This window comes from Juglans regia, chromosome 7, assembly GCF_001411555.2.
Source record: "Juglans regia cultivar Chandler chromosome 7, Walnut 2.0, whole genome shotgun sequence".
Taxonomy (NCBI): Eukaryota; Viridiplantae; Streptophyta; class Magnoliopsida; order Fagales; family Juglandaceae; genus Juglans; species Juglans regia.
This window is the reverse complement of record NC_049907.1, coordinates 21791885-21863973: the sequence shown is the minus strand read 5'-3', so window position 1 is coordinate 21863973 and position 72089 is coordinate 21791885. Positions and strand designations below refer to the sequence as shown.

General features: G+C 34.7%; 3 protein-coding genes across 4 annotated transcripts; 2 read left to right on the top strand and 1 right to left on the bottom strand.

Annotated features, from left to right (window-relative positions):
* Positions 1-7662: 7662 nt before the first annotated feature.
* On the top strand, positions 7663-10950 carry LOC109008438 (serine hydroxymethyltransferase 4). Its single transcript, XM_018988520.2, has 4 exons — positions 7663-8412; positions 9437-9827; positions 9918-10019; positions 10415-10950. The coding sequence occupies exons 1-4, from the start codon at positions 7735-7737 to the stop codon at positions 10657-10659; spliced, it is 1416 nt and encodes a 471-aa protein (XP_018844065.1). The 5' UTR covers positions 7663-7734; the 3' UTR covers positions 10660-10950.
* A 1529-nt stretch (positions 10951-12479) lies between these two features.
* Positions 12480-41154, bottom strand: LOC109008437 (DNA repair protein RAD50). Its single transcript, XM_018988519.2, has 27 exons — positions 40886-41154; positions 40717-40803; positions 40241-40408; positions 39736-39911; positions 35426-35540; positions 34707-34935; positions 34345-34523; positions 34088-34258; positions 33621-33725; positions 33431-33538; positions 33124-33335; positions 32912-33004; positions 27143-27270; positions 26428-26542; positions 26188-26317; positions 25844-26053; positions 23631-23839; positions 23343-23544; positions 22993-23162; positions 22598-22922; positions 19614-19739; positions 19472-19524; positions 13516-13666; positions 13337-13399; positions 13126-13259; positions 12912-13040; positions 12480-12768 (listed from the first exon to the last, which is right to left on the bottom strand). Exons 1-27 carry the CDS (start codon positions 41006-41008, stop codon positions 12729-12731), a joined length of 3951 nt encoding a protein of 1316 aa, XP_018844064.1. The 5' UTR covers positions 41009-41154; the 3' UTR covers positions 12480-12728.
* A 22684-nt stretch (positions 41155-63838) lies between these two features.
* LOC109008439 (Werner Syndrome-like exonuclease) lies at positions 63839-69048 on the top strand. 2 transcript variants are annotated; one of them, XM_018988521.2, is made up of 6 exons: positions 63839-64153; positions 64304-64483; positions 67048-67178; positions 67326-67487; positions 68591-68698; positions 68780-69048. In XM_018988521.2, exons 1-6 carry the CDS (start codon positions 63940-63942, stop codon positions 68858-68860), a joined length of 876 nt encoding a protein of 291 aa, XP_018844066.1. In that variant the 5' UTR covers positions 63839-63939; the 3' UTR covers positions 68861-69048. The 2 variants fall into 2 exon arrangements, with proteins under 2 accessions (XP_018844066.1, XP_035547336.1); XM_035691443.1 differs by lacking the exon at positions 68780-69048 and adding an exon at positions 68339-68416 and having other exon boundaries at positions 68591-68661.
* Positions 69049-72089: the final 3041 nt, after the last annotated feature.

Here is a 72089-nt window from a genome sequence, read left to right as displayed (position 1 = left end):
AATATTACCACGTGACTCTGTCTGGGTCCAAGGGTGTGCACGTAGCTTTTTACGGCGACTTTTCTCTCATACGGAAAAACTAACATGAGAACGCGACTGTGATATGGTTCATGAGCTCATGCACTCCCACTTATTAGGAGGATCCAAACTAACAAGTTCAGACAGCATAACCCAACCTCTATGTTTTTTAACACTTTTAGCATTTCTTGCTAGAGAAAACATCCAAGAAAATAAATAAATAAATAAAATAAAGATGAATAATATAAAATATTTATTATGTTTAACATATATATATATATATATATATATTATGTTAATAGGTAGGTGAATAAAATAAGAGTAGAAATGAGATCCAGATCACATTTTGACCAAAGAAAAAATGTCAACATTAATGTCACCTTCTTCATAAATGTTGAACCTATATTTGTTAAAAAATAAAAAAAGGAAGAAGTCATAAATAACTATCATCCCACAGTTTCCACAAACCCATTCCCTAAAGATCAGCATCTACAAAAAGGTCTTTGCTTACCAAAAGAATATAAGAGTTTGTTATCTTAAATTATTTAACCAACTGTTTGATCTCTTTTTTTGGATATTAAATATCAATCACAAGTTAAAGCAAATTGTTTTTCTTTTTTTTTTCCTAAGCCAACATGAAATCAAGAAGAGCTTGACCTGCATAGTTTTAATTTTTAGGGTTGATTATACAAAATCAAACTATCTCAACTCATCTCATCTTATATAATTATTAAAAAAATTTCAAACTCTCATACAAAATATAATAAATAATTTAAAATCTTTAAATCTCAAAATAATAATAATATTAAAAAAATTATATTATAATAATATTTTATTCAATTTTCAACAAAACATCTCATCTGAACTGCATAACCAAACGATGCAGTCTTTAGTGAATAAAATTAAACATTCTTTAAGAACTCAGTTAAAATTAGGATTGGAGAGTACAACACTTCATTGGGAATCTATTATACTCAGTCACACCAAGTCACTAGAATACCCCACACCAGTTATGTGACTATAAATGAAAGTGCTAAGTCTACAAACACTTTATTATTGGATATAAGACGTTGGACATACTTTACAATAAAAAGACTTTACAACTACTTTATGTACCATATAAATATATATTAATTTGTAATTTTATTTTTATAAGATCTCTTTATAAACTAAACATTTCTCGATTATAAGTGACAAAATTATGAATGAAAAAACATCCCCCAATAGGATATTTAACTCATAGTTAACTTAAAATCCGAAAAATACTATTCTCGAAGTTGTCTCATTAAAATCAATAATTAAAACTTATTACATGGACCACGGATTTCTAGAAGAGAAACCATTGAAGATGGTAAAGCCAACGATGAGGATTATATCTTGTTTTTGGGACTTCAAAATAATGTACTTCTTACGTACATCATAGGCTATGTAGTTAGGCATTGTCACCTACTTTGTACCTACTTATATTTATTTGAAGCCAAGTTGAACCAAATTAAGTACCTACTTAGTAGTTCATGTCGTAGTTCTTGATGAAGTTGTGGGCAGGCTAAATACCAATGGTTAAGTACCCACCATTGAACCTAACCAACCCTTGGGGCAAATTTACCAACCCATTTTTAATGTGAGCTTTTCTTGGTCATTTTTTACCCTTTTTTTTATATTTATATATCAAATATCATTATAAAAAAAAATGAGTATTTATAACTATTTTTTTTGTTACGATGAAAATAGATTTATTTTAATTAAAAATAATTATTTCGTTAAAAATAATTGATCGTAAATAAACAATTCTCTGTATCCGATGTCATAGACATATTGATGCCTACCGTGTCATTTTATACGATGTTAGTCATTGTCACCTGAACGATGGTATGGTCAAAATGGTATGAATACATGTTTTTCTATCAATATAAGTACGTGGAGAAATTATATTCACAGGCGGACAAGGAGGAAACAATCTTCACATCTTCGACATGGCATAATTCTATTTGTTAGAGAACTTATTTTTAAAATATATTATGTAAATATAATCTTATCGTGTCAATAACGTGAATAGTATGTTTTTTACGCCGGCTTACAAATAAAATGACTTAATTGCGTATAGAGGCCGAGAGTATAGATATGATTAAACATATATGTTAATACTAGCGGTTGGGCAATGTGCCACATTTGCCCGGTTGAAAAATAATTTATTTTGTAAAATATAAATATGTTTTAGGTTAAAAAAAAAAAGTAATCATAAATAAAATAAGTAGTATATAGAAAATTTTTTATGAACTCAATTTCTGCACCTAACAAGTGAAAAGAGATGTGGAGAATTTTTGTAATAGTGATAGTACTTCACTGCATAAATCGAAGCAATCCAACCGAAGAAAAAAAAATGAGAATTGGTAAAATAAAGGGTTGGATTTAAATCTTAAAAATTTTAATGTACCAGCAGCAGCCTTGTCCTTCACAAAACAACACACGTAGATATCATATCCTTAGATATGATTTGAATCGATGTATTAATAGTAGTGACATGGTTTGTGAATAGTAATATATAAAATTATTTGAATTAAGATGTTTTATTTGATTTCAGAAAATGAGAGAAAAAAAATTAAAATAAAAATATTATAAAAGTTAAAATATTATTGGAATATAATTTTTTAATGTAGTTTTTGCTTTAAAATTTAAAAAATTTATATTTAAGAAAATTGTAATGATTAGATTAACAAATTAAAAAATATTTTATATTTAAATAATATTTTAAAAATATATATATAAATTTTTGAAAATTTAAGAATCTATTAATTTCTTCCTCGAACTCAATAATTTTACTTGAAAAAAAGATAGATTATCAATTCCCTCCTAACCCACGTTTATAGTTACCCCAGTAAATCAACTTTTTCATTCATTTTTGAACAGAAAATTACGTGGGTATATCCGTATATGTCCACTGGTCAACAAAATATAGAAAATGACATATATACATTAATAAATAAGTTAAAAATACTTATATTTTCCTTTTGCTTTCCGGTACTTCACATCACAATTAATTAAATAATAATAGAGTAAATAAATATGATTTTTTGGGATATAAATAATTTTTCTAGCTGCTGATAATTTGTTTATGATTTTTTGTATATATTATTTTTTTGTAATGAATTTATAATGATTTTATTAAATTTTTTTTTTCTTCACGTTGTCTTTCTCTCTGGCCTGATTCATCCGCACGGCCCCTTCTTCTTCAGCCCAGCCCAGCCCAGCGCCGCCGTGCGCCGGCCAGCCTCACCCCCACCACCAGGGAGTCCCTCTCACACCGACGATCGACCGAGGCACCATCGATGTCCACCACGCGCAGCCCTATCTCTCTTCTGCGGAAACCCATCCGAAATGGGTTTCTCCCATTTCTTTCAACCAGCGTCGCCGTATGCGGCCACCTACCGTCACGACCACCACAGGCGACTCCTCCTCACGCCGGCGACCAACCCAGCCGCCACCGATGTCCCCCACGCGCAGCCATATCTGTTCCCCGCGAAAACCCATCCGAAATGGGTTTCTCTCATTTTTCTCAACCAGCGCAGCCGTACGCGGCCACCCAGGCCACCACACCTCCACCACTTCACACCGGCGACAATCTCTATCAGACCCAGCCACCACGATCCTCCCTTTCCCTCTCTGTCGCACATTGCGATTCATGCGATTGAGCCGTGAAGAAGAAGAAGAAGAAGAAGAAGACACTGCTGGGTGGGTTAGATGTTTAACATTCAACTAAGAACGACGCCGGATTGAGTTAAACTGTTCATTACTGTTGATGTTATAGACACTTTTAAGATATAGGCAGATATACCGACCCCTTGAGCGGCTGAGCCCAATGCCCATCCTTCTTTCATAGCTACAACCAATTGTTTAGATTTAGAGATGAGTTGAGATGAATTAAGATAATTTTAGATAAATTGAATAAAATATTATTAGAATATTATTTTTAATATTATTATTATTTTGAGATTTGAAAAAATTGAATTCACTACAAGGAAAATCATCTTTCGTGACGATTAATTTTAAAACGTAAGGCGAGTTGAAAATCACTGCAAATAATATCCATTTGCAGCGATTTATAAATCGTCGGTAAATAACATTTTTCTTGTATTGATTGCTTATTATATTTTATATGAAAATTTTAAAAATTTATAATAATGAGATGGGTTGAGATGAGTCTCGAATCCAAACTAGGTACCTTGGACTCCATCTACCTGATAGTTCTTCTTATTTTTTCTTTCTTATTTCTTTTATATCTTAAATTACAATATTTTTCCAATTTGTATCCTAAACTACAAAGTTATAAATTCCAACAATAAGTTATTATTGTTTTTTTTTTTTTATAATGTATATTCTTGAATTAGATTTAACTATTAAGACCGATAGAAAATCAGATTGTGATCTAAGAAGCTAAGTATTAAAGAAATATGATGTGCAAATTAAGGTTATGGTATTTTGAACACAAAATGGAAAAGTGTGATAGTTTAAAATCCACTACACTTTCTCTATATATTTATTTATTTATACATAGACGTGATTTAATATGTTACATCAGATTATAAAATTATTTTTATTATAAAATATATTTAATAAAACACATAAAATTATATCAAATTGTAAATTTATATTTATATAATATTTTTATATCTATAATAATTCTCTTATGTAAATGATGCATAAAGAAGTATGCATCTCTCCCGGGCAAGAAAGAGACAGCTTTAGATCCTACGCTTCTCTTTGAACAGAATCGAGTTGAAACAGGACAAAACAAGTGTGCTCAAGCTAATTGTTTCTCCATTTACGCTCCTCAATAAAAGGTGTTTGAGCATACAGTACTGTATGAAGCAGGTGCTCTTTTCTTTCCAAATAATGTAATATATAGTCATATAATGTGTGAACGTCATGTAATCGTTTTAAAAAAAAATTACTATTAAAAAATTAATTTTTTTCATGTCAATTTCATATTTATTTATTTTATTTAAAATAATTATATAATATTTATTTATTCACGATTACAACAATCATTTCTATTTTCTTTTCCTATTACAGTAGAAAATTTATAACTGCAGGATGTGATTACTTGTCCAAAACTCCAAGCTAGCTACTTGGGGTTGGTGTGGGGTTGGTGAAGTCCAGACTCTTATTTACTTTCATATTGATCTTACATTAAAAGCATGCATGAAATGATTAACATCGTCAACATGGCTTTCCAGTACTCTTTCTAGTTGAAATTACTTGAAAGCGCACTGCCAACAACCGCATAGACTGCAAAAAATAAAAAGAGAGGTCAGTATCAAGGGGGGTTGGTGCCTTGCAAATTACCAAATTCCCTGATCTCAACAACCCCCACAAACTTCCGAGTTTTATTTTCCAAACCAGAATCTCCTACCATTTTACCAACTCTTACAAAGACATGCATAGGCGTGAACACATTATCATTAGTTAATGAGTAATATTAGAGAAAAATCATTATAATAATGCATAGTTTGCACTCACTACATAACTACTTCTAGTTAATTGGTCTCAACACTCACGTAAAGAGATGTGTAGTCTAGATGATACCACATCATGTTAACAAAATGGATACTCCCAATAGTAGTTTCTATCTATATTTATTCTTAATTAATAATGTTCTATTTCTTCCCATAAAACCTAGGGAACCTTGTTTAAAGCATTGTTATTAGCTTAGTTAAATGTTTTTTCATCTTTAAATTTAACTAATATCATCCACATTTGACCCGTACATTGAATTACTCAAATTGATTTCATCTCAAATATAAGCTACAATAATTCTATCATTCTTTTTATATTTGAAAGGTATTGTAACAAGTCTAAAATGAATATATGGGATTATTATATATTTATAGATATGAGATTTTAATTAATTGTATATATGAGATTTTTATTTATATATGAAATAATGCACAAACATGTACATATGAGATTATTATATTATAAATTATTGAATTGTGAAAATGAAAATAAATATGATTGTTTGAGGTTATTAAAGATTATGAAAATAAAATAAAAAATTAATTAAAAAAATATAAATAATAAAAAATTATAATATTTTATTATTATAGAGAATGTGATGACTAATCTAATGTAGATTTTCAATATTAAGTAATTGGCTAAAAGTTAAAAAGTTACATATTCTTTAAATTTTGAAAATTAAAATGACCAATCCAATACGAATACTCGTTTACATGTTTGTGATGACATCATTTTGTTCCTACGGTAGATGACATGCATCCTTTATTACTAAAGTAGTCTAATGTGGTTTTTGAAATAGATATATAGGTTTTTCTAATATGAATAATTGCTTTAGTCTTTTACATATTTTATTGGATTACCCCAAATAGATGAACAATGACTAGTAGTTCCGGCAACTTATTGATAATTAGAAAATGTTTGGCTGTTAAGACGTAAGTGATATCACATGTATATATTAATCAATCCTTAATTATTAATCAATCCAAATTCTTAAGGATTGAATACTTGTTTTGCCTGTCTGTTGTGGTACTGAGCTACCATAACAAAAAGAAGTGTGCTTCCTTAGATTGTTGTTGAAAATTCGTCGAAGAACTTCACTTTCTACGTTAAATGAGTACATGGAGAAGTTTGTCAACCTGTCTTTAGTGAAAGCATAGCATGCATAGAGATAAACACGGTCAGATTTTGAAAACCAACGTTTAGAGAATCTAATAGTATGATGGACATGCGTAAGAGCGACTGCGTATAAGAATCACTCCACTTATATCGTGAAATTGACAATTTTGAATAATTATAAACTCAACAAGTGACGCGGAGTGGCACTTGTTAAGTAGTGATGTGGAACCGTGGTGGTCGACACCGCCAAAGTTGGCCAGCCATGCACCCATGCTGTGGCCATACTTTGGCCACTGCGAGGTGGCTGAAAGCAACCACCCAACAGTGGCTTGAGCTCGGTTGCCACATGGTGTTCGTCAATGGCGAGAGGAGTTGAAGTAAATCATGTCGTGTTGATTAATTTTTAATTAATTATTAAACGAGTCAAAATTAATGACATGACACTACTCGTTATTTAAATGAGTCGTGTTAAGATTTGAAAATATGATAAATTTAAATTAATAGGTTGGGTTCAAATTGAATCATATTATCGAATAGAGTAATTCTACATACAACCGTGAAGTGCGTAACCGCTGCGTAATCGCTTTGAAAAAGAGTGGGGTCCACTATTAAAAAATTAATTTTTTTCATGTGGGTCCCATGTTTTATTCATTTTTTTCAAAGCGATTACGCGGCGGTTACGCAATTCACGATTGTAAGTATATTTTCTCTATCGAATATTCATAACTTCATACAACAAGACGACCGTGTCCACAAATTTCCATACCTAATCCTTAATTTGCATATAGAAATACCTATTTATTTATTTTTTTTTATTTTATGTGAGAATAAAAAATTGACTCTGGATATTAAATATAAAGATTTAAAAAAGGGATAAAATTAAAATCTCCAACTTGTGTGGTCTAGCCACCTCCGCACACCTAAATTACCGAAGACTCCAACTCCCACCAAGAAAAGGGCTAAATTGGTACTTTCACCAGCCGAAGCAGCTCCTATAACTATAACCCAGATTTCACAGCATTTCCTTGTCCTCATCTCTCCTCTCCTCTCCTCTCCTTCTGTACCCCTCTCTCTCTCTCTCTCGAAATGGATCCCGTAAACGATTGGGGAAACACACCTCTCCAAACCGTCGACCCAGAAATCCACGACCTCATCGAGAAGGAGAAGCGCCGCCAATGCCGCGGCATTGAGCTTATCGCCTCGGAGAACTTCACCTCCTTCGCTGTCATCGAGGCCCTCGGCAGCGCCTTAACCAACAAGTACTCTGAGGGCATGCCCGGTAACCGTTACTATGGAGGTAACGAGTTCATCGACGAGATCGAGAACCTTTGCAGGTCTCGTGCCCTCCAGGCCTTCCACCTCGATCCCACCAAGTGGGGCGTCAATGTCCAGCCCTACTCCGGCTCACCTGCTAACTTTGCTGCCTACACGGCCGTGCTCCAACCCCACGACCGCATCATGGGTTTGGATCTTCCTTCCGGTGGTCACCTCACCCATGGCTACTACACCTCCGGAGGGAAGAAGATCTCCGCTACCTCGATTTACTTCGAGAGTCTACCCTACAAGGTGAATTCCACCACTGGGTATATCGATTACGATAAGCTGGAGGAGAAAGCCTTGGATTTCAGGCCCAAGTTGATCATTTGCGGTGGGAGTGCTTATCCCAGGGACTGGGATTACGCCAAGTTCCGCTCTGTCGCCGACAAGTGCGGCGCGCTGTTGCTTTGTGACATGGCTCATATTAGTGGTCTTGTTGCTGCTCAGGTATATGATCTTTTATTTTTTATTGCTGATTTCTTTTGATCTCTTTGTGATTTGATTGGTTATTGCTATATTCGCTGGGATTAGATCTGCATGTCACGGTTAGGTTGTTTTAAGAAGGAAGAATTTATCAAATTCTTGATCTGTGAATTTTCTAATCCAAGCATATTTGTTAGTTTGCGAACCTGACCTTTTAGCGATTGGTTGTGTAGATCTGCATTTGCACGGTTCGTACGCATTTAACAATCATTTGCAATGATGTAATTCGAATTCGTTCCTCAGCTTTTGGATGCATTGTATTATAGATTTAGTAGATCGTAAAAGTGTGTTGTGGGAAGGAAATGGGTGAGTGTCTGGTTTCATGACGGTATTGTAGTGCCGGATCTGGAATAATTGTACCGGGAGATTGTAGCTATCTATTGAAATGCCGTGCTTTCTATTACACTGCCTCATGCAGTGGACATGCAAGTTCGGACCTGCCATAGTAACATCCCCTCTAGAAAAAAGTAAAAGATAAGATGGGTATGAATGTGGAAATATATTGTTGTTAGTGCTTTATCCTGTGTAATTTGGTTAGATGTCAATTTGATCCTTGGAAATTTGTTTATAAGTGAATGACTTATCAATCTTATTTTGTTATGAGTGAATGGATTGATTCTGGTTGCTTGCAAATTATGCTGAGCTCGGAGGTATTATGAATCTGTCTTTTTACTAGGCTTCCTTTTTTCTCTTAATTGATCTCTTTGTCCTGTACAGACAGTCAAGTTGTAAGTTAAACTAAATTCAGTCTCAGAATTTTTTGTCAGAAATATGTTCAGAGCTTGGCACGAAGTCTTGATTTCAAATCCTACAAATAAATAATGAATTCAATTATTGGATCCCTTCTACACAGCATCTTTGGATTGCAAATCTATTAGAGCTTTGAAACATTTGCATTGTCGATTATATATGGATTTTACGATCCTACTTAACTTTTCAAGACCTAGGTGTTTCTTGTCTAAGTATATGCTTTTCTTTTTGAGTGTAGGAAGCTGCAAATCCCTTTGAATTCTGCGATATAGTTACCACCACAACCCACAAGAGCTTGAGGGGTCCTAGGGCTGGTATGATTTTCTACAGGAAGGGGCCTAAACCAGCCAAGAAGGGCCAGCCAGAGGATGCAGTTTACGACTTTGAAGACAAGATCAACTTTTCTGTTTTCCCCTCTCTGCAGGGTGGTCCCCACAATCACCAGATTGGTGCCTTGGCTGTTGCTCTGAAACAGGCCACGTCACCTGGGTTCAAGGTCTATGCCAAACAGGTCAAGGCCAATGCAGTTGCCCTTGGAAACTACCTGATGAGCAAGGGATACAAGCTTGTCACCGGAGGAACTGAGAACCACCTTGTCCTGTGGGATCTTCGGCCTCTTGGGTTGACTGGTAAAAGAAACGATATTTTAGTCTAGTAAATGTGACTTTTGTGAGCATTGGTTCCACTACAATTCTAATATGTTAATGGTGTTCTTGCAGGCAATAAGGTCGAGAAGCTTTGTGACTTGTGCAATATCACCGTGAACAAGAATGCTGTGTTTGGTGATAGCAGTGCTTTGGCTCCTGGAGGAGTACGAATTGGTGAGAACTACCAGATAAAACTAGTTTTATTTTAACGGTTTTCTTGTGATTAACTTGGAGAGGAAATGAAAGTATTCATGAAAAATGTGATGTTACTCCGAGGTTAAGCTGGCTTTAAATACTCCTCTTTTAGCGGTTGTATGCATACACCTTGGTAGTATGACTTTTAAAGAGAACTTGACTTGTATGAAAGTTTGATAACTGAAATTACCATTGATATAAAACGACGTTCTTGGGACAGTTTGTTCATGCAATCAGGCTTCTTTGGTTACGGTTTTCGTTTTTTTTTTTTTTTCCTTTCACGTGATAATACGAATTGCAGTTGTTGTTCGTATTTTAATTGTTGGGCATCCTTTGTCTGTCATGGATAAGTAACAGTGAGTGTTTTCTGGCAGGTACCCCGGCCATGACTTCAAGAGGGTTGGTGGAGAAGGACTTCGAACAGATAGGAGAGTTCCTTCACCGGTCGGTGACTATCACCTTGAGCATCCAAAAGCAGTATGGAAAGCTATTGAAGGACTTCAACAAGGGCCTGGTTAACAACAAGGACATTGAGGGTCTCAAGGCTGATGTTGAGAAGTTCTCAGCCTTGTTTGACATGCCCGGCTTCCTGATGTCCGAGATGAAGTACAAGGATTAGGTTTAGAGCTTGTTCATTGCTATTATATTTGTTTACTAAATTGTCCACGCAAGGGAAAAAAGAGAAGGCTTTCGTTTGGCTTTTGTCCTCTGTTTTTTTGATGGTTTTGTTGATCGGTGTTATATGGGAGTTTGATATCATATCCTCTCTCTCAGTTGCATCTCGTCTTACCTTGTTTTCTAATCATTTTTTTTTTTTTTTTGTGACGTGGGGAAATTATTAAAAAAAATAAAAAAATCATGTGCTTTTCCCCCCTACTAATGAACAATAAATTCCAATTTCTTTAGTTTTTCTTCTTTTTTTCTTTCCTTCAGTTTTTTCGTCTTTTGTTTTTGAAGTTCCCTTTTACCTTAATATTATATGTCCATACAGGTTTCCACAACTTCCCAAAGAATAATCTTTAAAGGATATGAACGTCCAAGCCAGGCATAAAAAAAAAAAAAAAAGAAGCTCCAAGGTTCTGTTCTGGTTTTTTTTTTTTTTTTACAGCATTGTTTGGGTCGTTACTCTTGATTTGTTTTTCTTTTAAGACCCGTTTGGATAGTGAAGTGAAGTGAGATGAAATGATTTTAAATAAAAGTTGAATAAAATATTATTAAAATATTATTATTATTTTGTAATTTGAAAAAGTTGAATTGTTTATTATATTTTGTATAAAAATTTAAAAAATTTATAATGGTGAAATGAGATAAAATGAGATGAAATTATTTATGTATCCAAACGGGATCTTAATCCTGTCTAATTGGTTATACATAAAAGTAATTATTTCTTTTCCGTCAAAAGTTGAACCTGAAACTTTTCCTTAAAGAGAGATTATAAAGAGTCATTCTACTCATCATTCATATAACCTACGTCATATTTGATTTTTTATTTGATTTATTTATTTTTAATTTATTCTTCTACTTATCATTTATACATCACACATATTGTAAAAGAAAAAAATAAAAATAAAATAAAATAATCATGTGGTACCGGGACGATGTGTAGAATTTTTCAAATATAAATGAGACTACAAGTGGGGTGCCACAGGCGGGTAGCACCGTAACGTTCTATCCCGGCCAGGAAAAATATAATGCACGGCTCACTCATTTCAGTGTGATAATGCAATATTTTTTAAGAAAATAATTTATACACAATATTTTCTATATTAAATGAAGAGTAATTTTGTATCAACCATTAAATTTATTTAATTTTCTTTTAAAAAGAGCTACTCCAACTCCAAGTGTCAATAGACCGTAGTACCATGTTAACACAGTTAGGTCAAAGTGAGATGTGACTGTAATATAGGCGTAATTCATAATCTGGTGTTAATTAAGTAGGATGAGAATTATCATCATCATTTAGATTCGAAGATGACTTGAGATGACTTGAGATGAGCTGAAATGGATTGTGAATAGTAATGAGATGAGTTGTGAATAATAGTGAGATTTATGAGTTAAAGTTGCTGAATAGTAATGAATAGTAGTGAGATGAGTTGAGATGAGCTGAGATGACTTGCGAATCCAAACAAACCTATTTCCGAGTTGAAATGAATTTTCACCTAAATTTTATTTATCTTTATTTGCACCTCTTGGGGTTTTTAATGTCAATAACTGATTTGCTTTGAAAGAGCGAACAGTGTTCTTAAGCCGTTCGCAGGCACTTGAGGACATAACTACCATCGGCCTAATTTCAGTGTCTTCCACGCAAAATGATAACAGTAAAGGTCAGATGTATACCATTTTGCATTCTTTATAAAGCTACCTTGCTTATTTTTACCCTTATTTAGCTTTATTCCTAAAACACATGGAACTAGAGATTTTGAAAATAAACCTTCAAAATCATGATAACACAGCCAAACCTTCTCCTTCCATGCTTTGCCTTCTGTAAAGCTCATTGGTTAATGATGAGGTACACTTTAGATGGAGCAAAAAATATGCTCTATCATAACTTCAGCGAATGCCAATTAACTGTTCTATACAAAGCTTATATACAATAGAGAACTCTAGCATTCTGCAATGCACAGAACCTTCAGTATGCTTTTACATCACAACAAATGACACTCCGCACAAAACCCTTTTGGAGAAACCTCAGTCAAATATCTCCTGTGCTTCAATTATACTGTGCTGACTGAAAAAGAAAACGGCACGTTAGGGTGATTGAAGCAGCGCATGAAATGAAACCATGTGGAGCAGAGAAATCTAATATAGGAAAAAAAAAACACAGAGCAGAAGTAAAATCAGTTTGAGCACGATAAGATTATGGTCTCTTACTGATCATCCTTTGCGACCCGATAATATTTTTCTGCATGCTGCCGTTGACCAATTAGTTGGGCAAAACGCTCATCATGAGTAATCACTATCAGCTGAAAATTTTCCTGGCCCTTTCTGTCCTCCATAATTCTGCAGAAAAAGCACAGAACATGGGGTAATAAGCAGGCCTTCATTATGTAATGGAGTCTCCAGGGACGATATAGTATGTTCCTACCTCAGAAGGGCAGCAGCAAGACTCTCTGCATTTGGGCCATCCAAGTTTGTGGTGGGTTCATCTAGTGCTAGTATACCACAGTTGAGGCAGAAAGTCTCAGCTAAAGCCAATCGTATTATCAAGGAAGCAAGGACCTGAACTAAACAATTAGTTTTCAATTCCTTGTAAAGGAAAGGGGTAGAAGATAACATTAGTCTTCAGTCATACCCACCTTCTGTCCAGCACTACACCTACCCCTCATTTCTAACTCTGCATCACCAGTCTGCATGAGAACCTATATAAAAAATGCAATGGATAAATAGAAATAATTGACAAAATAAAGGAGTTATATGCATATACACGCACACACACACACACAAGACAGGAACACCTCAAAAAGAATTTCCATACCCTGTAGCTGTAGGACCGAGTCCCAGCACCTTCAGAATCTGAACGGATACTAATGTAATCTATATCTTGTCCTCTGTATGTTTGCTGCCACAACTCTCTAATAATTTTATTTATTTCCTCCATTTTCATTGTGTGGAAGCGCATAAGAGCTCTGAAAGGAATGGATGAAAGAAAAATAAGAAATGTATCTATTAAAAACATTGACATTGTGATAGAAAATAAAATATAATAGAAAAGAAGATGGAGGAGAAGAGAGAAGGAGAGAGAGAAACTTTGAGGGCTACATCTTTGTTATTCTCAATTGTGATTGAATACAAATCATTGATCCCTAATTGTTATTCTCAATTACATTTTTTTGATGAATAATAAGAAAATTACATGGAGATGAGATAAGATAAATATCTTTGAAAAGCAAATCTCTTGATTTGATAATTACAAAAATCAAATCGGTTGATTTGATAATTATGAAACCAAATCAAAATAATTATTGATTTGATATTATATTCAATATCCCCCCTCGAACTCAAGGTCTAGAACTTTGAAACATTGAGTTTGAAATTGAATGTAGTCTTCATATCTAGGGGTGAAAGTTGGTTGGTCCAGACCGGAGAAACTGACCAGACCGACCCGGGACCGGTCCCTGAATTAAAATATATATATTATTTATATAATAATTGTATAATTAATTATGTAATTTTCATCTAACCTATCACCATTAAAAATATAAAATTTTAAATATGTTATTAATAAATTAATATTCTATCAATTAACTAATATATAATATCAATTAACTAATTATATAGTAATTATACTAGATAAGAATGTAATTTTTATCTAATTTATTATCATTGCATAATTTTTTATTGAGTTAGTCACATAATCCACATTAATAATTCACTTAATTTTAATTTAGTATTTTTAATAATTTATATTTTTTTTTTTAAAAAAAAGAAAAATATAATAATAATTGGGCCAGACTGATAGTTACCGATTCACTCCGGTCCCTAGGGATGTTCAGTCCAGGAAAAATGATGGACCGAAAATTTCGGTCCATCACCCCCCAAACCGGAACCGACCGATTTACACTCCTATTCATATCTATTGATTGATCACTGATTAGATGATGAGAATGACATTGGTGATAAAGTGACTGGCAGTTGGAATATCAAATCTGGAGTTGTGGCCAAAAATGGGTTGATAATAGGCCAACAAAGGGCTAACAATAGGCCGCCAACCCTTTCCACAAAGCCATCACTTGTCATCGTATCAATTTGAAGGTAACTCCTTCATTCTAGCCGGTAAATTGAAAGCTTTGAAGAATGACCTTAAGCTTTGGAATTCTCTATCCTTTGGAGACATAAGGGAGCAAAAGAAAACCTTGGTGGAAGGGCTTCAACAGTTTGATAGAGTACTTGAGGATAGAGCCCTCTCTCCTGAAGAAGTAGTGCGGAAGATAGAGTTGGCCTCAGAGTTGGAGAGAGTATTATCTCTTGAGGAGATTTCATGTCGTCAAAAGTCAAGAGCATGGTGGTTGAAAGAGGGGGACCGAAGCACAAAGTTTTTCCATAAAGTGGCTAACTTTCATAGAATAAATAATATTATTGAGATGCTGAACATCAATTGTATTGAGTGCAGGGAGGCCCTAGTGATCCGGGATCATGTGGTGGATTTCTTTAACTAACTGCTAACAGAACGAGAGGGGTGGAGGCCAAAGCTTGATGGTCTTGGTTTTGACTCTATTGAGTCACATACTGCGTCATGGTTGGAGCGCCCATTTGAGGAAGCAGAGGTATACAATGTAGTAAGACGAATGGCTAAAGACAAAGCACTAGGTCCAGATGGCTTCACCTTAGGGTTTTTTTCCAGATATGCTGGGAAGTAGTAAAAGTGGACATCATGAATGCGTTTTAGGAATTATTCTTCGTTGGGAAGCTTGAGAAAAGCTTAAATGCTACCTTTATTGCGCTAATTCCAAAGAAGATTGGAGCATCAGAGATTAAGGATTTTAGGCCCATTAGTCTCGTTACTGAGGTATACAAAATTATCTCCAAAATGCTCGCGAATAGGTTAGGGGAGATGTTGGGGAAGATAATAACGAAGCCGCAAAATGCGTTTGTTCGAGGTTGCCAAATCCTTGATTCAGTCCTTATAGCGAATGAAGGCTTGGATAGCAGATTAAAGTCTAGCTCACCATGGATTATTTGCAAATTAGACATGGATAAGGCATACGATCATGTAAATTGGAATTTCCTTCTTTATTTGCTTGAGAGATGTGGTTTCGGGAAGAGATGGCGAACGTGGATAAATTGGTGCATCGCAACGGCAAAGTTCTTTGTCTTGATTAATGGCAGTCCCTTTGGTTTTTTCAGTAGTTCTCGTGGCTTAAGGCAAGGAGACCTTCTCTCCCCACTTTTATTCGTGATTATCATGGAGGCCCTCAGTAGAATGATTTCGGCGATGGTTACAAATGGGTTTGTGGCTGGTTTCTCAGTTGGTGACCCCAATTGGGGCATTATTACTTTGTCTCATTTACTTTTTGCTGATGATATGCTATTATTTTGTGAGGTAGATCAAAACCAGTTGAAGGCAGCGAATGCTCTTTTACTATGCTTCGAAGAAGCATCAGGCCTGAAAGTGAACTTTGATAAGTCAGAGTTAGTGCCAATGGGGAGCATTAGCAATTCTCTGCAGCTAGCTAGCATACTTGGGTGTAAGGTAGCCTCTCTTCCTATGACTTATCTGGGATTGCCTTTGGGAGCCGCTTCAAAAGGTGATCGATTAACTCTCATTAAGAATACCCTTTCTAACTTACCTACGTATTTCTTGTCTTTGTCCCTATTCCAGCTAGTGTGGTGGCTCGGATTGAAACACCATACCGTGATTTCTTATGGAGCAGGTTGGGGGATGAATTCAAATTCTACCTAGTCAGTTGGGACAAGGTGTGTGATCTCGTCAGGTGGGTTGGGTATAAAAAAATTTGAGAACATTCAATCGAGCCATACTTGAGAAGTGGCTTTGGAGGTATAACATGGAACTAGAAGCCCAATGGAAATTGGTGGTTGATTGTAAATATGAAAGCTTGTGGGGTGGTTGGTGTACCGAAGAGGTAGGTGGAGCTAACGTAGTGGGGGTTTGGAAGCTCATCAGACATGGGTGGGAGGTGTTCTATCGCCATTCTCAATTAGTATTGGGCGAAGATTCCCGGATAAATTTTTGGAGGGACAAATGGTGCGGGGATGAGGCCTTAAAGGGGATGAGGCCTTAAAGGACTCCTTTCCAACTATATTCTGAGTGGCACGTGATCAAGAAGCCTCAGTAATGGACCTCATGCTTCGATCAGGGGACCAAATTCAGTGGATGTCATGTTTAGTGGAGCGGCGTAAGATTGGAAAGTAGACAGCTTTGAGGCTTTCTTCAGCCTATTATATTCTGTGGTGCCGAATGGACAAGAAGCTAATAGTCTATGGTGGAAATTGGCGGGTAAGGGTGCCTTCTCGATTCGATCCTTCTACAAGTCCCTTACACCTATACCAAATAACCAGTTCCCATGGAGAAAAATTTGGAGGAATAAGGCGCCTCCTAAAGCGATCTTCTTTACATGGACAACAACCCTGGGGAAGATTTTGACAACCGATAACTTGAGGAAGCGCAAGGTCGTCATCCTAGACTGGTGTTGTCTGCGTAAGCAATCTGGCGAGACAGTAGAACATCTCCTGTTACATTGTGAGACAGCTAGAGCCTTGTGGACTGAAGTGTTTAGCCAGGTGGAGTTATCGTATGTAGTGCCCGCAATAGTGGTTGAGCTACTGGCTAGCTTGACTCTCCCATGAGGAGTCCCACAAATTAAGGTGTGAAAGATGATCCCGACCTGCATCATGTGGTGCATTTGGCAAGAACGTAATGATCGGACTTTCGATAACAAGGAGCGTTCACCTGAGGAACTTCGAGCGTTATTTTTCCGTACTTTATTTCTATGGGCCATAGCTTTAGATTTATTGGCCTGAATTTTCATGATTTTCTTGTTTCCTCTACTTCGTTCTAGAAAGGCTTTATCTCTTGTATTCATCTTGTATACTTGGGCTATGCCTATCTTTATTAATATATCATTTACTTATAAAAAAAAAAACAATAGATTGCCGACAATGGGCTACATATAGCCTTTGTCAACTATAGGACCAAAATCAAAAGGCCAAAAATGGGTCTAGGGCTTCAAACAAAGTCACAACATACTAAAACCCAATAAAAATGGCTCACATCAAATAAAGATATCCTAAATGCATGGATTTGAGACGAAACATGGTTGAATGGCGATGAGAATTTTGTAAGGGGTAAAAGTAGTAGAAGAACTTTAAAAGAAATAGTCCACAGGATCGAGCCTGGAGTTAGCAAAGGGCTCTAATATCATGAGAAATCACCACTTATTCCAAAAGCTTGAACTTAAGCAGAAGTGTGGTGGGCCCATAGCCCACAAGTCCCACAATTGTAATCTGTCTCTGATATCATGATAGAAAATAAAATATAATAGAAAAGATGGAGAAGAGAGAAGGAGAGAGAAAAACTTTGAGAGCTACATCTTTGTTATTCTCAATTGTAATTGAATACAAAGCATTGACCCCCCATTTAAAGGAAAATTACATGGTGATGAGATAAGGTAAATATCTTTTTTGATAAGTAAGATAAGGTAAAAATCTTTGAAAATCAAATCTCTTGATTTGATAATTATGAAAATCAAATCAATTGATAGTTCTTGATATGATATTATATCTCCAACACACTTTCCATAACAGAACTTTGACAAGTTAGCATCAGTCATTAGAACTGTAAAACAATGCCTTCTCTAATTTTCAACATCAGATAAGAGCTTATACATAAATATAGCAGCTGAACATTGCCAAAAGGAGATCCATATCAGAAATATGGCAATCAAGAAGCACATTCTAAAGGTCAGCGTGGCTGCAATAGGATGCTGGGCACTAGATAAGCAGACAACTAGAAGTAACTGGGTCATCCCATTGGACCCACCATTAATGGTTCATTTACAAGGACAATGAATGGTTATCATATATAGCTATTGGGATAGTGTACTTTTGAAGCATCAGAAATTGATGACCAATCTATGCTAGACAATTAAGACATAACTACTCATCAACTGGATTGGGTGATGTCCAATGAAAAAAATAGAGGAAAAGAAGAGCTTCACTGCAGTAATGAAGTTGAGATGTATGACCCAAAATTTAAGATAGAAAAAACAGGCATATGTTTGTAAGAAAATCTAGAGTAGCATCAATAGTGGACAAGATTAGTGAGAAACAAAAACCAAAACTAGTGACTGATCTTTTCCTTTTCAATTCAGTGGGCCTTGAACACAATTTCAACCTAAGAAAACTGGTCATGACAAAGTGACACAGGATGTCCTATGATTCTGTTGGATTACAAGTTGTCTGGAAGCATTTTTTTTTTCCTCAGTAAAAACTCGTGTGAACTAAGACTTGTCCGAAAGAATGAGAATCTAACACCTTAAACTAATGGATTACAAATTCTTGTCTGTCACACAAACAACGAGAATCTAACACCATGGTGGTGAACCATCAGAACAATTTTAAACAATTAGAAAGTGAGCCAAAAATGTATATATCACACACTGCTAGATTCGAAGGATGATACACCTTGGATGGTGCAGATAAGTAAAAACAATATGTGCAATCAATTCAAAATAGGCAGAATTTTCTAGGGTAAAGTCTTGAACCCATGACCCCACCCTGCATCCTCTAGTCACAGGAGATCCCATTTAAGTTAGAGCTCATTGGATAAAATTAGAAGTGAAATGATGTTAAAAAACAACATAATAAATTGGTTTGAGTTTTGCCATCACCTACCTTAACCCAAAAAATTGAGGAAGAATTAAAACTTCAACTAAATATAACTGGTGATGTAAAAACATGAATACTATGCTTACTTGTCAAGGGCATTGTAGTATCTGTCCAAGTCCTTGTTTGCCATCTCAGTTGTCTGTCACAAAAAATTCTCCAGATATTAATATACAGGTCTTATTAACAAAGAAGGAAAACACTTCAGCAATTAGAACAAAAATATCAAACCTTAAGCTGGATTAGCTGATCAAAGTACCGTTTGTCAATGTCCTTGTACTGTGCCTGTTTAAGATCAATTTTGTTTTTCGAAATATTGCTTTGGTAAACAGACATTGTTCCATGACACCTGTTCAACTGTTAGGAAAATTACCAAGGTCTTAATTCTTTTCATGTAAGTAAAGGTTGTTGATTCAAGATAAAAATTTTATAATAGAGAGAAGCAATCTTAAAAGCATAAACAAATTGTACAAGATGGGAATTTTATATACACATATGCACTGCCTCTACCAAGAAATCCAACACCAACCACATTCAAGTCACTTTTCAACTATTAAGATTCATTGCATTCTAGAATGTGTGCACTTTGCAACCATAACAATAAAGTTACCTTCTACTTTTTCTCCTTTGTCCGCTCCTCTCTCCCTTTGTCTGTGCAATACCCCAGATAATGTGATTATGTATATGAAGGCGGTGAATGAAGATCCCACATTACTTGAGAGGGAGAAATTTGAAAGTGCACATTGAAATCTATTAGTAGTTTAGAATACCCATTGCAAAAAGGGGTGGTAGTTCAAGGATGCAAAATGTTATTTCTCTTTATTCTCACATGCCAAAGCCCATTGCTAATAACTAATTCATTAAGTAAAATATTGGGCAGAACCCTAGTGCATGCAAAGTTCACAAGAGAAGCTCAGGAAAAAAAGTATACAAGAGAAACATCCAATAATAGATCTCACATGTAATATTCAAAAGGTCCAAAAACTCCCACAAGAACATAAACTCCATTTCAGCGCTGGTAACTTACAGCCCTCAAAATTTGCCACGTTTTTCCTCTCAAAATACACCGCATGATACTGTGAGAACACCAACTAGCAAACTACCCATTACTAAACTAAACTCATCTAATACTAAAAGAGTACCACGGTCAACGACTGTGGCTTAAGTATAGTAATTACAGAATTAACAAATACACTCGATTCAATAAAGGCCCATTAACTTAAAAAGGCCTTTTAACTTGTAACAAAATAAAATTAACCTTGCCTTGGCGGAAAAAAGCTGAATCTAAAGTAAATTAAGATACTAATGACTTAACAAAATACCATAAGCCCTTGTTCCTAGGCCAAAATCTTATATGTTATAGGGCGCATGCCTTATGCTTTTTTTTTTGTTTGGGGGGGGGTGGTAACACTGCTTAGCCTTAGGCCTCCAAAGAGGGTATTTCTTTTCTATCCACTTATAACCATACAGCATCAGTGATTCTCAGCCGAAGGACACTTCTGGAAGTAGCAGCCCCAGCAGTGAAAGCTATCCCCAAAGGAGGAAGGACATGGACCTCCCCTAACTACTACCAGTCGCACTTCCTCCTCCTGGCCCTCCCTTCTTACTGCCCAAAAAAATGCATATGAAAAAGAAATCTTTGAAAACTCTGTGTATACTCAGTCTCCAGCACAACTAATTGTCCCCAGCACCTTGCAGCTTAGCTCATTATTTATTCCATTCCAAACTTTTTTTTTATAAGTAAAAATTTATTAATATTAATAGGCGTAACCAAGTACATTGGGTGTATACAAGAGAGAACACCTAGCCCATAATAGAGTACCCCTAATGACCAGTAAGTCCATCCCCACAGCAAAGCAAATCATTGTAACTACCCAAACCCCTTGTTTCCACAAAACTAAGTCACCACCTGAAATTCCCTTAGAAGCTACATTCTACATACTACACCCGAAACTAATACTACACCCCTTCCTACAAGGACGGATGAAGGTTTCATAACCCTGCCCTCCCTCTAGTCCTTCCTCGACTTGAACTACCTCCCTTAGTGTGGTAGTTGATTGCCAAAGTAAGACGCTTTAACACCCTGCTCTTCTTAAATCTTGATTTCGTTTCAAGTAAGTGACCCGCCTCAACAGCAGTGAGTAGTGCTGTGAATTGGCCGTCAAATCCTCCACATGTAATCCCCACACACTGTTGTATTTCATTAACCTTTTGCAAAACTCAATCCAATGATGAACTAGCTAACGGAGGAAGAGATATCAAGAAGATAACATCTTCCCCAAACTCAGCTCCCAACTGTACACCAGGCTCTAAACATTCCTCATCACAAGGCACCAACAACAAGTCCAAAATTTCCTCCACACCATCCCCTGCATTCAAATGCCACACCTCCTCAATAGCACCCTTGTTACTGTCACAAGATGCCTGAAGAGATACCGACAAATTGGTTCTCTCTGTCATGAGTGGTGAGGCCATGGTCACCATTGGAGGTTCTGGGTTGGCGGCAAACCCACAAATCCTTCTCCGACGAGGGTGTCGTCATTTTGTCGGTGAGAACTGGAGATGCTTTACCCCCCCTACGATCCAATATGTGCCACTTTGGTAGACCCTACATCTCCCTCAAGCCTCAGCATTACACTCAAGCTCCGGTGAGGGTACCATCGTCTCTTCGGGGAGAACACTGACCCATGGTGGAGGGCATTCCATTTTGGTTGTCGCTACACCGATACCCAACGTAGAACCCACTTCGAATGACCCTATTTTCCTTTTGACCCTCTACACTCTCCTGGATCTGGTTATAGAGACTAGGCCGAACCCGACTTTTTGTTTTCCTTTATCTGAATTTAACGGATTTTTGGACTCCCTCTTATTGGGCCTTACAGCCCTGTTACCTCTAGCTGAAAGCAAGTCTATTTTCACAGATAAAAAAAAGCAACTGCTGCCTCCAAATCAACAAGTTGGATTTTCATCTCCGTTTCAAACTTTTATTGAATTTGATTGGTATAAAGAGGCATTTCTAGTATTAACGGGAATAAAGAAAAAGCAACACATATAAGGATAAAAGACGATGGCAAAGCGTAGCCATACAAATAAGTCTTTTACTGCTTTCCAAAAAGGGAAAAAAATATAGCATGTCTCCATGTTTGAAATGGGCATCAACTATTTAAATGGGAAGGTAAACATAGAACAATGGAATCTGTAGGATTTATAAATACCTCTGAAAGAAGTCTTTCTCTTTCCTGAGAGAGCTTTCTAAGCTCAGCTTCAATGGTTGAAACTCCACCAATTTTTAGTATTCTTTCTTCCAGTGATTCAATTTCACGAGTAAGCTCATCTACCTCAGCCTTTGTTTTCCTGTAATTCAAGTTGTCCTCAATATTTCGTCTTAGTTGATCCTGATTCCTCATCAAGTCTTTACTTTTGTTTAGTTCAGCTAAAATTTCCTGCTTCCTAACGTCACAACTTTGAAGCTGAGATTCTGATAGAGACTGCTTTTCTTGCACCTCTGTCAATCTATCATCTTTCTTTAGATCATAATACCTGGTAGAACAATATGGTCAAGATCAATGGTATTAGAAACCTTACAAATCAAATCTCAGGCTCAACTTACTCTTTAATTCTTGAAGTAATTTTAAGTAAACTCTCCACTTCCTGCTGGTAATTTCTTTTTTGTTCTGCCTGCTCCTCGTATTCACGATTAAGCTTAGCTTTCAATTCATTGTGGTCACTCAGTAATTTATCTTTCTCCTTTGATAGAGGGCCAAGGGCTTCCACCAAATGCTGAAATTAAGAAGAACATTGCATTATGCACATCAACACCATAATAATAAGACTTTCTTTTCATGAAAACTCCACAAAGTCAACCAAATGTTAAAAACAAGGAGAGGAAATAAGCCTAGGTTAAAGAACTTGACATATGAGATAGGTAATGCCAACACAGAAGTTAGATGGACAAACAACCTTATCATCGAGATCAACTTGACTTTTTTCCTCAGTTAAACGTTCTAACTCTTCCTCTGCCTTTTTAACATCACGCAATGTATTAGCTGCGTTGACCTTCTCCTCCCTTACAGTGTGCCACCGTATTTGGATGTTGGATAAATCATTTTCCATGTACCTCTGCTCATCCCTTAACTTCTCCAGCTCATTGTGCAAACCATCCCTGAATAAACGATGTAAAAAGCTCAAGTCCACGCCACATAATTGGCTGAAAACAAAACAAAATGTGGATAAGTTGAAGTGATGTACTTTGTGCTTTGCAACGTATTCAGCTCTGACTGAATTTCTTCCATGGTTCTCACACCTTGTCCTCGAAAATCAAGCTTATACTCCAAATCATCAACTTGCTTTAGCCAAGTTTGAATTTCTTGGAAGAGCCTGTCAGCAGTGTCAATGGGTTGCACCAAGACCTCAATTGAGTCCTTATCAGCCTTTACTTGAGCCAAAACACCTAACACCTACACCACATGAACAGACCTTGTTATAGCCGATACACATAGCAGTTTCAAGAGTGTTTTTTAAGATATAGCAAGTTAAACAATCTTCATACACAATTTAAAAAGAATAAATAAGACTCTCTTACTAGGCACTACTCAGACCCTCTTTGGCAAAGTGACAGATGTGTGTGTGTGAGAGGGGGAGACACAGAGATTTTTGTTTTGTTTTAGTTCTCAGATAGCGTGTGAAAGAGTCTATTCCATCAGTTCCTGTTATGGTTGTACTCGCTGTATCTTTTTTGGTGAAATTGACTTGAGTTCTAGAAAAATGAACATTACCTACTTAATGCTACAACACTGTCATTTTTTTTTATCAGCAAACACTGTCAATTTAACAGAGCCACATCACTATTACTCTTGCGCTGGTGGCAGAAATATTTTCACACCATTCTGCTCCATCAAGGGGTGTATCCTCTGTTTGATCACGGAAAAACACATCATTTTTCACTGCTTCGACCAACTTCCTTTAGTCTTTGTAGTGCCTCTAACTCAAATAAAGTCAATCCTAAATGTTTAGAATGAAAATGACATGATCATCATGGTCATCTTCATAACCTGAAGCAAAACGGATAGTATAGCTTAAAAAAATAATAAGCAAACATCTGCTCTTAAGTGAAAGTACTATTGGTTGAGCTTTTTTATTTGTTTCGAAATCAAGTTGAATTAAAGTAAAAATCAAGGTGATGTTTGGAAATTATTTTCATCCCATCCCATCCCATGTCATCTCATCTCATCTCATCTCATCTCATTCCCACACATAACTCAAACACAAACACTTTCAAACTAATCATTACAATTTTTTCAAACTTTCAAACAAAAAATAAAAAACAATTCCACTTTTTCAAATCCCAAAACAAAAATAATATTAAAAAATAATATTCTAATAATATTTTAATTTCATAATATTTTTTATTTAACTTTTTCTCTCTTTTTCCAAAATCCAAAAAATCATCTCATCTCATCTCATTACCCAAGCATCCCCTAAGAGGTTACTAATGATATAGTCAACTCAACCCATCACAGCATCATCTGAAATACTCTTGTATCCGCAGCATGAATACTTTTCAACATTCTGCTCTCCCAAGGGGGCATATCTTCTGTTCAATCAAAGGCAAAAAAAGGTCAGTTTCCACCCCCTCAACCCGCACTCTCTTAGTCCTTCCTCCAGTCCTATTTGTTGTGTTGAACATGACACCATCATCGCAATCATTCTCAAAACACAAAGAATCCGATTTCTCTCTCCTAACATGGTAATTTCTTAGTGTTCCCAATAATTCCTAATAATATTAAATACTTCTGTCGAAACTATCTTAGCCAATATATTCTTAAGCCATAAGTTAAGGACAGTCAGGACCTAAAGTCTTTCACTTTCATTTTTTTTCCAGGATTTTCTATTTCTTTTCCCCTAATCATGCAGAAGTACCAATAATATTTCTCATGTTTTGCTGGCAATTCCTGTGATCCCCAAAAATAAATAAATAAATAAACAAACCAATCTACAAATGAGGAAAGTAGGTGAAAACCCCTTAGAAAAAAAATCGATAGGTAAAAATGACTTTATTAATGAGAATGAAGTAGGTGTTGTCCAGGTACATAGGGAGTATAAAAATGACTTTATATACAAAAGAGTATATAAAAACTCTTTATTAATGAGAAAGATAAACAAGAAAATCATGAGCATTAAGTCATGCCTGTGAAGCAAGTTAACACACTGAACACACTGAGCAATAAGTAGAAACAATATGCCAAGTCCTCATCAAGTTTCTTGTGGTAGTAGATAGATATTTTTGTACAATACAGGCTATCAAATTATATATTGAGGCATTATGCATTGAGGAAAATACAGTTGTATAAATAGAAATTCTTGTTTGGAGGTTGAATTATAGTGAACAGTGCACATGTCACATGCTTCGCACAAAAGTTGGTTAGACTATAAAGGCAATATCTACCAGAGTTGGTAATTACATCATCAAATGCCTGAGACTTTTGATCCAGCTCTTCAGTCAGCCCATGCAAATCTTTCTCAGCATTAGGAATAGTTTCCTCTCCAATTTTAACATATTCTTCATAAACCATACGAAGTTTGTCCAACTGCTGGAAAAAAGAGTCAGCATTTGAGGTCTCCACAGCCAACACCTTCATGTGCTCAGCAGAACTTGCTGCCTTCACTCTTTGCTGTAGTTCCAATGAAATATTAGCCAATTCAGCAAGAACTTTAAGAAGCTCAAGGAGCTAAAGGGACCTGAGTTGATGGAGATCTGAGTGGAAGACCAAACATTTTTAAAAATTCAATAATGAAATAAACAAACCTTTTTAACAAATTCATCTTCCTCTTCCGCAGAGAAAGGGCGCTCACAGCAAGGGCAAACATGATGAGCACGGGCAACCCTTTCAAAAGGATCAAACATTTGCCGCATACCATCTGCAATGTTGTATTTGCTGCAGGAGTTTCACAAATACAGTTTTAGCACCTTTATAACAACAAAAGTGATGTAGGATCATTTCGATATGCATCAATTAATATAATTATTGAAGTAAGCAGCAGGCACCTTTTCTGGACATCCTTTTTTTCCTTAGCCGACTCAAGTACTTTGAGATAAGCATCAATACTAAGATATTGCCGGTCTAAGGACTGAAGTTTTGATTCAATAAATCTCTTCCTTGCTGCACGAAAATCAAATTATGAAACTATGAAGCAAATGATTTTGACCTGACAAACTAGATTACAAAAAATGGGGGGAAGCCAGAAAAAGTCTTCCTTGTTGCTGCACTTAATATGACAAATTAGGCCACACTTGATAATTCAGTATATTTTGAAATTCTTAGATGTTATATCTCGCAACTATGGGCCGCTATAACTATCCAAGAAGACACCAAGAAAGTCAGCCCCTAACCACCGTCACCTAAACTGCCATTTACTTGCATGTATCCCAAAATACGCCATCTCTGACATGTATCAGTATCAAAGCCCTCTGAAACAGGGATGAAGCTAACATTCACATACATCATGTGTAGTAGATAAACGATGGTCCCACCAAGTTTTTTTAACCAATTAGGCAGCCGGGATGTATAAAAGAGAAATTCAATTTAATTTATCTAGCTATTTACATCTACGGATGATAAATTTTATGTTGGACTGTTACCAGATAAGTGCAGTGTCCAACCGAATTCTTTAGCAGAACAAGACCACCACATCAAGACTTGTAAAATCCTAAAAAATTCACTGAAACATAGAACTTTTCTGAATCTGTGAGTAAGACTTACACTCCATATCCTTGTGATGTTTGGAAAGACTATTATTGACTTCTTGTATTTTAATCTGCAACATATTCACCTCCTTCTCAGCTTCACGGGATTTTGTATTCAAGTCATCGAACTCAATTCCAACAGCCCTGCACCGGGAATAGTGTCAATTTGAAGAGAAGCACTAATACATATCCAAAAAACATGAACCAAAACAAGAGTAATAAACACCCATAAAGTTTTCCAAGAACCTCTGAGCTTGGATCAATGAGCAGAGAACCCTCCCTCACATAAAAACAAAACATGTCACTTAAAATTGAACAATAAATAATCAAACCAGAAACATACGGGGGGAACATGAATGCAATGTCGAGGAACTTAGAAAATGTATATTTTACTTGAGAAGAAGGGGGGGGGGGGGGGGGGGGGGTTAGAAAAGCTCAATGCCCTGACTTAATTTTTCGGACTCCCTTTCAAACAAGACCTCAGCAGGTTAATGCAGGGGTCTATCAGACAGGCTCAAGCCAGGGTCCGAAATCCCTACGTTAACTGTCACCATATGATAGTTGCAAGCAAGCCTCATCTTTAAATCTAATCCTTGCACATAACCCAGAAACAACTGAGGGATCAGCTTGGAGTTAATTCCTGGGAGGACATCATTTTGTTGCATCCTTATCGCTATGGTCCAAAAAAGAAACTCTACAAGCAAACATATATTATATAAAATACATGCTCAAGCATGACTTAAAAATGCACAAGAACTTGCACCCTCCAATCACCAAAACATAGCAAGAAAATTGGATTCTTTAAAAGAAAGGGGGGTAAAAAATAAAAAGGGAAAGAAGAATGATACATCCTCAGTTACAAGGACCACATACCTTGGTCAAGTCTTTGGATTAAAAAGCATGTGATGTGAATGGAGGGCCAACTTAGAATAAAGTCTTTTATCTAAGTCTGTTTCTAGTTCTTTCATCAAGTAAATATTATTTCTCAGATAATATTACAGAGATCAGGCTGATACACTTTCTTTTTATGCTATTATTTCATGTAGTTTTTTTAAGACTTCACAACAGACATTTTTCACTTCAGTTTCTATACAGCAAGGTAATTTTTTTTATTAGTAAATAAGGATTTTATTAAAAAGGCAAAGTCAAGTACACGGGACATATACATGAGCAACACCTATGCATGAGTGTCTAAAGATACAAGAAAGTCATGTACATTCATTGTTCATTGTCCGTTCACAATCCTCAAAACTCTGACCGTTCCGCTCCATCCATATGCACCACCATAAACAGATCGGTATTATCTTCCACAGTTGCAATTTGAGAATTACCCCGGATGCCTTGCCAGCTGGCCATAAAGTCAACTATTCTTTGTGGCATCAGCCAATGGAGCCCCACTTTAGAAAAGATATCATTCCACAAGTTCATGGCTACTTCACAATGCAATAATGGATGATCCATTGACTCCCCACTTTTCTTACACATCTAAAACCAATCCAACAAAATGATTCGGCATTTTCTTAGGTTATCCAAGGTGAGAATATTCCCTAATGAAGTTGTCCATACAAAAAAAGAAACTTTTAAAGGGGCCTTAGCCTTCCATATGTTCTTCCATGGGAATGTATTTACTATTTATAGAGTGAGTCATTAGGGACTTATAGTACGACCGTACAATAAATCTCCCCTTCTTGGACAGGGACCACTGAGAAAATGATATTCCATTAAGGAGAGCCACTAGATAGATCCATGAGCTCTGCCACTGAAGTCTCTTGTCTTCGTGTTATGTTGTATATTGTTGGATAGGCTTCCTTAAGGATTCGGTCTCCACAACATAGGTCATCCTAGAATTTAATTCTGGAACCATCCCCAACAGCATAGCGTGTGTATCATGGGAAATTTGTCCAACCTCTTCTTATGTGTTTCTAAAGCCCCCACCCCATGTGATCTGCTCACCGCATTCGAGCACCATCCCCCCCACAATCCACCATATTTTAGATCTATGATAACCCTCCACAAAGCACCCTTCTTCTTGGTATCTCCACAACCATTTTTCCAATAAAGCCTTGTTTAAAACCAACAAGTTCCGAATTCCCGACCCACCTTCACGTAGTAGGGTACAAACCGTAGCCCAGCTCACCAAATGGAACTTGAATTCTTCATCCATTCCCCCCAACAGAAATCACGTTGCAATTTCTCTAACTAATGAGCCACATTGATCTTTTTCTAACTTGCCAGTTTACGCTCCATTTTTTCAACCACCCCATCCCAGATAGACTAAAACGTAAAGGAAGCACCCAAGGGAAGACTGAGGTACTTCATTGGTAAGGTGGAGATTTCACACCTCAGAGTATTGGCCAAGCTCACAATGCTTGGAACATTTCTAACTGGAACTAATTCTGACTTGGTGAGATTCACTTTCACACTCGATGATGCTTCAAAGCAAAGTAAGAGAGCCCGAAAAGCTTGAATGTGATTATGACTAGCACCACAGAAGACGAGTATCATCCGCAAATAAGAGGTGAGTCATCTCAAGGGCGCTGATTCTTGCATCCCCAACTACGAAGCCCGATAGAAATCCACCTTCCACAAGACCTGCGATCATTTTACTAAAGGCTTCCAATATGACAACAAAAAGTAGTGGAGATAGGGGATTACCTTCCCTCAAACCCCTTGAACTTCCGAAGAAACCCATTGGAGTATAGCAAGTTAATTTGATTTCTATCAATCCCAAAAGGATTAAAAAAGTGAGAATGGATAAACAAGAGTTTTTTTTTTTTTTTTTATATATATAAGTGAAAGGATAAACAATAATTAGTCAAAAAGTATATTAATGTCTTAGATAAAAAGTGACAGCTCCCACTAACAGATTCCCACACCCAACCTACATATCAAATAGATCTGCATATAAGATTAGACCACAGTACAACGCATAAATGGATAATTCTTTTTTGTGTTAGTTTAAATTTTAAATCCAGCAAATAGAGTTTTTAAAATAAAATTTAGATTTAAAACTATCATCATGCTACCATACAAGCTAAAAAACTAAATGACTGCAAATCTGGACCAAACATGAATCACATGTTGTATGACTTTTGATTTGATCCCCCAACCTCCCCCTGCCCTTTTCACAATGTCCCACACTCATCACATGTTTATGACTTTGATTTGACCTCCCAACGTCCTTACTGTACTTGCAAAGTTTCCCCAGGGCCCAACTCCTTTTTGTGCTACCACTAGTGGCAGTGGTGCACACATTATGTAGGCACAACAGGAAACCTGGCCATGTCAGTACAATAGTCATAGACCATGTGATTGGCCCAAACTCATAGGAGCTGGTGGCTATGATGCACATTAAGGTTGGACAATGTGGGCTCGTCTCACCAATACCTTCTCTCCACCCAAATGATACACTTATCGACACATTATCTACTGCAGCCACCAACACCGGTTTCGAAGTCCTTGTAGGTGACAATGAAGGGTGCATGGGTCCAGTCCGTCTTGACCCAATTAATGGCATACCCTTGTTTTTCATGTATGCACTCTAGCCCACATCCACCAGAAACATAACTTGGCAATGGTTCCAGAAGATGGAATATGAGTGGAGCTCCTTGGAGTGATAGAAACAGAGTTTCAGCTTTTGCTCTCAGTTATCCACACAATTTACATATACATTGGCATGGATAGAGTACAATTCACGGTGGTGATGCCTAGGAACTCAAAATCAAACTCACTGTGATTTGGACTGTCCAATGACATGTAGAAAAGCACTTACAGTTCCAGAAGATTCACCCCTCCACAAGCTTAATTTGAATCCTCACTTCCCCAAGCATATGCTTGCACTTCGATGAAAACCCCAGCATCAGAATAATTGTCAAATTTGAGCTTAAGAAGGTCTCAATCATAGATAAAATGGACAAAACCCAGCTTGGCTGAAATAGCTCCTCAAACTTCACTAAGCTAACCAAACCCACCAATACAAGGCCCACAAAGAAACCCAAGAACACAGTCACAAGTGTGTGTGTGTGCGCGCGCGCGCATGTGTGTGTGAGAGAGAGAGAGAGCGCAAAGTGACAATGCTCTGTATATCATCCAGCTCTCAGAATCAATTATAAGCCTTAAATTTGAACAGAATGCAACAATTTGGACAAACCCCAAAAAGAACATGAAAAAAGAACATATTGAGATTTAAGGGGGGAAAAAAAAAAGACATTCACTCAAGCCAGAAAATTAAGCCAAAAAAGTCTTAACACATAACATGCTGCAAAACAACAAAACATGCATGGAGCGCTAGTATATGCCTAAATTAAGAAGCATTTGGTTACAGAACCAACCAAATCTAAGAGACCAAGATAACTAAGAAAAAGGCAAAGAGATAATAACCAATTATCATGATAATAAGAGGCAAGTGAAGTCGGTGAGCCATATGATGGGAAACTATCTCTTGCATTCGGAGAGGACCCAGCTGTTAGTTAGTACCCCCAAACATATAAAAATATCTATATTACTTTAATTATGAGTCAGAGGTTGTCTATAGAGTAGCCCTAAAATCATACACATTCAATTTTTTTTTTCAGAAAATATTTCAAAGAAATTCTAGATCAACTATGGGGCATGCTTTTTTTTTTTTTTTTTTTTTTAAGTACTATGGGTTAGGCTTTGAAAATCGTAGTAAAAATTAGAAAAAAGTAAGGAGATTCTTTGAGAAATGAGAATGCAAGCGCAAAACCTTTATGCCGTGGGATGTTAGGAAGCTTACAGCTTTGTGTGCATGCATGCATACAGACATAAAATAATCCACTACAAATCCATGCTTTGAAATTTCACCTTGCCAGTTCCAAGCCCACATCAAAGAGGCCAAAGTCCAAAGGGTTGTATGAGAGAACAATATTAAAATCAGACCAGTCCTGTAAACATATACTAAGAGCTACAAAAGTTTGGTCCATGAATGGAACTTCGGTTATTCATGTTATTTTCCCACTTCCAACTTGATTCAAGCTTTAACGTGGTTTAACAGTGTGGGACATAGGAAACAAATTATCAAATACCTAAGTGAATCTCAGACATTTTTCTCAAGTATAAATCCTAAGGTAAACAACAAACCACAAAACAAAAGTGAGATCAATAACACCAACAAAGCAAAGATAGAAATTCGTGGCCATATTCTTCTCCTCTATATCTTTAAGTAAATCCAAATATATCCAAAAGGTGGCTCCTGAATTGTTGTTAAAAAGATCTTTCAAAATTTCATATTCCAAACACATCTGTGACAAGACTGGAGAGTTAACTGATTGGAACAACAGCAAGTTCGAATAATTATTGGCATTGCATTGCCTTAGAAAAGACCTGTGAGTACCAGGCATTCCAGTAAGATAGGGAGGATAAAAAAGTGTGACAGAGGAAAAATTAAGAAATGATACTGACGGACTAGACTCTCAATCATTAAAGTTATTTGCCTTCATATCAAACCTAAATTAAAATACCACACGCTTACTCTCTGTATAAATGCAATTTGCAGGAATAAGGAGTGGGGCAGGGGGAGGAAAAAAAGAAAATATACAGAAAATACCAAGTTGGCATTATTCTGCGTACTCAAATTCAAGGATCTACCAAATAGATTGTCAAATAACATTTAAGGGCAGCGTATGAGCTAAGTTGCACGATCGAACCTTATCCTATACTGATCTTAGTAATAGATTTACAAGGCCAGAGGTACATCAACAAAGGACAGATCGCGGAGATACCATCATATGAAAATGTCAACAATGAAAAAAATAGATACACAAACCTTAGGGCTTGAGTTATTTCCTTTTTCAAATCCTTTTCAGGTGGAAGCCGCCCTTTCAAGACTCCTCTAATTCTGTCCTTGTACTCATCAATTCTGTGAAGAAAACACCACTAGCTTCAGAATACAAGAATACAGGATGACAAAACATTAAACCACAGAAGCAGAAAAAGAGATCTTATTAACATCACTTATTAAAAAAAAATCTGACTAACATCTTTTTGTGTTTCTTCTTGTGATTATCCAACTCTGCCTTCTTAAGAGACAGTTTCACTCTGTCCTCGGAATCAGCAGCCATGATGTCTTTCTCTCTATTAATAGCCTTTATCTTTTGCTCTATGCTATATAGCTCACTCTGCTTTTGACGTATATTTGATTCAAAATCTTTTTCAGCAAGCTGATTTGTTTTTCTCTCAACCTCAATGTGCTGCATGATAACAAAAGAATTACTTGAGAATAGCATAATGTTTTAACTAGGACCAAGTATATGAATTCCAAGCAAGACTAGCGTGCACATCTCACCAAGTTCTTCTCTTTTTCATCAATGTGAGAAAGATTGACATTAGAAATACGGAGCTCAAATGAATCCCGCTCATTTTCCTTCTCTTCAATGCGTTTCAAAATGCCGCTCTGCATGAGTTACATTGAAACATGAAACATGAAGGAATTGGCAGTTTCAAAGTTATGTAACATGAAGTTTTTGGGCACAAACCTTGATCTCCAATTTCGCCTGTTTTTGAGCATCCATATTTTTCCAACGGTCATTTGCATCCATGTAATGGTCCCATGCTGTCTTAAGTTCATTTTCATTTGATTTCTGAAATAACATCCTTTCAGTCAATTCTCTTCAGAACGTTTATATAAAGCATTAAAGCTCTTATATCTTGAATTTTGAGATAGATAAATTCATTTGTGCTGAATTAAAATCATGTATCTCAGATAGTCTGATTTAGGGTACGTTAGGGTAGTGAGGTGATCTCAGATGAAATGTGAATAGTAGTGAAAAATTAATGAAAAAATAGTGAATAGTAGTGAAAATTAGGTAAAAAGTAATAATAAAATAATGAATAGTGGAGTGATCTGATCACTCCACTATCCAAACATAACCTTAAAAGAAGAATGCTGTGAGCCTATAAGGGTTTCTACATGAAAATATACACTTAGCAGAAAAAAAGTCACCTTTTTATCCTCCAGATCCTTCTCAAGATTTGTCAACCTAGATTTTATTCTATTTATGAGGCCCAAAGCACCTTCATTGCTGAAAGGTGTATTTGGAAGAGACCCTAGATTATGCCTTGCAAAAAGTTTTTGAATGGTGGAATCCCGTTCATTCTTCAAAGACATATGAGCCTGAAGTAAAAGTAAAAAAGGTGATCAGAAATAAACCCCACATGAATTGTACAGCTATAGGATAAAATGTAAATCGTTTCAATTACTTCAGCTTCAGTTTGAAGCTTGCTAATCTCCCAGATATATTCATTAATTGTCTGCTTAAGAAAAGAACTTTTAGTCTCTGTGTCATTCATTTCCCTCTCCAACTTGCTTATTTTAGATTCCAAAAGTGCAATCCTTTCTTCAAACTTATTTTTCCATTCCTTCAACTCTTCATCAGTGTCTGACAAAAACAAAGGAAGAAACAAAAGAACCATATAAAATCCCAAGATATGTCGCCGAAGAAATAAAAGTACAGCATGATAAAAACAATCAGCTTGAAGGGGGAAAGTATGAGAACACCAGAAAAAATAAACTTCAAGAAATGGGACAGATTATCCTGCTTTTTTGCTAAGCATTAAGAGACCTTCATTCTCCTCAGCAAGAGCAGCATATTGTTTCTGCTGCTCCTTAAACAAAGTACTTCTTTCGGCAGTCTTGGTTGATATCTGGTCCTGTAGTTTCCGCAAATCTTTCAGTGTTGCTTCAGTATGATGAATTTTAGCATCCACATTTTGGATGCTACCCTCCAATTCCTGCATTTGAGTTTTCAGAGATTCTGTTCTCTCTTGATCTTGAGCAATGCTTTCCCGAAGCTGTAAGGGCATAACTCATCACAAAAACCACTTGATTACAGCATAGGAACATTGGATATCAAACATCAAATTTCTCGTGTAAATGGTACAACTGAAAAACCAATCACGTTTCACAACAGTTAAAGCAAAGACAAAATTAAACTAAATCAGCATCTCAAAACACTTCTACAAACCTCAAACCCACCCCCACCCCCCCCCCCCCCCCCAAAAAAAAAAAATAAATAAAAGAAAAGAAAGAAAAATAAAACTAAAAAAACTAATATAAGTGGGTACAATCTCAATCTTTTAGTATGCTTGGCCAACCACTTGCGTAACTATAGGTACTAAAACATTTATTATCACTAGCCTTCCATCCAGCTACAATCTTATAATTTCATTACAAGCCTAGAGTGAAGCAAAACACAAACCAAAAGAAAGAAAACTTGCAAATACATATATGCACTTCTTTGGTATATGATTATTTTGGTACAAGAGGGACAAAGAAAAAAACCTTATATGCAGCATCTTTCAAAGTTTGAAGATTCTCCAATTTTAACTTGTAGGTCTTTATTTCATGAGCTTGATCCTTGTGAAGTTTTTTTATAACCTCCAATGCCTTTGTATATCTGCTTAGAAATACATAGTCAGGTATAATTACCACTTACTTTCTAAGTCACTAGCATCAACATATTTAACAAAATCAACTGAAGCATGCATTTTATAGAAAGAAAATTTGCAATGAAAGATTGAATATAGTAACCATAAGGTTATGCCAACAAACTTTGAGTTCATAGCATTTTGCTCGGATTCACAATCATGCAAACAATCTATTTGAAATACTTCTTTATCTTAACAGAAATTGAGGCTTTGTGGAGATTGTTGATAGATACTAAGAACAGTAGTTTGAGGGGAGGTTGGTGTTCTAAGGACGTAATATGGCCTTTCTTTTTATTGGCACCAAGTGTCCGGAACAAAGTCTCGACTAATCCCGAGGGTGCACAAGTCCTCGACAAGGAGTTTCCCGCAAGTGCACCTCGGATAATTCAAGGGGAAGTTCTCTCAGTTCGTTGGCACCTAGAAACTGTTTATACCCAAGGATTCAAACCTTTCGACCTAGAGGAAGCATACCACCAAGACTGAGACTCTTACCATTTAGTGTAGAAGTATGGAAATATATAGGGAGGAGTGGGATACTTTTCCAAAATTTGTTGACTTGTGGGCTGTGATGGTTCTAAGGTCAGCTTTTGACGAGATGTGTGATGTGAAGTACATTTGAAGATATCTTACCCGGATTTGTATAGTGTCACACGTTAGAAGGACGAATGGGTTCATATCAGGTGATCTGTTATCTCCATTGCTCTGTCTTTTTAATGGAAGCCCTTAATAAAATTATTGCAACTATGGTGGATGGTGGATAATGAGTCTAAACGTGATAGAGAAATGGACTCAAGAGATGCATCATGCCAAAATCTAATTTTGTATATACCACCCACCTCAACGCGGGTATATCTAAAAAATGTATTGCAACCTCTTCTTACGGGCTTTCAAAGCCCCACTCGTTTGAACATGTCATTCGTCATTGTGATAAGTGAGGTTAGGTAGTATATGAGGTCCCACATTGCTTAGGAAGGAGAAATTTTTGCTCTTTATAATATTCTAATGAGGCTCTAATTGTATCAATTAGTTCTTTTGGAGTACAGGTAATGTGAGTTGGGCCTTCCATTAAAGCATTACAAATGGTATCAAAGTCTATCTCAACCAGAAATGTGGGACTTGAGCCGGGCCACCTACAACATACTAACCCGACAAGGATATCGAGAATATAAGGAGGGGAGATTTTGATACCCCATTCTTATAAGTAATAAGGGTAGGTAGTGTATGAGATCCCACATTGCTTGGAAAGAAGAAGTTCTTGCCCTTTATAATGTTCCAATGGGGCTTCAATTGTATTAATTAGTCTTTTTGGAGTATAGACCATGTGACTTGGGCATTCCATTGGAGCGTTACAGAACACTATTGTCCCCATGCTTCACCATACCTTGATTCTATGACGGTCTTCCACAAAGCCCCATTGTTCTTGTTGGTATCTCCATAGTCATTTACCCAATAAAGCCCTGTTAAAAGTCTACAAATTTCGGGTACCCAGACCAATGTTTTGAATACCGTACCGGACGTCGTACCGGTCATGGTACTGGAACGAAATATTTCGATACCGATACCGTTTCGGAATAGCGTTTCGGGATAACGTTTCGGGATAATCGATATATAAATAAATTATATATATAAATATATATATAAATTATATTCTAAAATAATAGTCTATATATAAATAAATTATATATAAATACATATATATAAAAATTATAAATAGTCTAGTCTGAATTATGGGTTAAAAAATAAGTTTGTAGTTTGAAAAAACGAAAAAAAAAAAAAAAACACACAGGCCGAAATATCGGCCGGTACCGGCCGAAATATAGGCCGGTACAGGCCGAAATTTAGTCCGGTATGGCTGGTACCGGCCGGTATTTTAGCCGGTACGGACAGATATAGTACCTGTACCGGCCGGACGGCCGAAACGAAAAATTTCGGCCATACCGGCCGGTACGGTACGAAATTTAAAACACTGACCCAAACCACCTTCTTAAATAAGGTAACATACTATGGCCTTTTTACTAAATGAAATCTAGACTCATCATCCAACCCCCATACAAAACCCCTCTGAAGTTTATCCACGTGATGGGCCACCTTAGTGGAAAGCGTAAATAGATATAAGAAATAGGTCAGCAAGTTGGATAAAGTACTTTCAATAAGTGTAACCCTACCACCTTTGGATAAATGCATTCTCTTTCAACAAATCAATTTCCACTCCATTTTTTCCAACGCATCATACCAAATGGATTTCAATTTGAAAGGAGCACCCAATGAAGATATCTTGCATCTCAAGAATACTCTCCACATTAGGAACATAACCCACTGAAACTACTTCTGACTTGTCCAGGTTCACCTTCAATCTAGAAACAACTTCAAAATAAAGAAGGGGAGCCCTAAAAGCTTGAATATGACCATGGCGCGCCGCACAAAAGATGAGTGTCATCGGCAAATAAAAGGTGAGATATATTGAGAGGACCAATACTACTTCCCCCATTGAGAACACGGATAAAAATCCACCCCCCACGACACCTAAGATCATCTTGCTAAAAGTTTCCATTACAAAAACAAATAATAATGGGGATAAAGGGACACCTTGTCTCAAGCCTTGAGAGCTTTTAAAAAAGCCCATCGGTGTGCCATCCACCAAAATAGAAAAGCATGCAGTAGAGAGACAATATTTGATCAATGAACACTATTTCACACCAAAACCACATCTCTCGAGCATATAAAGCAAGAATCTCCAATTGACTTGGCCTTTTCCTAGGCACCCCTATTCTTGGAGTCAATAACAACTTTCAACAGCATAACTAACAACTGCATAATTAAAAACAACCACTATTATTACTAGGTAGTTTAGTCTAGAATTTACATTTATGCTTATATTTATAACTAATACACAAACGACATGTGTGTGTGTCTATATATGTGTTTATCTTTAATAAATATTGTTACTTTTACAAGTATATTGTAAACATCTAATTCTTATATTTATATAACATAAGGCAACCTTACAAGTCAAGTCGATCTCTATATAAGCTTCTTCAAGAATATTTTTTTACAAATAAAATTTTTATTAATAGAAAGTCCAAGCGAAGCCCAAGTGTACGTGACGTATACAAGAGTAGACACCTAGTTAGGGCAGAGAAGAAATAGATACAAGGAAATCGTGGACATTAAGCCCATTGAAATCTATAGCTATTGTCCAAAGAAATAGCGTGTTAAAAAAAGAGACTTGAAGTTCTTGTATCGAACATTCATATCTTCAAAACTCCCATCATTTCTTTCCCTCCAAATACACCACAAAAGGCATGTAGGGGTCATCCTCCCAATTTCTGCAATCTGCAGAACACCATAAAGACTTCTCCAGCTAGCAAGAAGATCAATAACCCTCCCTAACATAACCCACGCTACCCCCCAATCTGCTGAAGAAATCATCCAGTAGGGCACTAGCAACCTCAAAATAAAGAAACAAGCTTATTCACGAACACTACCCCCAAGTCAAGTTTTATATGAGTTGTATTGATAAAGAGTCAATCATGATTTCATGTTCATGAATGGCTTATTTAATAAACAAAACAGGTACAAGTCAAGTTTAATTGAGCCGAATCAAATAGCCTTGTTCAGCTTACACCCCTATTTTATGTCAAAATTCGTTCAAGTGTACATGCAATTTAGTCAGTGAAGCAACTTAAGGAATATTCCATTAACATCAATAGTGAGCACGATAACAGAGTCTGCTGGAGTTTGATGAGTAAGAATTTTGGGGTAGAATCTTACCATCAAGCTCTTAGAGGTGGGATGAGAGAAAGCCTCCATGAAGGAATGTCTAGCATGCAAAGTTCCCTCACTTTTTATTTGAAAAATGTTTAAATGGTTTACTGAACTGGTATGCAGCAAAAGAGTTAAAAAAGTTGAGCATCTACTAACATTCAATAACAGGAGAGAGGGGGATGTCACCATCTAAGAGCCCTATTTTTTTTCCTTTTAGGCCTCCCATACATAAAATTAAAACAACTGACTTTACATAGCATGATTGAAAAAAATATCACATTGTTAAAAGAGTTTGTTCTCATAAAGAAAATTGATGGTGTAAAGATGATAAAAAATAATGTATGAATACACAAGTATACCACAATATCTTTATAGAGGCAAACAGTAGATAGACAATACCGGGTAGCAGAGAAGATATCGTCAAACTTCTTTTTTAATGTGGAAGGATCTTGCAATGGCCAATTAGCTTCATCTTGGTGTACAAATATCACGTTTTCCAGAACAGCCTTTGAAACACCCATTAAAGCCGGGATCTCTCTATCCATATCAGCACATCTATAGCTAAGGCAAACTTTCTGCAGTTAGGAATAAAGAGGAAAAATGCAGGTTGATGTTAGATTTACACAAGTGAAAATATTGAATAAAATACAGATACCGTTGTATTTTATAAGTAAAGTAAATAAATATGGATATCGTTCTAACCTATTAAAACATATATACTAAGGTGGCAATGAAAAAATTTTGGAAAAAAAGAAAAAAGAAAGAGCTAGCTCAACTTTCAGGACTACAAAGCTTAATTAAAAGTGCAATTGCGTATAGCAATTTGATGAACAAATCAATCAGTTCCAAGTACTCGATCTATCATGGATAATGAGAACAGCTATGAGCAGAAGAAAAATCTTGCCTCTCCAGTGTGAGGGTTAATTGTTTGAAGCACGCTCTCAATTGCCTTATATTCCATCTTCGATGCCTTCTGTGTCAGCTGAAACGACCTTATGCACACCACATCCTTCCCCGCTGCTGTCTTGAAACGAAGCTTAATTTGCCCTTTTGTCTCTGTTTCCCCTGCAACCTACAACCGCACCCAGAAAAGAAAACTTTGGAAAATTTATAGAACGTCTTTAAAGACATTAAAAAAAATGAAAATAATCACCTTTTGGTTACTGAGAAAACGTAGCAAAAGAAAAAGAAAATTGTTTTCAGAAAACCCAGAAACAAAAACATTAAAGCATCCATTCAACTGAAGCTGATACAGTTGCTGAACTCTATTTTTACGAAATATTAAAACAAGCATAGACTTCATATTTTTATTTTGCCCCGTATTCCCGGGAACCAAACAAAAAATGAAATAACATCAAGACGACTGAGAAATGGAGAGACCTTGGGGTCATGAATGAAACTGTGGCCGGACCTTGCATTGGGAGGCAACTCTCCGGTGCACGAAAGCTTCAAGCACTCTATAATGGTCTGCAGAATCAAACCCAAAACACTTAACATACATATCCGTATACATAGATATATAAGGAGGTAGGATTGAGAAGGAAATTACGGTTTTTCCAGCTCCGTTGGGGCCGACGATTAGGGTTAAGGGCTTGAAGAAGGTGATGACGTTCTTGTTCTCCGGATCGAAGCTCCGGATGCCTTTGATTAGCATTTTATCGACGGTGCTCATATTTCTTCTTACTGATAATCTTCTAATTTAACTGGAGGAGCCGCTGATGAATGCACTGAGAGCATGAAAATGTCGCCGGCAGTGTTGGGGTTGCAAGTGTTGAAGCTGACAGAGGGAGAGGAGGGAAAAAAGGACTGCCATTTTCTTTCCGCAGGTTTTGATTTAAAAAATAATCGGAATCAGGATACAGAAAATTAAATGGAATCAGGATACAGAAATCTCGTTTGTTTTACAAATAAGATTAGAAAAGTGGAGGTTAAAATTTAAAAAATTAAATAAAATATTGTTGAAATATTTTTTTTAATATTTTTTTATTTTAAAATTTAAAAAAGTTAAATTTTTTATTTTATTTTATATAAAAATTTAAAATAATTATAATAATGAGAAAGAAAAATTTTTAAAATTTAAAATTTTAATCTTTTTAGAGTCCATTTTCATACTACAATTATTTCGATACAAGTAGAGGATCAACTTTATTACTATTTTATTATTAAGTTATATTTTTTTTATTTAAATTTAAATTAAAGATTTTAGAATATGACTTTTATATATAATTTTAAAAAAATAAATTTAATCAACCAATCTAATCATGTATTTTAATTAAAAATAAATTTAAAGAGTAAAAAAAGATCAATCTAAAATATGACTATCTTGTATAATCTAAAAATTGACTCAAAAAATAAAATAAAATCAATTTTTATAAAATTGAATATTTTAATTAAATTACATAATTGTTTTTTTTTTTAAATATTTAATAAGAAAGTCATTTTTTGAGATTTTTAATACATATTTAAAAAGTAAAAGAAAAAAAATAGTTTGACAGTAAAGTGAAGTGTAAGGGTATCTACTTAGCCTCCTATCTATTCCTACACCGCACTTTTTGTATGATGCAGGTTTTTTTCTCTCTTTCGCATGATGGGGTTGGAGATTCGCATGGACGTCGTGCAAAGGATGAGCGGCGATTCTCAAGGTGAGGGTACTACAATCGGTAGGAAGAAAATGAGAGGGAGAACACGGGGAGGGGAAAAAATTCGAATAGAAGAAAAAATGAATTCATTTAGGGCAGGCTTTTATGCAAAGAGTGCGGTGTGGGAATAGATGGAAGGCTGAGTAGATTATCTTTCGGTATATAATATTTAAGAAATAGTTTAAATTACGATATTTAATTGAGTTTTAAGAAATAAGAGAAAAAAAAATTTAAATAAAAATATTATAAAATTAAAAAATTAATTGAATATTATTTTAAATATTATTTTTATTTTAAAATTTAAAAAAATAGTATTGTATTTTTGTGTCTTGTTTGTGAGTTTGGAAAAATTGTAATGATTAGATAAAAAGTTAAAGATTTGAAATTGAAAATATTTCATGTTTGAGTGATGTTTGGGAAGTAAATATCTAAAAATATATTAGAATACTTTAGAACAATTGTATTACCAAACGAACCATTAAGGCTCTACAAGTGAATGTTGTACAGGTTGTGTTAGATCTACTCTATAAGTTTTGCACACTAACGTGGTTTAATGTAATGTCGTTGTATTTATTAGGGCTGCAAAAAAAATCGGTGAACCGGTAAAACTGACCAAACTTATGTGTTACGTTAGGTTCGAAGTCAGTCTGGTTTCGGTTTCTAACGATCAAAACCGATTAGAAATCGGTCCGATTCCAGTTTTGATATTTAGAACGGCAGTTCAAACCGAATCAAACAAATATCTTTTATTTTTTATATTATATATAAAATGTTTCTTATATGATTTTTTATATTATATATTGTAACACCCCGCTCTCTTAGGGTTAAGAATAACGTCACTTTTTAAGAAATCAAGGGAACCAGTGTGCTACCATTGACCTTAACTTTTAAAAATATTTTCACTTATTCTAACGGAAACGCTAGGTACGAATATTCCTTATAATAATTAAAATCGTACAAAATATTGAAATCATAGAAAAAAAAAAGTACGCAAAAGCATTTATTCAATTTTCTTGAATTTGCCCTATAAAAATCATAACTGAAAAGCTGTGTACACGATTTAAGCCTCTATGACTCCTCCTTGGGCTAAGTCTCGTTCTGTAGCTCCACCTTCATAGATATTTTGGCATGGGGTTGTTTAAAATATAAAATAAAACTAAAACAAGTCAAAAACTCAGTTAAAAATCTATCATAGCGTAAATATACTAAACGTAAGGTTTTTCATAAAATATTTTATACCAATAATTTAAAATCATGATCATTCATAAATATGTTTATGGCATGCATGACATAATTATCTAAATTATCTGGTTAGCCAACATACTTAACCATATGTGCAAGGTTATGCACCAGTCTCATATCCTATGGCCAGAGGGGGAATCGCTGATCTGATTTGATAATAATACTATGATAGACCACTCTTAATTTTGTGGCTTGCACATCCACCTTGACTGCATTGATATCATACATTTGAATAACCATCTGTTTAATCTTAATTTGTATATTATATTTGTCTTGTGAAAGCTTATGTGTCTTGCAAAATACATAAATACTATAAAATGCAAAATTATACTTGATCATGAATTGTGATGAATGACATGCTTACAAATGTCATGACATGCGTGGCACATAAATATTGGCTTCTAAAGAACTGGCTTTAATTATAATATATCAAATTAACTTACGTGTGTTAATCCTAATTTTATGATCAAGCTATTTATCTCATAACGTTTTTCAATATTTTCAGCACGAAATTGATCACCTATAAAATAGGCACGTAACTTACACCAATTTATAATTAAACATGTATTTTGATATTTAAGCCTGAAATACTTAAATAACTTATTTTTCCTAAAAATCTAAAATTCTCATTTTAACCCTAAAAACAATCAAATATTTCATGGACGCGAATTCTCATAAATCTTTATTCTCCATCAAACCCATAAAACATAACTTCTAGCCCATTTCAAATTGTATAACCCATAACATACAATTCATACCGGCCCATAACCGAGAGAAAGAACTAACATGAGAGAGAAAAGTGAGAGAAAGACAAAGAGCTTAAGTGAGGGATAAAGAATTACGTAGAGGGAGAGAGACCATTCCTTGGTGACAGACTGACAGTGGTCGACCCTAGGTGTATACGTGGCTGAGTAACGAAATATGGGCCTATTGTGTCCAAGTGCGATTTGACATGGAACGAAGAGGTTGATCCGTGTGATTGTTAGGCAGCACACATGGTTGTTCAAAGCTGGTGTCGGGGCATGGTGAAGTGGTCACTGCCATGGGTGGTGAAAGGAGGGCTGAGGAACAAGTAACTTGCTTTGTTTTGACTTCCTAAAACAGAGGAGGCAGTGGAGCATGCCTTACGGCATTGTGGTGTTGCGGTGACCTTGGTGCAATGGCTTAGGGCAGAGTTAGCTTTTCTCTTGGTGGTTTGCAGCACATGGTGTCGTAGGGATGGTGGCAGTGAGGCATATGGTGTCAACGTGTAGGCCCTCAATGGTGGCTTCGGGTTGCAACCGAGAGAAGGGATGAGAGCTTCTCACACGTGCAAAGGAGACCGACACCAATGCCTTTGGCTAGGCAATGCATAGTGGTTCATGACTCTAACTGGGTGCTACGACGGTTACTGTTGGGGGTTGCTTCTTCTCCAGATGATTGATGTCAAATAGGACAGGGTTGTACATGCAGGGGTGGTCTCCATGGTGGTGCAACTAGCACTATGGTTGTGTCTCAACAATGTACATAAGAGTTGTAGTTGAGGAATAAGATAGTCGACTATTAGGGCTAGTGTTGTGTGTGTGATGATTTGGTGCAGCAACCCTAGGTTCATAGGGGAAATGATGACATGTGCATGGGGCTACATGGGTATATATAGAAGGAAATCATGTTTAAGACTGTAAAACTATAATCCGAGAGAACTTTATTGAAACGTGAACCCTAGTAAAAGGTAGAGACGTGCATGGCTTAGAGTCATAGACAAACTAGGCATGGGCCTTACAACTTTGGGTTCATTTTAGTTTATAAATATTAATTGAACTATAACTTAATTATTGAGCTCAATAAAATCTCATAATTTACCATAAAAATGTATGGGCTCGTGGCCTTTTCAAAATTACTCGATAAATCTAGATTAGGCTTTCATGAATATTGGCCCATTAAATCTAATTTAAGCCCGATAAAATTATCCATGTTATATTTCTAATAGTATTGGGTCGGGTCGTTACATATATAATTTTTCATATTATATTATATATATTATATGTTAATAGATAATTAATATGACATGAAATTTTAATCTTATTATTCATGTCTATTAATCTTATAACATAAAATTAATATAACATTTGATATAACATAAAATTAATCTTATAAATTTTAATATAACATTTGAATTTTGAAATAACATATAAACTTTAATTTTATAATATAAAATTAATATAACATAAAATAAGGGATATGAGTCAATCACTTAAGTTTTGTTGAAATGTGATTTCTTTTATCCGTAAAATTAGAAAAACCAACCGGACTGAACCGAAATCGTTAAAAACCAAAAGTTTTAATTTCAGTGGTGAATCAGTCTGATATCGATTCTAAAATTTTTAAAATCGATATATATTAATTCAGTTCTAAAAAATGTCCAAAATCGGACTAAACCAGACCGATTACACCCTTAATAACTATTTTACAATATAAAGATCTTTCGATTTGATTGAGTACATTAAAATATGTCAGTATAAACTATATGATATAAAATTTAGGATAATGATACCCTTACATTTGCTCTACTACCCAGCCCACGTGACATTTATTTTTGTTTTTCTTTTGTTTTTTCTCTCTGAGATTCAAAGTTTCTATCAGACAACTAAGGACTCCATCTCTCATTCGCACCCAAAACAATTGCTCCCCCCTCTGCGCCCAATAGCTCAAGACCTGAGCTCTTCCTTCCATGCCCAAAAGCCACCGTCAATGGCAACGACTCGAGAAGGCTCGCGAACTCTCTCTCTCTCCCTCTCCCTCTCAGAATCCCTCATTCGCATCGCATCTTTTGGTGTGGCCATCATTCAACAACGGCGGCCTAAGACAGAGAGAGGAAGGTGCGCACACACACACACACACCCACACTCTCTCCCTCTCTCCCTCTCTCCCAAGCCCCCCTCGTGTCGAGCTTGGGAGAAGCGTCTGCTCCCGTCTTCGTCAAGACTCTTATGGCGTGGCCACCATTCAACGATGTTGTCTCAGGTGAGGATGCTTCTCTCTCCCACACTAACACTAACTTTCTCTGTGTCTCTTTCCCATACTAGCTCTCTTTGTGTCTCGAGTATGGGTGATTTGGATGAAATAACAGAAAGTGCTACCATTGTCGTCGCCATGCATAGCCGCCAAAGACGCCCCTCCCGAGACTCCAGTAAACCTTACACTTTTCCTTTGATTTTCCACTATTTATTTTGTTATTCAATGTATTTGGGACTTGTTCAATCATATTCCAAAGCTCGTATAGGAACTCTTATATTTGGTTGTGAAATGTATGATCTATCAAGATTTGGAAAATTTTGCCAATAGAGATTTGTGGATGTATGAAATTACATCCACAATGTGATTTTGTGGCATAGTATGAGCAATACCGATTTATGCAAATTGTTCTTCAAATCCAAATAGATATACTATATTCATTCTAATCTTTGCCAAAATGATTTTTGAGATTATATCTTAAATTTGCAATTTTACGATGTGCAATTTATGCTTCATTCTTCAATAAATTGTACCATAAATTACTATGCATTTTTTACTAAATGTTGGCATGAATTACTCTACTATACGTAACCTTACTTTATCTAATGTAACATTTTTTACTAAATTTTGTCATGAATTCTTAGGAGATTGAATCCAAAAGCTCTTTAGTGCATATGATGAAATAAATAGAAATTTGAGCTGGTTATTCTCTAAGAAATTAACATCAGCTAACTAGAATTAATGTAAAGTTGAAAATATTGTCTAAAAAATGTCAATTTGCATTTCTAAGAGTAATTATTTTCAACCTAAATGTACCAAAGAAATAACTATTCTAAACGACCATTGTATGTTAATCACCACTATTCGCGATAGTCTTACATTGCTTTAGTCATGTTTATTCAGTTTCTTATTTGCATGCAACATGCCAAGTTCTTTGATAAGTTTTGGTTCCTTACTAATCACTGTTTGCAAGATTGATAAGTTTTAAATCCCCATGTTTGCAATGAAAATTGAGTTATTGCTATTATCATTATAAGGATATTATGAGTGTGTGTAGTGATGGAACCAAAAGTTGGAGGCAAAGAGAAAGAGGGTGTTGAAGAGCCAAAGGTGGGAATGAAATTTTCCTCAAATGAGGAAGTTTGGGCATACTATACAAGGTACAAAAAAAATTTTTGGTTTTGAAGTGACAAAACAAAGTTCCAAAACTGAAGCTAATGGCAAAGTAAGGTATTTCACCCTTACTTGTGTCCGTCAATGCACGTCTGTGAGCATATCGTTGAATATTCTTAAACCTAAACCGATAGAACATAAATGATGCACGGCAAATATCAATGTCATATTGGGTTCTAAACACTGTTTTGGATCTCGTATCATACCGACTAGTACGATCGATATTTGCCATATCGGCCGCTGGGCCGGTACAGGTAGTATATATGTTTTGTACCGGTCTCAATTTCGGCTCATTTTTTTAACTACAAGCTTATTTTTTTACTCCCAATTCAGACTAGGCTATTTATAATTTATATGTATATGTATTTATATATAATTTATTTATATATAGACTATTATTTTGGAATATAATTTTTATATATAATTTATTCATATATCGACTATTCCGAAAGGGTACATGAAATCGTACCGATACTGAAATATTTCATTCCAGTGCCTTGACCGGTACGGCTTCTTGTACGGTATTCAAAACATTGGTTCTAAAGTAATGTTTTTCTTGACCCTTGTTGTGTTTGAGCACACATGCTCTCAGTCCTGACAAAGTAAAATACATTAGATGTCATAAGAAGTTGGATGAGTCAATGAAGAGAAGACTAGAATACAATGATATGATCGGCATTTAATTAAGCAAAAACTACAATTCTTATGTCGCTAGGGTAGGAGCAAGGTATGAGAATCTCATGTGTTGAGAGAGGGATGCATGTAATTACATATGTGAGGTCCGATTACTTCGGCTAGGTTAAGAGGTACCCTGCACTCACATGGGCAAATCGAACCCCTATATGCCAGATGCGGGTTGCAGGGCGGGGCCACCCGCCCCCATAGCAACCCAGTGGAAGTGGGGGCGAACTGGGCCTAACCCCGTTATATATATATATATATATATATATATATATATATATACAAATTGTATATATTACAATTTGTTAGACTTGTATTCACAAGATTGTATTACATTGGCCTCCTAAGCTAACTTTTATATAGGAGGCCAAGGTAATACAAGAGTCTTGCTCGAGCAATGTGGTACTCACTTCTTTTGAGTCTCACATTGCTGAAGTAAAACTATTGTATTGTCTTGGTCTCCTATACAATTTTGTGAATATAAGTCTAACATATTTAAAAACCATGTTATTAGTTTTTAAATTATGGTTATATTTACAAATTTTAATTATATAATAATTTGGGTCCAAAAAAATATTTTTGGACCTAGAAATAATTTTTAGACCCAATGGGCAATTGGTACCATTGAAGTGGGCAGGGGAAAGGGTGGATGAGATGTCTGCCTCCGCTCCCGCCTCCCTGGGGTGGGGTGCGGGGTGAAAATACTACCCCTTCATATTTGAGTCATGACTTAAGTGCATGAGTGGTCGCGCATCACATGTCATATTAACAGACTAGGATAAAGTTAAGCAAAATTTGATTGTAAAGTTGTTTCAAAAATCTTGACACCAGTTTTGTTTGAAGCATATAATGAAAAAAATTTCGAAAAAAATTTGGAGTATGCTGTCAATATGATAACATCAAAAGTGAACTGCACTAGTATGTTTTCTTGACAATGAATATTTCTTGAATTTTACTCTCTCCTTGTGATATATTATGGGAAAAAAGACTTGATATCGTTGGTTGTGTTCTCATAGCCTCATAGGTGTATTTATGACACGTTGACTCATGACGAGTTCGACAAGTGTTAGCTATAACTTTTAGATAGTTTTGATCTGCGCGATCATTCATGGCTTAAATGGTTATATTCTGAGCGTTATCTATAGGTAATGGCTTACGTGAGAAATCACTTTTGGACCATATTGTCAATTACTCAAAGAAGCGAATATGTGAATGCATTATTTGATGATTACGTCAATTTGAAGACAACATTAAAACAGTTCATAAATCAGTACAACAATGCACTTAGACGCAAGATTGAGAATGAGAGTGCAGTTGATTTTAGTTCATTCCACACACAAATTTCGTGCATAAGTTATTATCTCATCGAGAGGCAGTGTCAGGAAGCTTATACAAATTGTAAATGTAAAAGTGGTTGGCTAGGATTAGATGACTAGGATGATAGAGATTTATTTAAGTTGAGAGATTGTTGAGATTGGATGAATGCAAATATTTTATCTTTATCTAAGAACATTTAATTTGAAATAAACAATTATTAGATAATATCTTAGATAAGTCATGAGACTGTGTATCTAAAGTTCAAAGAGTCTGAAATTATCCAGTTGAATGAAATCTATATTTGATAAGAAGACTCAGTGCCATGTGTCAGCAGAATCATTTCCCAGCAGAGTTTTCCTGTCAGCAGATTCCTACTACACTTGAAAGTTCTAACAGATTGAGCCCGTCAGCAGAATCCTACTACAGATCAAACTTTTATCAGATTTGTTTCGTCAACAGAATCCTACAGCAATTGGAGTTGATTTTTAGATTGTTCATTTAAGGGATCTTATTGACTAGGATCAGTAGAGATTCAGATCAATATATTTTTTAGAACACTTTTCAGGGTATATTTTGGTAAGAAAATTTTTTAGAAAATTTTCATATTGTTTCTCTCAGAGAGTGATACTTGAGTGTGAGAAAATTCTCTTGAGTGCGTGCATACTCCATGTCGGAGTTGTGGTGATCGAGTTCAGCTACTGGAGTTTCATGAAGGAAATCAATAGTTTGAAAATCGCCAGAGGTTTTGGCTGCTACTGCGGTAGAAGACAAACAGATCATTTGTCTGGTCAAGTAAGAAAGTTAAGTTACAAAAGTTTTGTAATTGTGATTTACTTGTAATTGATTTTCAAATAACAAAATTGATTTTTCTGGATTTGGCTGCCCCGTAGGGTTTTACCTTTAAAGAGTTTTTTAAAATGTTTCCCTCCGATACCAATCTTGGTGTTACGTACTTCATTTATTTTATGTATTTGATTGTTTATCAAATTAATTGAATGCTTGAAGACTAACCAATTTGTTAAGTGAATTGATAGATATTTCTGATACGTTACAGGGGTATTTGGGTAATTTCAATTAGTATCAGAGCGTGGTTTACTCATCTAAGTGTAATCCGTGTCTCTGTAGATTATGTCATTGTCATTATATGTTTCATCACACTTTGATGAGGAAAACTATGCTTATTGGAAAGTTCGTATGAGGGTTTTCCTAAAGTCTTTAGATGAATGTGTGTGTGACATTAAGCGATAGGATTACTTACATTTTCTTGCATTCTTTGCATATCATTAGTCTATGACATGCATTTTTGTTTAGTTTCTGTTTTATTTTTCAATTTTTCAATGTAAAAATACATTTTTTGTTTTGTTTTTGAGTTTATTTTTTGAAGGAAAGTGCATACTTAGTGTGTCAAGGCTTGAGCACTTGAGCTCTCACGTAATAAATTCTTAAACTTATGCTTCTCTCTATTTTTTGCAGTCAACTATGTGCTTACTAACCGTATGAGTCATCTTGACAAAGTTCATTTTCAAGCACTGTGAAGAACTTATAATTATGCTTATTATAATTATGTTCCGTATTTATTATTGAGATGCTCACCATCAAAGGATTTAATGCCTTATATTGACTAATACTAGTTAAACCTAGTACTAAAAGTAAGAGATCTCCCATTGTCAAACATAAATAGTTGATCTGTCCCTTAAGTCCTTATAGAAAATGTAGGAGTTTAATCATTACGAAAAAAGACAAACACCATACACAGATATGTCCCTTAAGTCCTTATAGAAAAAATCCACATTGTGAAAAAAGATGAGAAATAAAAATGGACATATCAAAGGGTTGTGCAAACTAGTTTTTGGAGGAGATACTATTTCAAGTATCTGGGCCCTAACATAAAACTTGACTTTTAAGGTGAGAGAAAATCTCTTGAAAGTATCTATGGAAAGAAAAAAAAATGAAAAATATATATAGATGATTCCTTGAAATAAGTATTCTCACTCACAAACTCATATGAACTTTGATATTGATGATCTTATGAGGAGTGAACAACCATTGTGATTGTTACAAATATGAGAGTGTATTTTATTTTTTTGCGTGAGTGACACTATGGTTGAACTTATATGCATTTAAGTATGTTTATTACCTATTTTTTTCAAAAAAAAAAAGAAAATATAAAATATATTTTAAAGTCCTTTTATGGTTTTATGTTTTATTTTTTTGGGTCTTCCTCAGTTTTGAGTAGTTTAGTGTATGTGCATAAGTCTGGAATTGGTGGTTGTTTATTTGGGAATAAGTCTTTGTTTTAATGGCTTAAGTCCCAGTATGGACTTTGTTCTAAAAAGAAGGGTCTCGTGAGTAGCACGTTCCGTGTCTTAAGTGACTTAAGTCACTCACCTAGGCTGATAAGTTCAAATTCCTTAATTCTTGATATCCACTCTCCACGCCTTTCTCAGTTTCTTTCATATCATATCTCATTCTGAGTGTGCATTATCTATCGAGTGAGTACGAAATCAAAGAAGACTCTTAATCTGCACTACTCCTATTCGAGGTATGTGTCTCATGCGACTCTCCACTGTTTTTCCAGTTTTAGGGCACGAGATTCCAAATTGAGAATGTACTTCGTGAATTGGTTTGTTGGGTGTTTATGACATTGATTTTTAAAAAAATGGAATATGAATCACTGGTTTATCTGAGTTAGGATTGTGTTTTATTTGTATTGAGAAAGGATTTTGTGTAGATTACGACATTGTTCATCTCTTTTTTCTAGTAGTGCCCACAAATTGTTTGGTTTTATGTCTCAACCTGGTTACCTCTATTATTTGCTTACTATTTGACATGCATTCACATTCATACATTAGGTTTATCAAAATGCATGGTTGAGTTAAGATTAGAGAGAGTTTTAGTAGTGTCAAATCAAGATTGCTCTTAGTGTTCTCATCTTGGCACACATGCGTGATATGTATTATTTTGATTCTAATGAGGATGAGTTTTAAGTCTTGACAGATTTGTGACAAAAATGGGAAGAGTGTGTTGTTAAGGGGTAGTTAGAAGATTTAAGTGTGTTGTTAAGGGGGAGTTAAAACTATTTTGTGAATGAGGAGTAAAAAATGAAGGGGAGTAGCAGTAGAAGACTGAGGGGGAGCAACACCAGTAAAGCAGTGCAATTGAAATTCTTTTGCGGCTAATGATTAATTTTCATATTTTTTTAAATGTGGTTTAATTCAGTTCTAAGTCTAATTTCAATGTTTTCAAGTGAATAGTTAATGATGCTTTACGAGATCTTGGTCTGCTGGTTGTTTTTATTTCAGGTACACACTACATTCATTAATTGAGCATTTTGTCACCAATCTGCCAAAGGGGGAGATTGTAAATATAAAAGTGGTTGGCTAGGATTAGATGATTATGACGATAGAGATTTATTTAAGATGAGAGATTGTTGAGATTGGAATGTAAATATTTTATCTTTATCTAAGAACATTTAATTTGAAATAAGCAATTATTAGATAATATCTTAGATAAGTTATGAGAGTGGGTCTCCGAAATTTAAGGAGTCTGAAATTATCCAGTTGAATGAAATCTATATCTGAAAAGAAGACTTAGTGCTAGGTGTTAGCATAATCATTTCCCATCAAAGTTTTCATGTCAGCAGATTCCTACTACACCTGAAAGTCCTAACAGACTGAGCCCGTCATCAGAATCCTACTATAAATCAAACTCTTATCAGATTTGTTCCTTCAGTAGAATTCTAATGCAATTGGAATTGATTTTCAGATTGTTTATTTAAGAGATCCTATTGATTAGAATCAGTAGAGATTCAGGTCTGCATATTTTTTAAAACACTTTTCAGTACATATTTTGGTGAGAAAATTCCTTAGAGAACTTTCATACTGTTTCTCTTAGAAAGTGGTACTTGAGTCTGAATTTTCTAATGTTTTATCTCTCTTTTTGAGTGTCTGCATACTCCATGTCCGAGTTGAGGTGATTGAGTTCAGCCACTAGAGTTTCAGAAGGGAAGTCAATAGTTTGAAAATTGCCAGAGGTTCTGGCTGCTTCCACGGTACAAGACAAATAGGTCGTTTGTCTGGTTAAATAAGAGAGTCAAGTTACAAAAGTTTTGTAATTGTGATTTACTTGTAATTGATTTTCAAATAATAAAATTGAATTTTCTGGGTTTGGCTGCTCTATAGGGTTTTACCTTTAAAAAGTTCTTTTAAAGGTTTCTCTTTGATACCAATCTTGGTGTTATGTATTTCGTTTATTTATATATTTGATTATTTATTAAATTAATTGCATGCTTGACGACTAACCAATTTGTTGAGAGAGTTTGTAGATATTTCTGGTGCGTTATAGGGGTACTTCGGTAATTTCACAAATAGTAAATTTGAAGAAGTTCAAAAAGAGTTCAAAGGTTTGATATATCGTTACGCATTGGTGGTTTGGTATGAAGGTTCAATGTTTACATATCATTTGGCTAATTAGGTCAAAGTTATTATTCAATTCATTAAAAGAGAAAAGTATGTTGTTCACTTTAATGATGAAGAGAGTGAAGTAAGCTACATACTACATATGTCAATTATTTGAATTAAATGGAATTTTGTATAGGCATGCTTTACGTGTGTTGACACTCCATAAAAAAAAAATGAGTTGCTTTCAAAATGCATCTTTGAGAGGTAGAGGAAGGAATTGAAACACGATTACATGATTGTCCAAAGTATCTACAATAATCTTCCTTGTAGTCCAAATACACACTGAATGAATAAATTGAACAAGACTTTTTACGAAATTTCTTTCATTGCATCAAATAGCGATGAATGTTGCTTGAAGGTAATGACTAAATTAGATAGGTTGAAGCTAGAATGGGTTGAAGTGCAGCTGACGTGTGATAGTAGTACGCCAATTGACAATCATTCCGTTGAGCCAGGGTGACAAAAAGTCCAAAAAAATTGCGAAGTCCTATAGCAACTCAAAGTAAGAGAAGACTAATTTGTAAGTGAAAACAACCATTCGTTGAGAAGACAATTAGTAGTTGTGAAATCAAGGAAGACTCAATGGTCTCGTTAAAGCTAGGTTGTTTATAAGAAGCTAGGTTTTTGTCTTTTGCGTTTATAATCATATTTTGTAACTTTTCGATATTAACTCTTCATCTTGAAATTCTGCACAGAAGAATAGGTTGTGCCTAAATACAACTGTTTTAGTAGAGTTTGGCTCACATAGCTTGGCCAAGTTTGATTTTCCTACAATTTGTATTGCCCAATTGATTGTGGTATTATTTTCAAGTATTTTTAATATAATATGATTATTTAATGTATATTAATTGTGGATGTCTTCCCTTGTTAGGTACAATCATTTTGTCAACTTTTGGACGATGATAACTCTTGTTATACTCCTACAATTAAGATATAGACGTTAATATCTATACGTAAAGTATTTCAACATTGATACTGAACTTTAATTTTATTTCAAATAGTACAATGACTAATGTAATAATGTAATGCATGCATGCATGAGATTGTAGACCCACTTTGCACGAAATCTATTATTTTGAGAGAAGCTACTATTTTGAAAGATTCTATTTGCAAAAAGTTTGGTGCTAGATCTTAGAAGTTGTTATTTTACTAGATTTGTACACTGCATGTGTAGGCTAATAGAATGCAATATATGTAATATATGTACATTTTGTAAGGAACATATACAAGTAATATATGTGTACATTTTATAATACGCAAAGTATCTATTAAAGTTTATATGGATGGAGAGGTATTATATGAATTTTAGTATTTCTTTTATTGGAAACTAGAATGCTTGTGTTATTCTCTTCGCATGTGTGTTTTTATTAGCCATAAAGATTGGATACTTACATACATGAATCAAACTTGAACTTGACATGAATAGGACTATTTTCTATAAAATATTAATACAACATTACAAAAACCTTTTTAGAAATTGTTTATATACAATACAATACAACATTTATTACAAACTAATCTTGCAACATTCATTTCAAATTGGTCTTACAAAATACAATATTTTAGTACATTACAAAATGCTCTTACAATTTATAATTACATCAAGTTATTTTTCATATGTGGGGATAAATTAAAGAAGCAACCATATTAATACAAATATGAAAAAATCCACGATATTATAAGTGTAGCCCAATATATATGCATCACAATCTTCGTTTTGCGCATTTCATACTCAATTTCTACTCAGTCTCGAGTAGGTTCTATTTCCATTTATACTTAAATGCCGCTTGCTCATCTAGTAAATTATTATGAGTAGCATTTGTCATTGACTGTTCATAACTTGGAGATATTCTATTATAGTCATATCATATTTAGGGATTTGAAGATCTACCCAAGTTAAAACTTGCATGATCAATCCTATTGCAAAACAAAATACCAAACATGGGGGTTAAGTTTGCTTTTCAACCACGACGACATGGTTAAAATATGGCATCTTACTTGATAATTAAGTAAAACACCGTTGACCATAATTTGCACCCTTACGACAAATCTTTAGGTTTGCTTTCACATCACAAAGACATATTAGATCGTCAGACATTGATCTAGAATTTCAGCTTGACACAAAATTTGTGGACATTTTACACTATCAAAGTTGTCGCACAAAAAAACATGCACTAGCCAAATTAAACTAATGTTAAAAAAAAGACTAAGACCATGTTTGGATATAGAAACACTCTCAACTCATTTTATCTCACAATTACAATTTTTTCAAATTCTCATACAAAATATAATAAACAATTCAATTTTTTCAAATTCTAAAACAATAATAATATTAAAAAATAATATTATAATAATATTTTATTTAACTCACATAAAACCATTTCATTTCATCTTACTATCCAAACGAGCTTTAAATGCTAGCCATAGATGTAGTGCTATAAATGTTGTGGCCAAGTAAACATAAAAAGGAAGCTGTAAATGCTGCAATATTTGCAGCAAGTACTCTTATGTTATATATGTTGATATCCATACGTATAGTATTCCAATGAGAATATGCACACTAAAAGCAACATTACAATATGCACTTTGGAAACAAAAGCAAATGCAAAGACAACAAATGCAAAAAGATTAGGTGAGAGAGAGATTTTGCCTGATTGGCATTGATCCTTGCAAAATGGGAAGTCATCTTTTATACAATAAGGCTTTTCCAAGATTTATTGTAGCGAAAAATAAAGTTGGAATCATATTCGATAGATTTTATTAGCATATTCTATTGCACAAGATCGAATTGCCCAATAATTTTCTAGTTTGAATGTTTTTATAATTTGTATAATATCTGTAAAGTACGTAAATCTCATTGTATTTAATGCTTAATCCAATTGTCCATGAGCATTGTTTAATTTTTTGTTATAAAATTGTAGAGTGTACTTGCTTTTAAGTTGTGTTTTGTATACTTAAAAAACAATTGTGCAGCCAAGTTCATTTGGACCATATGGCATAAGACATGGTCTCCAAATGGGAGAAGTAGATTCAAACCCCCACCCCTGTATAAAAAATGCAAAGGAAACTTAGAATAATCTAATTTTGGAATTCTACTTTTGCAATATATATTATGGTTTAGTATATTTCAAGCTATAGTTAAGTTATATGTGTCCTAAACAACTGTATAGTTGTTAACACAAGACTCTACTCCTATTATATATGTACTTCTGCTTTCATGGATTTATTGAATTATTTTTCATGACCTCTATATTTCATCAATACTCCTTCACCTTCATGGTATTTATTGTTCTCTAATCATTTTTCTCATTTTATTTTTAACTTTCTCTTTTTGGTTGGAGTGGGGTGCAAGGATTCTTTCACTTCCATCGTATTTATTGCCCTCAAATATCATATTTTACATAATTTTATTTTTGAGCTTATAGAGCATATTGGATCTTAAGTTGAGATACATAATATATAACACCATACATATAAAGCTTCTTACACTTGAAACACTTCGTCCAATCCAATGAGCCTTATGTTGATTTCTTTCGCTTCTTTGAAGAGTGTTAAAGATAATATAAAAAAATAATTCATTAATACAATAAAATTTGTCGTAACCAATATTAACTATGCTTTAGTAAATACATGCAATATCTTTGGTGTTTGTTTCCTTATCTTATTTTGTTGTGAGTTGCATTATTTTTTCTACTAATAGACTTTGTAAGTTTTATTTGATTAAATATTTTAGTTCATTTTGAAATTTTAAGCATCATGTGTGTTGTACTTAAATATATTCTACTTGAAGATATGGATCTTAGGTCCTCTAAGGCCTGTGAACTTGGACGACTCAATATTGAGTTATTGGTTTAATATATTTAGAAAATGTAAATTGTAAGGATATAGAATAGGCAAAATGCAAAAACATTAGCTCCATTTTATTAAAATGTAGAAACAGTTTTCATAATTCCTTTTACTGGCGTGGTTTAAAATTGTTCATTGAAAGAATATTTTTCACAATCAATGAAAGGTAATGCCAATTATAATGAAATCCGGAGTGAAAGCAACATAAGAACAAATTTCCGAAGTTATTTATAAAGCTTCCCTAATGAATCAACATTAATTTTCAATGTGTATACATCAATTTATAATCTCTTTAACAAGAAAGTCTAACCAGTTGCTATACTTTATTTGTATATATCTCGAGTGATCAACATCTATACATTAAATCTAGAGTGAAGGGTCAATTGTAATGAAATCATAGTACTTGCTGTCGTATTAACATGGTAATAGAAAAAACGAGGGCTTCCATAGAAACATTTCAAAGCTAATCCAAACCCAATATATAAAAATACAAGTACATTAAAGCTATAGTACCATGTGAAAATTAAAGTAGAGAGATGAATGAAAGGGGTCGACATAGGTTGGACGCGACACGAGGCGGGCTTCTGAGAGAGAGTTAGTGTGAGAGAGAGACAAATGAGAGGGTTTGATCGATATCTCATTTGAGACGGCGCTGTTAAACGGTGGCCACACCACGTGAGGTGCAACACGTATGGGAGACTGAGAGGAGGCTCAGCCTGGACGCGATGCGAGGGCTTCTGTGTGAGAGTGTGAGAGAGAGAGAGAGTTGGGCCCTGTTTGGATGTTGAGATGATATGAGAAATTTGTGAATAATTGTGAAATAGTTTGTGAATAGTAGTGAAATAGTTTAAGCGAAGTTGTTTTATGAGATTTTGAAAAACAAGAGAGAAAAAGTTGAATAAAATATTCTAAAGTTTCAATATTGCTAAAATATAATTTTTTAATATAATTTTTGTTTTGAGATTTGAAAAAGTTAAATTATTTTTTGTATTTTGTTTGAAAGTTTGGAAAAGTTGTAATTATTAGATAAAAAAGTTAAAAATTAAAAATTAAAAAGTGTTTGTATTTTTGATATTTGGATGTTAGATGAGATAAGGACATTTTGTAATTCAAACGGGGCCTTAGTGTGGGAGAGAGGTGAAGGAATGAATATGGTGGATATTTCACCTTCAACGGCACCGTCGAACCCATGTTGGGAGAGTTGGTTTGGTGTGATGCAAAGGAAAAGGAAGCTTATGAAATCTGAGATGTTTGTGACGCCAACAAATGGTGGCCACGCCAGAAGGTGCAACGTGAAGGAGAGGAGGAGGGGAGATGGGCGACACGAAGTATGAGACGTGTTTTTGAATTTCAAATGTAAGGAAGATGGGGTCCAAAGCTATCTAATAGAGATTTTGAATCTCAGAGGGACAAAGGCAGAAGAAAAATAAAAATAAAAGTCACGTGGAGTAGTAAAGCGGTAGTAGAGCAAATGCAAATATATCATTACCCTAAAATTTATGTGCAGACCATACATTTCTATAACATCTATTATAATTTTTCGATTCTCTACTATTTTAGAAGAAATAATTCATGAACAACTCAGCTTTGGAAGGAGAGACTTTTGAACTTCTTCTTGTGTATGTGAGAATGGTTTTCAGATGCTAAAGGAGTTGATTAATGTGATGCTCCTAAACCCCGCTTGGGATTTGACGGAGACTGAAACGATGGGATATGCAACTCAAGATTACATGCCCCTCGTATATGACAATTAACATGTAATACACCTAGCATGTTTCAAACAATATGAATATGTTGTAACAGAAAAATAGATAAAGGCTTGAACAATAAAATTGGTACCAAATTAAAACTTCTATTGTATTCGAAAATATTAAGTTAAGATGTCCTTACAAAAGTAGGGTCCAAAAACTTGATTCTTCAAAACCACCAAAACATAGTCTAGAAATACAAAGTCAAAAACATTATTCCTTTTTTTTCCTATATTTTTTGGATGTCCTTTATCAACTTCAAAATGTTTTATATGAACTTCTTAATCGCTTAGAGGCGATGTGCATATGAAGAACTTTCCTAAAAACCTAGTGGCCAACGAGGTTTACACTTCCCTATCATGCTCACATTTTTTTAGTCCTGTCATAATTTCTACCAATTAGAAACTATCATAGTGAGATTTCGAGAAATTCAAGCAAGTTATGCTAAAAACGTACGCAAAGATAATATAAGCATACATAAGGTAAACTTGAACATGGCTGCATGAGCATGGACGTGCAATTTCATAAATTGTATTTTTCACCCATTTAGATTCTTTTTTAAAAAATATAACAATTTGTTGTAATAGAAAGACAATGTAATTATTCATTTTCATATTCATTCATAGACTCTTTTTATCTTATACACACTTAGGGATACCTCATGACCACTCCATAATTGTGTGCACCTGCTAGCTACCGCATCACATCATAGGTCTTTCGATCAGGTGTGATTATGTCATGACTGAGGCACCAGGGTAGACAAAATCGTCTTCACCAGCCCCCTTAATGCTATTGGCAAATCAACCTACCTTCACCAAAAGTTTGCAATCAATATGACAGATTGCATCGCCTTCACCATACTTATAACTTTTTGCATCTATTATCATTAGGCGCTACAACTTCACTCTGGAAACCTTTTGGTTCCTTTCTAAGTCTGTTGACGATATTTCGTTAATCTGGAGCTACCATTTCATTTTTACTCACTTTAGAGTGGAAAGATAAGTTCTACTAGGATATTCCTCCATCGTCCTAGCATTGGGTCGTGTCAAAAGTCTTTTAGATGCAAAACCCTAACATGTGAACATGTGACGTATTCATATGATCTTAGCATGGCATGTGAATGCCATAATACATGGTACATATTCAATGGTTCTAACATATGGACAACTTGAAATAATTAGAACATATCATTTGAGTATATTCACAATGATCATAACACAAATCATGAGCAGAAAACTTTATTATCAAACAACATAGCATAGCATGGCCGAATACAAATAACGTGAGTCAAATAATATTTCAAACAACAGATCATAGATGCAACATTTACACAATAAACATGAATATCAAAGAGTAAGTTAAAAGTTAATTTACAAAGCTCTTATTTTAAAATATTAATATCGACTAACAAGTAAGTTGAAATGTATATGTTCTAAACATTAGAACTTGATTTGAAAGAACTTATTGAACTTACACACTAACTTGAACACTTAGATGATCCAAGATTCATTTACTAGCAATTCTCAACCCTATTCGGCCAAAGGATTTTATCAACCCTTACAATATCTTCTTTTAATCGTACACTTGACTTATTCACTCATATACACACATGGCAAAAACCCTAGTGAGACCGAATGACAATAGGATTGCACCAAGCTTCACCCTTATATGGACAAAATCCTAATAGGTTGAATATTACTAGATGTGTAATAAGTCATTCACTCACATGGAAAAATCCTAATAGGCTGAATAGCAACAAGTGCCATGAGCCAAAACTCATTCTAAATCATCATTAGAAAAAGGGCTAAACAAGTGGTACACGCAAAAGAACCAAACCCTACATATTTTTTCTTCATTTTCTCTCTTGATTTCAAAGTCAAAAGAAGACTCAACACCTTGAGGACTCTTTAACCGAAACTCCAAAAACTTTGAAAAGAACTTTGGAGAATGAAGTTTTTCCTTACCTAGCTAAGACTCCTCGAGATGTTTGGCTCCTAAATCTCTTAAGGCCTCGTTCGATTACGCAGATGAGATGAGATAAAAGTTGAAAGTTGAATAAAATATTGTTAGAATATAATTTTTTAATATAATTTTTGTTTTGAAATTTGAAAAATTTGAATTATTTATTATATTTTGTGTGAGAATTTAGAAAAGTTGTAATGATTATATGAGATGAGATGAGATGATTTCATCTGTGTAACTAGACCAAGCTATCTTGAAGCAAGTTAGGCGTGTAGGATGTGTGAGTTGATGAAAGAAGCAACTATGATTCTTTCCTTAGAGATAGACTTGAGAATGGGGAAGGGAGTGTGAAGAAATTCTGATGGGAACTGAAATGATATTTCGATTCCTCCTCTAGGGGTGTAATCGAGTACCATAAATGCCTCCCCTTAAATACCCACTCATCCACTTGTTCTCTCTCCCCTTTATCCTAATGATTGCTTTCTTAGAGATACTAAGAGTCTCAATGCATGCTAGCCATGTGTCTCGCCCCCTCTCCTTGCTTGTTGTTTGAAAGTTTTGGAAACCTAAGAACCTAAGGTTCACCTACCAAAATGTACTCTCTCTCTTTTCCCTCCTCATTTCTTTCTAGTTTGAACTCAAAGAACCATTGCATGGATATCATGTGGTGAGATCTGGCCAAACCGATCACCACTATTCTTTCTTCTCATGATTGTTGTCTTGATACTCTAAGAAATGCCTTCATGAATGTCAAGTGGCATGTCATTATCCAAAACCAAGCACGCTCTTCATCTCCCTCTTGATTACTTCCTTTGGGAACCCAGGAAGTGTCTTGCATGAGTGGTAAGCGGCACTAACCGAAGTCTCCCTATATCTCCCTTATAATTGCTCTCTTGGAAACTAAAGAGTCTCATATGAGCACGGGTGCCAAGTGGCATGTTTTTGCCAAAATCGAAACCTCTCTCTTTCTCTTCCTCATCATTTACTCCATTGAAACTCTAAGGGAGTGTAGCATGGGCGCCAAGTGACATCATCCTAGCCAAACCGAGCACCCTTCATCCTTCTAATAGAAGTTTCCTTAAAGACACTCTACACATGTATGCCAAGTGTCGTAGCCGAATCACTCCCCCCTCTTCCTCAAGATTTTCCTTTTGAAACCCGAATGTCACCTTAATCCTTAAAACTAAAAATCACATAGTCCTAGAAGGACTTGGGCGGCTAACCATTCCAAAGTGTAAGGAATATTCTTAAAAGAGTTTATAACAAGTAAGTTTTAACTACTATGAGCCCAAGGTCCACCAATTCTATAATTATTCAACCCAAATAAAAGATTTACATGACCTCAATGTCATAGCGTTAAATTAGGAAATCAAACTTTGTTAATCATGTTGAAAAGTCACGTACTGCTCAAATGTTGAAGCGACACAATGTTTATAGACCGGGTTTGAGGAATTAATTTAGATGAAAACTCTATCTTAAAATATTTTATTTGTCTAATGAGTTTTAAAAATTCATGAAGCAAATACCCTTTTATTAAAAGATCAACAATATATGGGCAAAAAAGGGTATAACACGCTCAATATTCAACAAGAAGTGGGAAAAAAAAAAGGAAATTATGGTTGAATGTATGTATAAAAAGAATTAGTTATTTTTATAAATCTTGAGATTTGTGTTATGTTCATGTTTATGAAAGTGATGAAAGACAATAAAAGATGTAAGAAAATAACTATTTTTTAACATATGTGCTTTTAGTATTTGTAAAATGGCTCAATCCACTCAAGATACAAAAAGTTTTGGGATATTGTTTTCCAAAAAAGTCTCACTATTATCAATAAAAGTTATCGATAGTTTGAACCGACAAGTGTAAATAAACTTTTTTATTTTTATTTTAATAATGTTTTATACATCTTTCAATATTTTAAAAAAATAAAAAATAAAAAATATAAATTTATTAATTATTACTTTCTTAACCATTAAATAATAAAAAAAAAAAACAATTGGTCACTTTTGTTGATAAGCATTCTTGGTTCAGTTAGTTTTTTCCTTTTCAAAATTTCTATAGAAGTTAGTTTTGATAACTTCAAAGAAATAAAAATAAATTTATAAGCGGATATGATTTAATTTTGTGTTAAATTTTACAATTTGTCTACAATATGTTGTCAAATCTGTTTTACAGTGAAATAAATTATTTTTCAAATTATTAAGAAATATTTTAGGTATAAAATTTTTTATAAAAATAAATTTATAAACTGATATATATACGTGTTAGACTGTAAAATTATTATTATTATTGTAAAATAAATTTAATAAATTTAATAAAATTATATCAATTTATAAATTTAATTTTATAAAATATATATATATATTTTTTTTACATTCTCTATAAATTCTTTCTTGAATCTAATATGAGTAATGTCTACTACTTCTTTGTTTTTTTTTTTTAAATTTTTGTGGGACTATGTTGAACCTGACCCTCCTCGGTCCTTACACTTCCCGCTCTCAGGTTTCACGCCGAGAACAGAAAAAGAGAGCGGCAAGAATATGGAGTGGGATCAACCCTTGACCGACGAAGATATCCAAGCTATCGACGCCGCCATCCAATCCGCTCCTTCCTCCTCTCTCAGCAAGAAACGACGATCTAGCCCTGACGCGCGAAACGACCCCGAAGAATCAGACCCCCCCAAAACTTTGCGCCAATTGCCGAGTTCCCTTCTCGCCCTCCAACATCCAAATCCACTTCTGTCCCCTTGTCAGGGTATTCATAAATCATATCTACAATGCATATTTATTCTTTATTTATTCACTTATTTACTTTTCCGTTTATTGTTTGATTTTTGGGAAAGTTGCGGTAGGAGGTAAAAGATACGATGTTTGAATATTTGCTTGATTTTGTTTTCTGAGGTAGCGAATACGGGGATGAGATACCCAGTGATGAAGTTTGGGGGTCGCATTTTGTACAGCCAGACATCCATAGAGGTAGAAAAAGCTGCAAAGGAGCTTTTGAAGAATCTCGAATTGGAGAAAAGAGAATCGGGTCAAGTCGTTCTTGGACTTGATATCGAGTGGCGACCCACTTTTAAAAAAGGTCAGTTCGGTGCATATCCATTAAAGGTAGACGAATCATTGCTAATTTTACGGAAGGCTGTCTGATTTTGGGCGCTGGAACTAACCATACAACTATACAAGGTCTATATCTATTAAGGAGTAATCAGTAATGCTGTTTAATATTGATAATTTGAATTTAATACCTTTCTGTACCCTCAATGAGTTTAATTACTTCTGAAGCTCAGTGGAGTTGGTAAAAAATTACGAGGACTTAGTTTGGATAGTGGGAAAGGATTAATATTGGGAATGGAATGGAGATAGTACTTCCTCTTGTATGTTTTTTGCAGTCCTACTTACGCAACTGTTGATTTCTCGTTGTTTATAATACTATCATTCTTGGTATGCTGGAGTAAGTTCTTACATGTCCGCCAAGAGTCGGAGTTGGGTCTTATCGTTAGTTTTGGTACCCATTTCCAATCCTTGGTCTAGCACCCGGGCAGACAGAATAATGAACCCAATTTTAATTTTAATTTCTTGCAAGTATAATAACATTTTATTGAGAGTAAATAGGCATAGCCCAAGTACACAAGAGGTATACAAACAGCAACACCTAGTTACAAAAATCAGGAGCTAGAGAGGTACAAGAAACTCATTAAAGCAAGCTCCATTAAAAACACAAGATGAAGCCCAAAGAAATAAAGTATGGAAAATGAAACTTCCAAGCTCATCTAGAGAACGCTTCTTATTTTCAAAACTCCAACCATTCATTTCAAGCCATAAGCACCACATGATACAGAGAGAAATCATTTTCCAAACATCCGCATTTAGTGAGTTAGCCTTACGCCATTACCAACAAGCAAAAAAATCAACCAACCTCTTGGGTGATGGGCTTCACCCAAACAATACCCATTCTATTAAAGATCTCTCCCATAACATCCTTGCGACCTCACAGTGAAGTAAAATATGATCCACCGACTCCCCACTCCTCTTACACATATAACACTAATCCATTACAACGAGACCCCTCTTTCTCACGTTTTCCATAGTCAAAATTTTCCCTTGAGATGCAGTCCAACCAAAGAAAGTAATCTTAGGCAGCACCTTAAATTTCCAAATACACTTCCAAGGGAATGAAGTATAATATGACTGGACAAAGCCTTGTACAAAGATCATCCTGTAAACTTCCTACTCCTAGTATTCATTCAAAGCATCCTTTCCACTACATTATTGTCAATATGCAGTATACAATAAATTGAGAAAATCAGAAATAGCTTCAAATTTTCAATCATTTACAGCTCTAATAAAACAAACATTCCATAGTGGGGAACCGCTAGAACAATCCAATAACTTAGACACCGAAGCCTCCTGATCAAGAGCCAATCAAAAGAGGGAAGGAAACATGGTCTTAAGAGCTGAGTCACCGCACCAAAAGTCATGCCAAAATCTGATCTTGGATCCATTGCCAATCGTAAAACTAATAAATCGAACAAAGGCCTCCCTTCCATTTCTAATGTTCTTCCACAAACCTACGCCATACGCACTTCTTACTTCATTTGAACATCAACCCCCTCGCAAACTCCCATACTTCATATCAATAATAATCTTCCATAAAGACTCCCCTTCCTAATGGTACCTCCATAACCATTTCCCAAGAGTGTCTTATTAAAAATCCTCATATTTCGAATTCCCAACCCTCCACTAGATATTGGTGTACATACTTTATTCCATTTAAGGAGGTGGAACTTAGGGCTTGTTTGGACACTTGGAGTATCTTAGAATTCTGTGAATAGTAGTGAAATGGTTTGTGAATAATGATGAAATGGTTTGAGTTAAGATGTTTTATTGGGTTTTGGAAAGGGAGAGAAAAAATTGAATAGAAATATTATAAAGTTAAAAAACTATTTGAATATAATTTTTTAATTCAATTTTTGTTTTGAAGTTTGAAAAAGTTGTTTTGATTTTTGTGTTTTGTTTTGAAGTTTGTAAAGGTTGTAAAGATTAGGTAAATGATTAGATGAAAAATGTGAAGATTTGAAATTGAAAAGTGTTGTGTGTTTAAGTGATGTTTGGGAAGGAAATTGTGAGAAGTTTTGAGAATTTTTCATCTCATTACCCAAACATACCCTTAGTCTCCTCTCCAACTCCTCCCCACAAAAAAGCTTGAAAAATCTGCTCAATTCAATTAGCCACACTTGCTGGCAAAGGAAAAAGGGATAAAATAGTAGGTGGGAAGATTAGAGAGTGTACTCTTAATAAGAGTGGCTCTTCCTCCTTTGACAGATACAACCTTTTCCAGCCAGCCAATCTCCTCTCAATTTTCTCCACAGCCCTATCCCAATTAGCCTTAGCCTTGAAGGAAGCCCCAAGTGGGAGACCCAAGTATTTCATTGGCAAAGAAGCAACCTTTCAGCCCAAAATACTTGCCAGCCTTCTAATGTTCCTGACTTTGCCCATCTCAGACTTCTCGAATGAACCCAATTTTATGTGAGATTCAATTCAATTGAACAAGCAAGGGGTTTTTTTTTTGGGGGGGGGGGGGCTGCATTAAATTATTAGCATAGAATATTTTTGCTCGGTCATTTCTTTAAACCTTAGACTCTGCAGGTGTCGCGGCTAGGAAGGCTGCAGTTATGCAGATATGTGGGGACACTAGTCATTGCCATGTGATGCATATTTTTCATTCTGGGATTCCTCAAAGTTTGCAATTTCTGCTTGAGGATCCTACGCTCTTGAAGGTTTGTAATTTTTAACATATCTAAACTCTAACAAAAAAATGTCATGCATTTGCCTCATGAATATATATGGTCTTCTTCTTCTATTTGTTTTATAAAACTGGATTACATTCGCTTCCTAGGACAAAATAATTTTTGGTACGTGCACAGGTTGGAATTGGCATTGGTAGCGATGCTGCCAAGATTTTTAAAGATTATTGTATATCCATAAAAGCTGTGGAGGATCTTTGTTGTCTAGCAAAGCAAAAGCTTGGTGGACATTCCCAGAAATGGGGTCTTGCATCCCTAACCAAGATGCTTATATCCAAAGAGGTCATCCTTCTGTTCTCTCTGATTCTGTGCCATCTGCTATTCTTGATTGCTTATATTTATTACTCTCTTGGAATCTCAATAAGTTGCTGAACCAGATGGATGGAAATTACACCATATCCACTAGTATTTCTCTTAGAAGACCTATTCACACTATTAAGAATGGTTTCTGTTCTAATTAACACATGTAAATTTCTATCTTCTACTAGCCAACAACTTTTTGATGCAATATTCACCAACTCTTCCTAACAAATTGTCAGTAAGGGACTCAAGACCCCCAAAAACAAAGAATAAAAACAATCACGGAGGACTTTCAGGTATAGTTCTTGCAAAGATTTCACTGGTTGATCATATCTTCTACTGATTATATTCTGAGTTTTGGGAAAAAGTTTGTAGGCTGGATGTGTGAGAATCTGCTAGTTTCAATGCTGCAGTTCATTACAAATTTATGTCCACTACATTAAAGTTGGTAGTATTAGAACCTAGGAGCATGATTAAGGCTGATGTGTAAATTTCTGTGAGCCAACCTTTTGAAGTAATATACACTAACACTTACTAACAAGTTTCATTAAGAAAACCACATATGCCTGGGAGGAACTTTTTACCTGTAGGCCTCTAGACATAAAAAATAGAAGATTGAAAAAAAAAAAAAAAAACACAAAATCATGGACGACTTCAGGTAGAGTTCATGCAAAAAATTCACTGCAGATCACATCCACTACTGATTATTTTCTGTCTAGTAGTAAATAACTTTTTTAGCCTGGATGTGAGTATTTCTAGTAGCAATGCAGCAGTATAGTTTAAATTTATGTCCACCACATTGAAGTTGCTGGTATTGTAACCTAGGACTGCAGTTAAGGCTGACATGGATCATGTACTCGTATTATACGAGTTGTATATCTTCTTCTTAGCTGAACGGAGGGTTCGGGATGGTTAGTTTCTCTCTGTAATTTGACCATTAATAGTATAGAAATCCATTTTGATTTGTTTACACAAAAAAAAAAAAGTTCCTTAGCCACTTCACTGTATATTAGCATCGTATCCTGCTTTGCACATAGAGGTAAACAGCTTGGATTGGATCTCATTGTAGTTTCAGAAATTTGCAGCTTCGTAAGCCCAACAAAATTAGGCTGGGAAATTGGGAGAAAATTCTATCGAATGAGCAATTAGAGTATGCTGCCACAGATGCTTTTGCTTCTTGGTATCTCTATCAGGTCAGTAGTAATCATCACCTTCGTCTTCTTGTTCAAATAAAGAAAACTCTTACCTTTGCTCCATAATTTATCTTTATTCAGGTCTTGAAAGGCCTGCCCAATTCGGAAGAAGAAGTTGCTGCTGACAAAGGAATTGAGGAGTTGGAAGGCGTGAAATCATAATGATATTTGCCGTTTATATCAGATGGGAGTTTTGTTGAGCACAAACATACAAAACGACATCATTATATTAATCTTTTACCATTCTTGTCGGAGCAGTCGTGTTTGTTTCAGGCGTTTGTTGCCTTGGATGCTTCAAATTGTTATCTGGATATGAGGATCAAGTAATTCATGCAACAATTTCATGATCATTTTCCTTGTAATATAATTCTCTTCGTGTGTTTATTTATTACCAAGTAAAAACAATGCAGTACAACTTGAGAACAACCATTAATTGAATTTGGACCCAATCCAGCTACACTGTCATATGAACATTAGTTTGCTCCTATTTATTATACATTAATGTAAAAAAATTCCATCCGAGAGAGCATTGAGAATGAAAAAAGAAAAGAGAAAAATCACAAGGCCTCTGTTAATATAAAGTTTTGTGCTGGCAAATTCTTAGTGTAAAAAAAGGGTATTTAAGTCGTAATTCCTTTTAGTTAAGTTGAGATTAAATCTAGTTCAAAATCAATTGAAAGGTAGTAAAATTGATTGAACTTTGTGATTTTGAGTCTCGTTGAAGAATCCTTGAATACTCTTGGAGAGTTAAAAATAAAATAATAATAATAAATAAAAAATAAAATCCCAGCATCAGTTGGATTGTTTTTAAACACAAGCCACCACTACCATCATAGTTTGAGGTTGAGCTTGAGTAGTGAGGTATTTTGAGATATTTTATGAATAATAATAAAAAAAATAATGATAAAATATTAGATAATAGTGAATAGAAGGTGAATAGTAATAATAAAATAATAAATAGTAATGATATATTATCAAAATATCTGAATATCCAAATTAGGCCTGAATGTCCCTTGATTTGTATTATTGGAAACTTTTATTGGGTTTATAAATTTGTTATGTAAAATTGATTTATTATTGTTGATGTAGAACATCTTGAATTGGTAAAAATCCGATTAAGTGGTTGAAAATTAAAGAGAAAAATATCGTAAATCATCAACTTTTTTATTGTTGTTGTTGTTGTCCAAGATGTGTTTTGTCAGTGTGGGTGTGGGGCTTGAATGAGTTTCAGAGAAGCCAAGGGGTTGAATTTGGTTAGGATTGTCTTGGAATGAATTGCAAATGCAGGCCCCTACTTTCATTATGTGAATAATAGTACTTTGATGGTCCACTTTCCACTCACTCACTAATTAGCTTGTCTTTGTTGAGTTGTCAAGTCTGTTGGATCCCATTTATTGCTCTTTATTCCACTCTGCTCATGTTTAAATTTTGAATTTTTTTTTTATTTTAAAAAAATAATACTCCAAAAGGACTGTTGATATTAAGAAATAATCAATAAAAAATCATTTCAGATTTTCTTTTCCCTGGAAAATGACCCTATCATTGGCTAGCTGGGGCTTCATCTGAATATGGTTGAAGGGTTTTAACTCAAGACCATTCCAGAATATATAACTCAAACAAACTGAGTATAAAATAAGAAGAAGTTTAGACATAAATTTCACATTCTGTACATTACTTAAAAATATATGATTTTATTTTTTTATTCTCATATTTTATATTGAATTAAAATATGAAATATAAAAATAAAAAAATAAAATTATATATTTTTAAATAGTGTGTAAGAATGTGAAGTTTCTGTGTAGCACAGTTCGTAAAATAATATGAGTAGAATATTAATTTATGGGGAAAAAAGAAAAAAAGTTGTACGTTCATAAATTTCAACGAATTGGAAATGGGAATCAAGGCGTTAATGCTTGAGCTAATTATAGAAATGCTAATGCAATTTTTAATGGATTTGGGCAACTTCCACTTATAAAATTTGAAAGAGTAATTAGTATTTTTCAGTTCAACTAAAAAAAGTCCGTGAATTTATATATAGTCGATATCAATTATAAATGATGTGCTACATTTCAAATGACTTATAATTATATCAACCACTTAAATCATGACATCTCTTTGAAATAGATAAATTATGTTCATCATTCCCACACATCACACACCACATACTACACTTATATCAACCTGAAGATATCCTTAGAAATTTGCAGCAAGCACAACATTTTCATACCTTCCTTAGAGCATTCCTAATGGATTATGTAAAACCCATATTTTTGTAAAACTTGAAGGAAATAGCTTAATATAGCCCATCCAATGTATTATGTATTTTATAACTAATATTTAGTTTGCTACAGTATCATATCTACATCTATAGAATACTATTCACACTTGTATAAATATTTAATTCATTTTTCTCTCTACTTTTTACTTTTTATTCATTTATTTATCTACTTTCTATTTTTTACTTTATTTAAAATGAATAAAGTAAAAAAACATAATATTTAAAGGAAAATACTTTAGCCATAAAGAGATTACATAAAAATAAACTCAAACTGATGTAGATTGATGTGGTACGTCAGATTGTAAAATTAATTTTATTATAAAGTAGATTCAACTGATTCTATGAAATCACGTTAGTTTGTAAATTTACTTTGTGTAATCTCTTTATGTCTGTAGCAGTTCTCATATTTAAATGATATAAAATAAATAAATAAGCTGATGTATGATATATTGTAAAAGTTAATATGTAAAATAAAAATAAAAAAAATTTTTGATGATGTATTTTAAAAAATATAATGAACAATCTATTAGGAGTTCTCAACTAAAAATATCATGTCCTCTCAGAACAAGCTAGGGGTGTGTGTATATATATATATATATATATATATATATATATATATATCTTTTATCAGAAATTCTAATTTCTGTATGAGATCTGAGGTTGTTGGAGACAAAAGTTAGGTAGAGATCATTCTTTGCATCCTTGTTTGGGATGTTTACTGTTTGTCTACTCAATATTGCCTCATCAATGGCGGAATTTTGACTTAAATTACTTTTTTTTTTTGAGAATAATGAACCCCGAATATTCCTTGTGACATCCTCGATCGTGTGTCAAAGACTTGCAGCTACATGATTCTAAAATAGTTGGACTATGTATTATTAATATCAATTTTTATATACATATTTTTTTAAATAATCTTTGATGATTAGGTATCTTGAATTATAAATAGGATTCATGAGCAACCAAAAGTCGAAGAGGACCCGGAAGATGAAGAAAAAATAATTTCCAATTAAGAAACTAATTTATAATTATCCATTCATTGGTTTTTATTTTAGTTAATTATTAGGGTTAAATCACTAAGTTGATAAAAATAGACGAGTTTGATTATTTAAT

Bases quoted from the DNA above. Each gene is read 5' to 3' on its own strand.
- LOC109008438 (XM_018988520.2), top strand. From the start codon at position 7,735: ATGGATCCCGTAAACGATTGGGGAAACACACCTCTCCAAACCGTCGAC. The intron at 8,413-9,436 runs GTATATGATCTT...TTTTGAGTGTAG, and splicing joins GTGGTCTTGTTGCTGCTCAG to GAAGCTGCAAATCCCTTTGA. The intron at 10,020-10,414 runs GTGAGAACTACC...GTTTTCTGGCAG, and splicing joins TCCTGGAGGAGTACGAATTG to GTACCCCGGCCATGACTTCA.
- LOC109008437 (XM_018988519.2), bottom strand. From the start codon at position 41,008: ATGAGCACCGTCGATAAAATGCTAATCAAAGGCATCCGGAGCTTCGAT. The intron at 26,318-26,427 runs GTGCCTGCTGCT...AAACTCCTGCAG, and splicing joins AAAAAGGATGTCCAGAAAAG to CAAATACAACATTGCAGATG. The intron at 13,041-13,125 runs GTAGGAACATAC...CTTTTTCTGCAG, and splicing joins CTTGCTGCTGCCCTTCTGAG to AATTATGGAGGACAGAAAGG.
- LOC109008439 (XM_018988521.2), top strand. From the start codon at position 63,940: ATGGAGTGGGATCAACCCTTGACCGACGAAGATATCCAAGCTATCGAC. The intron at 64,154-64,303 runs GTATTCATAAAT...TTTCTGAGGTAG, and splicing joins ACTTCTGTCCCCTTGTCAGG to CGAATACGGGGATGAGATAC. The intron at 67,179-67,325 runs GTTTGTAATTTT...GTACGTGCACAG, and splicing joins AGGATCCTACGCTCTTGAAG to GTTGGAATTGGCATTGGTAG.